This window comes from Sinohyriopsis cumingii, chromosome 1 (genome assembly GCF_028554795.1).
Source record: "Sinohyriopsis cumingii isolate HCF-2022 chromosome 1, ASM2855479v2, whole genome shotgun sequence".
NCBI classification, from domain to species: Eukaryota; Metazoa; Mollusca; class Bivalvia; order Unionida; family Unionidae; genus Sinohyriopsis; species Sinohyriopsis cumingii.
Window position 1 is genome coordinate 4,756,122 of NC_142961.1, and position 57,001 is coordinate 4,813,122.

At 40.2% G+C, this 57,001-nt stretch overlaps 1 protein-coding gene across 1 annotated transcript; it reads left to right on the forward strand.

The window, feature by feature from the left end:
• The first annotated feature begins 15,471 nt into the window (after positions 1-15,471).
• LOC149806342 (uncharacterized) lies at positions 15,472-52,871 on the forward strand. The gene is made up of 10 exons (XM_089951798.1): positions 15,472-15,619; positions 16,410-16,528; positions 17,540-17,609; positions 18,110-18,166; positions 44,349-44,480; positions 45,513-45,726; positions 49,724-49,890; positions 50,684-50,870; positions 51,303-51,436; positions 52,136-52,871. Exons 2-10 carry the CDS (start codon positions 16,420-16,422, stop codon positions 52,320-52,322), a joined length of 1,257 nt encoding a protein of 418 aa, XP_089807924.1. The 5' UTR covers positions 15,472-15,619; positions 16,410-16,419; the 3' UTR covers positions 52,323-52,871.
• Positions 52,872-57,001: the final 4,130 nt, after the last annotated feature.

Sequence of the window (57,001 nt, forward strand, 5' to 3'; positions counted from 1 at the left end):
CCCCATGGAAGGACGAAAACTAGCTTTAGTGCCTTACAAACGATGGATGGAATACCATCGGTGGCAAGAACAACGCACCCCGCATTTACCTCCCAATCCCCATTTGAGCGAGATGTCCCAGTTACAACACGAATTGCAGTCCTTGATGGATCGCCAAGATTTGTCCGAAACAGAAAAATCGCAAAAGTACGGTCAACTCTTGCAACGACTGCAACTCTTTCACCAGAAAGCTTTAGACGAAACAGCTCTACCCACTCTGAAAGATTTTAAGAGCTTGATGAAAAGTCCAGCACCATCACCAGTACCACCAGTACCCGTGACCAAGACAGAAAAAGGAAAAGAAGAAGAAGAAGAAGAAGGGTTTCAAACTCCACCCGAAAAAGTACGCAAGTTAACAACACCACCTACCTCCAGAATTGGATGGATTAAAAAGATGATGGCCACCCCTTCTTCCTCACAAGAGAAAAAGAAAGTGAAGACAGAAGTGAAGACAGAAGTGAAACAAGAACCGATATCCCCCGCTCAGACATCCTCCTCTTCAACACCTATTGCCGGTCGCACACGCAAAGCATTGCAATCCAAAAAAATACCCCAAGAGAAAAAGAGTAGCCTCTTCCAAGAGTGGGTGCCTTATTAACACACCAATCAACACAAAAAAAAAAAAATGGAAAAAGTCTTAGCCAGCATTTACTACGATCCCTCGCATCCTGCAGGTTACGCAGAAGTTCAAAAATTGTATCGTGCTGCCAAAACACGACTGAAAAGTCTCCGTTTACCTCAAGTGCAACGATTTTGCCAGAAGTCGCACCCGAGTGGAAGGCATCGATCATCAATGGCAAGCCGATTTAGCCGATGTCTCTCATTTGGCCAGCTACAATCGTGGCTACAAATATTTGTTTTGTGTCATCGACGTCTTTTCCAAATTTGCCTGGGTCGTGCCCTTGACTTCCAAATCCAGCAGCGAGTTAGTGCGAGCCCTGCAACGAGTGTTCAAACAAAGCGGTCGTCACCCTCTTCGATGGCAAACGGACAAAGGCACCAAATTTCTGAACCAAGCTTTCCAAAAAGAATTAAAGAAACGTGACATTCATTTTTTTACCACCGAGAATCCCGAAACCAAAGCCAGCAACGTGGAACGTTTTCAACGCACTTTGAAAGAACGCATGTGGAAATATTTTACGCATCACCACACTCTGAAGTACATCGACATCTTACCGCACCTGGTGCAAGCGTACAACCAATCTTACCATCGAAGCATCGGACGTGCCCCGTAAGACGTGACTCCCGAGAACGAAGTGCCGGTGTTCGAGCGTCTGTTTGGTACGTCCCCGACGAGGGCTGTCCCCAAGAAAAGTGGAGAGTTGGCCGTAGGAGATTGGGTGCGCATTGGCAAAACCAAACGCACTTTTGACAAAGGTTACTTACCTAACTGGACGACCGAACTGTTTCGCGTCACTGGACGAGTGCATGGCCGTCATCCTGCCGTCTATAAATTGGAAGACATGAACGGAGAAGTGCTCAAAGGAACGTTTTATTTGCCCGAGTTACAACGTGTCACCAAAAAAGAAGACGACGTGTACGACATCGAAAGCATTCTCGAACGCAGAACCCGTAAAGTGGGCAAACGACGTGTCAAAGAAGTCAAAGTACGTTGGAAAGGATATCCGCCCAGTTTCGATTCTTGGATCGACGCTTCGCAAGTCATCGACTATAAAAAGAAGTGACCATCATGCCCTTTCACACATCAGACGCAGCTACGTCGACCACTCCTCCTTCACCCAGTTCTTCTGTGCAGGATTTACAAAAACAACCCTTGAGGGTGTGGTGTGGAGAACGTGTGCCTAAAACGCAAATCGTCTTTTTCTGCCAAATCTTCGTGGTGTATTGTGTCATTGGGGCAGCCATCGCCAATTTGAGTTTCCAACAAGGAGACAAACAATTGTGGACCATTTTATTGAGCAGTTGCATCGGTTACCTGCTTCCTAATCCCTTCCTGAAATTCACCTCGAACGGGAACCACGGGAACCTTGTGTCCAGTGCCAGTGCCAGTCACCACTCCAACCACAACCAGAACCCCATTTTGGGCGGAGACACGCCTCACACGTCCACTAACCCCTCGGACAGCCACAGAACTCTGGAATTATGAATCACCAAAACCAATTTTACTTAACCTTACCCAGTGACAGTTCCATGGAGGTGTTTCCCAAGAACACGTTGTGCTGTTACACGGTCAAATTACCTCAAGCCATCCCGTTAGATCACGAAGCCCATTGGGAAGTGGCTTTAGTAGAAATGATTCACCCGACCCAAGTCCTCAATGTCCTTCCCAATCAAAATTTTTTTGATGTGGAAGTTTATGACGAGCAAATGCAACAGTGGATGGATAGCAATGTCAAATATGACAAGAAAACCCGTACACAAAAGTACACCACCTATCACTTGTTCATTCCCCCAGGCTATTATTTTAGTGGTCAACATTTGGTCAGCACCATAGCCTCTAGGTTTAATGTCGTGTTTCTGAAAGCTTTGGAGCATGTCAACAAAAATGTCACCATCGAGTACCACAAAGCAGCTCGTCGCTTCTTGATGAAATTTGAACGGAGTAAAATCATGTTCATTTTATTTTGTCCTGAATTGTTTGACATGTTGGGCGGAGACATGGACATGAGAAAGGCCATGATCAAGAAAAACGAATTACCCATCGTTTACGACAACGAGTCTTTTAGCAAGTTATTTCGTGCCCCGGTAGAACTGAACCAAGGACTGAATTTGATGTTTGTGTACTCCGATGTGGTGGAGTACAACGTGGTGGGACACACCTCCGTACCGTTACTGCGTGTCATTCCTTTCAAAGTAGATTCTGCCACGAACACTGACGAGGAAGGTGGAAACACTTACCACGTCCACCGCGAATTTGTCCATCCTCACTATTTGCCGGTCAGCAAGTCGTATTTGGACACGGTCAACATTGCTATAAAAGGAGATTTGGGACAAAATATTCCATTCACCAAAGGAAAAGTCACGGTGAAACTCCATTTTCGAAAACGGTTCTCTCACGACTCGTAAGTAAGTCATGTATCCAGTGTACCGAGGGGTTGCTCGACAGCGAGGACACGGTTTAGGAGACATGTTAAAATCGGCCTTTCGTTCGGTGGCCCCAGTGTTGAAACCGATGGTGACACGCGGATTGCACGCCTTGAAAGATGCGGCACTGACGCAAGGCAAAGAATTTCTCCAAAATGTCATCATCGACAAACAAAACCCTAAAGAAGCCTTCATGAGGGCAAGCAAAAATGTCTTGCTGCAAACGGGCAAAGACATTTTAGGCCGACGAGACACACCTATAAATGCCCTGCACGCTACCGAGTCAGGCATTCAGCAAGGACAAGGCAGAAAGAGACGACGAAGAAAACACCCTTTCACCAGACTTCAAGCTAGAAAGGCCAAGAAAAGAAGAACCGTTCGAGACTTAGATGTTTTCGATTATTGAGAAAGAACAAAAAAATGATGCACCGAGAGTCTTGCGCTTGTTCCAAGTCGGAACTGGATCTGTTTGCCATGCCCCCTACCATGATGACCATGCAAGAATCCCAGTGGGTGGAATTTCACCCCGTCTCTTCACTGACCGATTCCGCTCCCATCGAGTTTGAAATCAAAGGACAGCCCGAAGATTACATCGATCTGAATAGCAGTTACTTGTACCTGAAAGTCAAAATTCTAGATAAGACTGGAGGTGCTATAGACGATGAAGCAGTAGCTCCCGTCAACAATTTCATTCATTCCTTGTTCAGTGGAGTGGACTTGTACTTGAATAACAAACTGGTCAGTAGCAGCATGGATACTTACCCTTATCGTGCCTACCTGGAAAATCTCTTGACGTACGGAATAGATGCCAAGAACACTCATCTCAATGCCTGTGTGGTATGGGAAGCTGACGAACCTACCAAGTTTGAAATATTGGAAACTGATGAAAAGAAAGACAACAGTGATGGATTTGTAGAACGAAGAAAGAAAATCACGGGAGTCGACACAAGTTTAGAACTGATGGATCGCTTGCATTTGGACATGTGGTTGCAAGAAAAGTATTTGCTGAACGGGGTGGATGTTCGCCTGAGACTGAATCGTAGCAGTACCGCTTTCCATTTATTGGCTGATAGTGACGGTTACAAAACCAAAATCCAAGAAGCCAGACTCTACGTACGCCGTGTGGAAGTGTTACCTAAAGTGGGAAACGACATCAGTCAGACGTTGAGCAGAACCACCGCCAAGTATCCCATACGACGCGTGGAAGTGAAAACCTTCACCATTCCCAAGGGACAGCGATCCATGATCGAAGATCATCTGTTCCAAGGACAGTTACCCAAACGTTTGATCGTTGGTATCGTCGAGAATACAGCCTTCAACGGAGCTGCCGAAAAAAATCCTTTCTACTTTCAACACTTTGGCGTGTCCAAAATCGAAGTCAGTCGCGATGGCAAGACCTTGTGTACCCGACCTTTCGAACCTGACTTTACCAAGAAGAATTACTTGAGATCGTACTTGTCCCTGTACGAAGCCACCGGACAGTTAGGAACCAATACCAGTCACGGTATTACGTACGAGGATTATGCAGGAGGCTACGCTTTGTGGGCTTTTGATTTCACTCCAGACCAAGGCAGCGACGAGGGACATTTCCACCCTATAAAATCCGGCCAGATTCGTGTGGAAATTCAGTTTAAAGACCGAGACCCTGATGAAACGGTGAACGTCATCCTGTATGCAGAATTCGATAATACCATAGAAATCAACAGTTTGAGAGAAGTCATTCTAGATTACTAGAAACCATGGAAGACTGTTGTCCCTCTTTACCTAGTGGAGAAACTTTGGACATGAAATGTGAGGAGACTGTGGAAGAAGAAGTGATCATGATGAAGTCGAGATGGCCAGAACAAGAAGCCCATTTAGTCTCCTGTTTTGCCAAACACTTAGTCGAAAAAATGACGGAATTGATCAAGAAAAATTGCTATGGATGTCAAAACGATCATCCCAGTCAAATTCAACACGATAAATGCCTGATGTTGAGTCAAGGAGAAAAATTGGACGAGTATCTGGACGAAGCTTGGAGTCTCATCTCGGACGAAGACGTGTTGCACCAGTGGTATAAAGACTTGCGTGAACATTCTTGTCCACCATTAACCACTCAAGAGATCCATCGTATCGAAGCTCTCCTGAATCAGAGTGAGGAAACAGAACGAATAACCGTTTATTCGTCAGACATTTTCAAGCAAAAAGTCAGGATCGAATTGACGACTTATTATTACCTGTGAAGAAGAAAAAAAGCACACACAAAACATGGATACCTGGGAACTTTATTACCTTTTGAACCACAGTTCGTATACGGCTTCTTGGAATCCTGTCGTCTGTGCTAAAGATGAACTTCCTCATCGCAAACCTAAAGACCATCAAGCTTACGTGATCAACACGGACGACAGTCATCTCCCAGGAACCCACTGGGTAGCCGTCTACTTTCCTCAAGAAGGATGTGTGGAATATTTCGATTCGTACGGATTGCCCCCTTTGGAAGACGATATCATCGACTTTATGAGAAGAAATGCTCAGACTACCCGATTCAATAACGTGAAATTACAAGGCACAGATTCCTTGGTGTGTGGACAATATTGTGTGTATTTTCTGCATCATCGCAGCCTGGGCTATTCCTTAGAATATTTAGTGACTCATTTTGATCCTCGTTCTTCTTCTAGAAACGATGTGAAAGTAGATCGATGGTTTTGTGACCATTATGCTTATCTTTTGTCTCAAGCTAGGAAACGTAGTGTCCATCAATGGCCTAATGATTTCCAAAAGTGGAAATCACAATTTCATTCACAACGTTGTCAGCCCTGTTTAAAGTAGATTGTCAATTGAGAAAAAAATGTTGGTGATTTGAAAAGATTGTTTGATGTTATAGTGTTGGATTATTGCTAAAAATGTTAGAGTTGTTGTTTAGTGTTAAGTGATTTTTGAATAAAAAATGTTGTGTTTTGAAAAAAATGCCTTTGTGGTTTGTTTAGCTATAAGAATGTTGGATTGATGCTCTTTCATTTCTTACTATCCCTCTCATGACACTCACTGAACGTTGCAGCTCGAAAACCGTGTGGGGGATGTTTTCCTTCACGTCCGCGCTTTGACTTTAAGAACCGGGGTTGTTTCCAGTCTAACCATCCATTGTCGACTCATCCTCCTACGAAGATGTGCTCCAAACTAGCTAAGCTAAACGAAGCCTACGTGAATTTGCATAGGGTCAGACACAGTCTGATACCGAAAGCTGAAGAGATAGAGAATGTGAGAATGTTAAAAGTCACTGAAGACCTGATAGAAGAGCTCTTCAGAGAAGAAGTGAACAGGGAGAAAGAAGAATGGACAGAGAAGTACAGACTTCAGAGACAGCAGCAACAGCAACAACAACAGCAGCAGCAGTAGCAGCAGGAACCTGAACCTGACAGAGGCTTTGTCGATTGTCGTATCGACACCAAAGAGTTCTTCTTCTCTTTCCGAAGAAGCAGACCTATCGCCAGAAAGTCTATCCTCAGAGGACATCGCATTCTTAGAAACTAAAAAAGAATGCCATAGCAAACAAAAAAAAAACAAACAGCCCTTTTCAGGGCTACCCCAATACTCTAGAAAAGAAATAACGATCGATTTCCCAATGTGTGTAGGTAGAGTAGTGTGAAAATAAACACTAACTCTTTTTTTAAAAAATGTGAGGGTATGTGTTTGTGTGTTTGTGTTTGTAAGTGCTTAAGTAAGTTGGTATGGATAGTAGATTAAAATGATGTCTTTTTTTGGTGTTTGAGGTGTATATTTGGAGTTAGATTGGATTGCTTTGCGTATGTGGATAGTCTATTGAAGTGATTTATGAAAAAATTTTAAAATAGTGATGGGTAGCATGAAAAGTGAGTGAGTGTTTCTTTTAGGTCCGCGCGTTGTTGTTTTTTTGGTCATGATCTAGGTAAGATCAATTTTATGTTTTTAGGGGGATGTTTTCCTTCACGTCCGCGCTTTCACTATAAATTGAAACTCGCTGGGCAGTCTAGCTACCCTTGTTGATTGATCAACACCAGAATGAATACCAGAATAAGCAAACTTCTTGAACTCCAGATACATCTGGAATATGTCAGGCGCCTGGTAAATGAACTGGCTGCGGAGGCTATAGTAGAAGAGGAAAGAATTAAGAAGGAAGAGGAGGAGAGAAGACAGAGGGAAGAGGAGGAAAAGAAAATAGGAGAGAGGATGGCTTACAAGATACCAGAGACAGAGGATTGGAGTGATGAAGCTAATCATCCTCCCTCTGCGCTCCCAGCCAAACGAGTCAACTGGAAAGACTGGAGTAGAAGATGTGTGTGTGGCGCCAGACCAGGAAGGTGCCATCATTAGATAGGTGCATCTGGAGTTCAAAAAAAAAACCAACAGCCCTTTTCAGGGCTACCCAATACTCTAGAAAAGAAATAACTATTAATTTGCCAATGTGTGTAGGTAGAGTAGTGTGAATATAGACACTAACTCTTTATTAATAGTGTGAGTGTATGTGTTTGTGTGTTTGTGTTTGTAAGGGCTTGCGTAAGTTTGTGTGAATAGTAGATTATGGGTTTTTTATTCTTTCTTTGCGTATGTGGAGAGTATAGTTTGGGGTTTTATTATATGAAATGAGAAAAGTGGGGGATGTTTTCCTTCACGTCCGCGCGTTGTTTGGGCATGATCTAGGTAAGATCAATTTTATGTTTTAGGGGGATGTTTTCCATCACGTCCGCGCTTTCACTATAAGAACCCACAGTGTTCGTCGTTCGCACTATTCTACGGAAAGAAAATGGCAGCTGTATCTGACCTGTTCAACAACTTGAGACACTGTTATTTTTGGATAGTAGATGGAGTATATGTTGTAGAAAGAGTAGAAAAGGAATGGAAATATCCAGTTACAAGGGATTTTGTGACCAGACAAGTGAGGAGTCTGAAACTAGCTATGGATCTCCTTGACGGTATGTTAGAAGAAGAAGTGAAGAAAATAAGAGGATTCATTAACCCTCCCTATGTAAGAGTAGGTAGCTTGAAGGAAGCTCTGGATAATACAACATTAGTAAGATGCTTCCTACAAGATATCTTAGTTTGGAGTGAGTGGTCTTTTGTGAAATGGGGTGTTGACCAACTTAAAAAAGCCGAGGTACTTATGAAACGAGTGCTGACCCAAGAAGTAGAGAACATAAAGGAAAGGTGGACTAAAGAAAGAAAGGAAGAACAGAATAAGAAGAAGAAATTAGAATTCGACCAACTGAATAACAACTGGATGAAAATACAGGCCAAGTTCCGAGCCATGGGTCACCCGGACTGGATACCAGAAACAGAAAAGAAAAAGAAGAAAGGAATGATGGACAAAATAAGGGGATGGTGGAAAAAGTTAAGAAGTTAAAAGAAGAAGAAAAAACCCAAAGGCCCTTTTCAGGGCCCCCATATTTCTCGAAAAGAGATAGCCTTTCAATTGCCTACCCCTTTTTTAAATTTAAATTTAAATTTAAATTTAAAAAACTTTATAAAAAAAAAATAAAATCCCATGTTCAATTCCCCTTGAGGCTAGAGTGACCCAAGACTTTTTCCCATGTTAAATTCCCCTTGAGGCTAGAGTGTCCCACGATTTTTCTCCATGTTAAATTTCCATTGAGGCTAGAGTGTCCCAGGGGTCTCTGTAATGCTAATTCCCATTGAGGCTAGGGTATCCCACTTAACTACTGACCATGTCGATCGCGTCTCTAACTACAAGCCGTATTTTGATACCATCAAAACCACGGGTTCACCTTTTCCGTGGAGGTCAAGCACCTACCTAAATTTGAAGCGCGCAACGATGGATTATCCATCAACGGTTGATAAACATTTCATGATCTTTTCCATGTTGGTTACTAAAAGAACATTATAGCACATTATCAATTTATTTTATTACCAAAACCATTTCGCAATCATCAAAGACTTATGTCGGCTATGCCGATCACAATACACGCAGTATAAAAATCATGGATATTTATGTTATCGTTGATTATAATGCTTTCCTCGGCAACAAAATCTACACGATCATATCACGTCGGGATACTGTCAAGAACTACAAACCGTTCAGATGCCCCACGATGGAACACTACAGTTCGAAAGCAACTACAGAAAATACACACAGACGTTTCATATCACCTTCGAATCTAAAGCTAGAATTGAAAAAGTGGAAGGATCATCGCCTGATCCAGACCATTCTTTCCCCAAAGTGGAACAAAAACATGTACCATGCGCGATCGGATATAAAACATGCTGTTCCACCGAACGATACAAAAGTCAAACATCATTGTTATGTTACCAGACGTTATCGAGGAGCCGCTCATGCTGATTGAAATCTACGCTTCAAAGATCCAGACTTCACACCGGTGATCGCTCATAACCTACGCTGGTACGATGGTCATTTTATCGTCTCAGCACTCAGTCATCATCGAGTCATAGAAAATTCAAATATATCTCCAGCAACTTTGACAAGTATACGTCGTTCTCGATTGAAACTTTCCGATTCATTCGCCAACGTTTATAGCTCAAACAAGAAGGAATTTATCCGTATGAATACATCGATGCCACCAAAATACGCCTTTAATTCTCACTTAGATCTGTCGAAAATCACCGACGATGAGTATCAACGAGTAAACCAAATATGGAACGAGTTTGATTACCAAACGCTCGGATCTTTATCGCGATGTCTATCTAAAAACGGACCTGCTCCTGCTTTCAGACGTGCACGACAATTTCAGTCAAACATGGTATTTCTGATCGCCTGAACCTTCCTGGGACGCACTCCTGAAGCAATCCGATGTCACCTTAGAACTTATTACCGATCAAACATATTTATGTTCACCGAACAGATGGTACGAGGCGTAATTTCCGTCATCAGAAGAAGTAAAAAACACCGTCGCCAACAACAAGTATATGGCCGTCTACGATCCTACGAAGCCACCCGTGTACCTCCTTTACCTCAAAACGTACAATATATATATATATATATATATATATATATATATATATATATATATATATATATATATATATATATGGATGCGCTATGTCACAACCATTTCCATTTGAAGATTTTGACTCGATCACCGGAAAACATTTTCTCAATGAAAGACAAGCGGTATACAACGACGATTGGGACTATTTCGTTGAAGGTGATCTTGGGTATCCATAACATCCGCATGACGTACACAATGATTATCCATTCTGCGCCGAATAAATTCTTGTCACCAACACGATGATGTTTCTGGAGCAACAGTAGCAGAAAAACAAATTCGGACTTGCAGACTCAAAGGTGAAAAAACTTATACACACAATCGCGAACAAAGCCAAGTACACGTTACACCATCGACTGCTCGAACAAGCTCTTCAACGCGGGCTCGTCCTCGATAAATTTCATTGCGCACTCAAATTCGGAAAATGGCCGTGGACAAAAAGCCAAATCGACTTCAACACAACACAACGCGCCAAAGCCAACACACCGTTCGATAAAGGCTTCTTGAAACTCGTGAACAATAGTGTGTTCGGAAGAATTAAAAAACTTGGAAAACATCAGGCATCGAAAAAAGATCGAAATTGTCAATAACCTACGACGACGAGATAAGCTTGTTGACAACGACGCCTTTCTCCACGTGAAAAAATTCGATGATGAACTCGTATCGATCAAATGCAGAAAACCAATCTCCAGCCGGACAAACCCATCTACGTCGGTGCAGCGGTTTACGATATCTCCAAAATGCTCATGCTCCAGTTTCACTACGACTTTATCAGAAACAAATACAGACACAAGGCTACGCTGCTTATGACCAACACGGACTTGCTTGTGTACGAGATTCACACTGACAACGTCTACGCAGACACGTATCAGCACAGACAGCTGTTCGATCTCAGCGATTATCCAAACATAGCCCGTTCCACAGCAACGACAATAAAAAGTGCTAGGAATATTCAAAGATGAAACTCATGGTATACCCATCACCGAATTCACCAGACTTTGATCCAAAATTTACTGCATCACAATCGAAGATGGTATCGTCATGAAAAAACCAAAGGATTATAAAGAACCTGTCATCGGACAATTCGGCAGCATTGTTCACTACACACACTCGCTGCATGGACACCTGCAGTACTATTCCATAAGAACATTCCATTCACATCAACATAAAATATCCACAGTACTCAACAACAAAAAAGGACTATGCCCATTCGATGATAAACGATAATCCACCGATAACATTCACACACTCGCACATGGACACCACCGAGCTATAAAATATGCACACTAAGAACAATACAGCAAAAGATTTGTCCATAAACACCATCACACAGCAGGAGGGACAGTGCTATACCACACCTTCTTACGATATGGTCCAGAAACCCCATATTCACATACACAGAACTGGAATAAAAACCCCACATTTTTTCTACGTTGCAGTGACCACTCCTGACAACGTGGTCCAGAACCCCTATTTTACTATATTACTATCACTGCGTTTTTAGATAGCGCACCTTATTCCAACAGAAAGGGAATCAAAGCAATTTTAGACAACGTAACACGATAATCGGATTTGTCAAATACAGCGACAATTATAGAAGGTCGGCTGGCCCGTGTATGTTGTTTCATAATACCTCAAGCGAACATGCAGATTATAGCCCGCATATACAACAAGAACAGTTTATCCAACATGAATGTCACCCGAATGGTTTCATAAATCCGACACCTCTGGTCTGCCTGCCAGACCTGGTGATGCCGGCGCTCAGATACGATGTATGAACTCTAAATGTAACTTTGGCTTTGCGCAGCTTCGATTAAAACTTTATGGAGGTCAGTTGTTTTTGTGTGTGATTCCCACCATTCAAATATTCGGATTTTGCAGAGGTGTCTGCAAAAAATGTCAGTCAAAAATATTGTCAAAATCCCAAAGAAGACACCTTTCCCCTCCCTTCCCCACCTCTCCAACCCCCACCCCTACCCCAACCTTCTATTAAAAGTAAATATACACAACAAGACAACATTTGTTGCAGATGCTGGAAAAACTCACCAAAATAAAGAACAAAGATTAAGAAAAAAAAGACAAAATATAAACCACACTCTGTTAAAAAGACCAAGAAATTCTTCGGTGGCACATCATCACAGAGCGCAACCCAAGGCAAAAAGTTTACATACATTACTAAAACTACACTATTTTAAACACGTTATCTACCTGATCCTCCCACTAAACAAGTCGTTGCCTGTATATCAACTTACACTAAAAAAGCTTCAACTTGTACAAGAACTAAACCGTTGAGATATTTAGTTCAATTTCATAAAATAGAACATTCACAGTTATTGAAAATAATTTATTCCCTTTAAGAAATAATAACAATAATAATGTTATTTTAAAACATGCTCTTATTTAAAACCACACAGGCGCTTATGCGCCCGCTGATAACTTCAACTTTGGTTGTCCATTGATACTATATTATTTCATTCTGTGCGTGATATCTGCATATTAATTTTGCGCGATCCAGGCCGTGTCCAGCGACACCTTTGGAAATCGTACCGACATTCATTAAGGGGATCCCCGGGTAGCCATCTGGTCTAAAGAGCTCGACTTTACCAATCATTGCCATCTCAGCTCTGTCCGCGTGGGTTCGAGTCTCGGGCTCGACCGATGTGGATGTGTGAGAAAGCTGTCAGCAGCTTCTAGTGGGTCGGTGGCTCTCACTGTTCTTTTCCCGGTTTCTTTCTCCACCAGTTATACTGGCCACTAAATATAGGTTATCTGAGAATGGCGTTAAACCCCAACACAATAGCATTCATTAAAGATTGAGTATGTATTAATTACAATTTGATATAGACCTAAAAGTGGAATATATGAGATAGACATTTGTGCTAAATTTCTTACGCTACATGTAGTGTACCTTTGAAGAACCGTGTCAGTTCTTAAAGAGGTCACAGCAGAAATGAGAGAAGTGTCCGTCAGTGTCAGTTCTTAAAGAGGTCACAGCAGAAATGAGAGAAGTGTCCATCCTTTTATTGTTAATTGTAGTAAGTATAGTATGTATCGGATAATTGTAAACAGCGATACGAGAGTGAGTGTTTAAAACCTGAACTTTGACGAACCATTTGATTTTCATTATCTGTATGTACATGTATCTTCAGATTACACTATGGAACATGACATTTGCAACAAAGAATTAGTACTGTGTTTTCGTGCATGCGAGCGCACCCGGGAGGGAGAAAGAGAAAGAGGTTTAATTACTTCTTCTTGATTTTCTTTTTATCGTAAATTTGTTTGTACTCGTTGCTTTTTGGTATTTCTATTTCTATTTTGTACTTCAGATTTCACGTGGATGAAATAAAGATTATTATGACGACGACAACGATGATGATGTTTCCAAGTCATCGTTTCTGTGCCAGTAAATGCACATTTTGTGTATGTAACCTGTGAAATCTCCATGGTGCCAAAGGGTGTCGAAGCTAGAGCCAAAAATACATTTTTCATTAGCGTACATCATCATGTTGCAGGAGTTAGAGTGAAGGACAGACGAACATTCCGATGGACCAAGAAAGGCGATCACAATATCCCACCGCTGTTTATAAATCATTGCGATAAATATATTTTAGTTTTGAATGTAATAACGCCGTCGTTAAATTCTGGAATAAGATAGATATTTGGCTCAAAAAAAGATAAAGACATTGTTAAATTTAAATAAATGAATAACTGATAACTGACTAAGTAGATGAAACAGTGCATGAAAGCAGAAATTTAGAAATGAAGGAAGGAAGGAAAGAGGAAACAATATAATTAAATCATGAAGAAAAAAAGACAAACGGATGGACTCTGACATGAATAATATATTTATCATACTGATGAAAATATTTCAAATAATAAAATAAAAACATGGAATTTTTGAGAGGATGAATGAATTAATAAATTAAACACAAGTCCGTCACAAAATTCTTGTAAAAGGAATAATTATAGGTTACACACATGCAAACATATAAACAACTAAAATGCTGCCTTTCTGATGCTATATATGCCATGAATGTTGTTAAATCAGCTTCGTAATTTTGACATGCGTGAAAAGACACAAGACACGTCTAAATATTGTCAAGCTTACTGAAGTTGAGTTATAAGTACGGACTGGATCAAATACAATTTAAATTTTTAATTCTGAAGCTTAAATTGAAGCGATTGTTTCCATACACTGAAAGCCATCGACACCGTCATTCAACATGTTATACAGATGCCGAAATCCGAAAGTGAAGTTCTGACATCATTAGTGGAGGCACAGAAATCTGACGTTTTATCAGTAAAGTACGATGAAATCTCTGACAACACGAACTCACCATTATCAGTACTATAAATTAACACAAGGAGTGCAAGCGTGACCCCAGCCTCCGCTCGATTCAACTTTTGACACGCGTCTTTTATCGCTTCAGAATCGCCAAAAGACTGAAAAGCTTTATTGATCAAACGTCAGATTCCTGTGGTGGAAGTAAGCCGGTACGGCCAGGTACGCCTTAAGACATTTATTCCCGATCCCGCCGTACCGGAACAAACGGGGTCGTAACCATACCGGTAAGAGTTAAAATCTACTTGCACCACTGCAGGACGTTAAGATCACTTCGGAAACAAGGCAACTTGTCCAAGTTCCGTTATTGGTTTTATTATCCAGGCTAGTTGTACTGTAGTCATATCTATGTGTGGATCTACCTACAATGAGTTACAACTACATTACATTTTATTCTCACTTGGGTATCTGCTCGTGTGCCGAAGAATTCAAGGTGCTGATTTAAATGTGACACTCATACGATGAACTTTTATAACACTCCTTCCATGTCATTTGACAATAATTGAACACATGACCTAAGCCCGGATAGGAGAGTCATTTTGTAAACAACTATACGCATTTTATATCATATTAACATAATATATTATTTTCAATATAATTGTCACCTGTGTGGCCTGCATAAACAAATCGTTTTCCAGCGTTATTCCGTATGCAGGATCGGAAAGAGCGATCACGGGTCCTGTGGTATGAAGCACCTGGGCCTCTCCTAGTTCTTGTTCAAACAAAAAATTTCTTTTATAAAATTAAAAAGTGTTGTTCGGTCCGGCCCCCCCCCCCCCCTTAAGGGTCATGGCCCCGGGGATAGCCTATATCTTCGGTTGCCTTCCCTCTTGTGTCCTCAACCTAAATTTTTATAATCTTATTGCACACATGTATTGTATATAGAATTCTTTCTTTCGTCTCATACACAATTCATCATAAATGTGCGCTAGCGCAAGGATATTTAACTTTTTTTCAAATGTTTTTAGTTTATCCCCCCCCCCCCTTTATAGATAACGGCTGCATTAATCGTTATGATCAGAGAGTAAAGTCTGTGATGGTAAAGAGTGCAGTAACTGGTATATAGGTCAGGTAAATGTACAAGACTGACATACATACCTTTCCTCTACCTTGATTAGAGACACAGAAAGATATTGACATGATACGAACAAGAGAGCATTAGCGAATGTTGGAAAGAAAGTAGGTCCCCTCATTGAAACAGCCGATGGTGAAACAGGTAATGTTGGAATAATGGAATGTTGTTGAGGCAGATTTGAAGTAAATATTAATGAAAGAAAGGATACAATGTTTGAGCTATCTTGATCGTCAGATGTAAGATCTGAATTGTTACTTCCATTCTATATCCTCAATCATGGCGTCATCTCAAGCTTAATTCTTCTGTATCAATGAGTATTCTTTTCTTCTCGAAAAGACTGTACATGTAATAAATTCAGCCACTTACACATTTTAATGTACTTCAAAGCGAACTACGAGTTATTGTCATTTTTAACAAATCTCTGATTTGTTATTAACTATTTTATAGAATTAATAAGCGGAGTATACGGCTATGCAAGGATAGGAACTAAAAAAAGAATTTCATACATTCTCCCAATTACCGGTTTCTGCTTCCAAAATATTTCATTAAACATGTATTATTTATTCTAATCCAATGTATATTAAGAAGTTGACAAACGTTATGAGCTACGTACTGTCACTGTCTTTCTCCTTTACTTGGGCGCCAAATCTCTGTCTCTGTCTGTCTGTCTATCTCATTCTCTATCACACAGAGACAAACACACACACTACTGAATCGTCGGGTATATACGTTTAAACTCCTTGGTTACAGAACGATTCAAATTTGTCAGGCTGTACACTAAAATGCAATTCTTTTATACCCCAATGCATACAAAAGATCTATAATGTTTATGAAATATATTTTTGTGGATAATAACCATTTTAATTTTTATGTGTGACAACAATTAAACCCCACCCCAATTAATTAACCCCAAATATTTCTCTCCGACAAGATTGTAACAGATGGATCGGGACTCAAGCACAGGAAGAAAGTACTTCGACTACATTGTGGTCGGCTGTGGTGGGATAGGAAGCGCTGCCCTCTACTGGCTGTCAAAAAGGGTACAGAATAGTAAGTACTATCCGTATAACATGGGTGATTGTCGTACTATAGATCTCCAACATTGAAGTGGAAAATTGAGAAACATACAAGAGGAAGACCGATTCTCTTTGTAACATTTTCCCATAATACAAAAAATACATATAGTTCACAGAATAAATATAACTAGAGATAACGCCATATTGCTGTGGCATCATAGTAGACTGGTGAGTAATTTGTACACGTCAGTATGCTATGATGTTGAGGAACTCGTAGCCAAAAAGAGCACGTCTCTTCTCAAAATAGTAAGAGTACAATCATAGGTCAACGTACATATCTTCTTATTAGGACCGTTATATATGCAATGGTTCGCAGAAAGTCAAAATGGCGGAGCATAAAGATTTGTCAATATATGTATCTTCATACTATGGTTCATAAACAACAATGCAAGACAGTTTTCCTCAACAGATCATGTCTTTGCTCTGTATTTAGCTTCGGGACAAGAAGGGCAATAACTCTTAAAAAATTTGAGTTAGCAAAGTGGTCTGTAGGTATGTGTAAGGATGACTATACTATTGACCTAGGTTTATCATACTCCATCAAAAACTGCGGCGTTAGATTTGCTAACGAATTTATGTGCCAAACGGACGGACGGACACTAGGATTTCTATATTTCTCAGCCTGTAAAGATTGGAGTATAACAGTATATATGGAACATCAACATAAACGAACGAACGAGTATCTCAGACGTTTTTAAAAGGAAAAAAATAAAGCTTTTCAGAGTACAAAACATTTCTTCTTTTTTTCCATAATACTGAAAGGCAAGGCACTTACTGCTAAGTAATTGTTCAATGAATGCCTTATTCACACTATACCCTGTAGATACATTGTTCCATCTTCTGTTATCTCGTTTAAGGGATGATGCCGGAGCACTTGCCATTCATTGTTTGATAGTTAGTGTACAATGATTACAGTTTAAACCTCTTGTGTGCTTTCATTATTAGTTAAGAGATTTTAACTAATGATTTGTTTTTCCCCCGAAAGGTGTTCTTGGAATCGAACAATTCAGCCTAGGTCATGCAAACGGAGGTTCCCAGGATCACTCCAGGATCATGTAAGTTCTGAGGAATACATTAGAGAATGATCTAAATGCCTCGTTTTCGTTTTATACTGCAAGGAAACGCTTTGGGATAAGTAGAACATTGACATAATCAGAATCAAATATTTAGTTTTTCGTTGGATTTTTATTCAAGTGTCAGGATTTGTAGTAATAATAAGGGAATGCAACAGAGTCGCGAGGTATGACTGGAGCTCTCATGTTCTAAGTAATTATGGTCCCGTTTTATTTTTATGTTTTAGTTTTCCCGTACAGTTTGCCAAAATTAAATAAATACAAATAAATAAATCAATCAATAAACAAACAAACAAACAAGCAATGAAACCCTTATCTGACTTCGTGTAGTCAAATCTTCATGATAGGGTTATTGATTTGAAATATAAGCAGGACAATTATCGAAATCTTTTAAACTATAAAGCAATATTGCATGCAAATATCATTACTTTAACTCCAATGTGACAGCTTTCTTTTTTTTTTAAACTTATACTGTGTAACAGAAGAATGGCGTACCACGATGATGCCTACACCAGGTTGACCCCTGACACGTACAAAGCGTAAGTACACTGGGTATATCCACTGGTATATCCCACCAAGAACTTTATTCCATTAAATTGCTGAGCTATTAAGCGATGAACACATTGTGGCATGAATGCACTACACTTTTTGTATAAAATATTACTTTGATATTTTCCAGCAATTGTATACAGTTTTGTGTGTGGTTGAAACATAACAATAAGGATAAAATATTTTAAATTTCCATTACGTACAAGAGACAGTTGATGATAAATATCATGAATTAGTCCCAAATGCAAAATAACGTGTATTAAAGCGATGTAGTGTTATGGTATTCGAATACTTTTGGTGACGGTTTAGAACACGCAGAATAATATTTCTGTACAATATTAATTCTATCATTAGAAGTCCGAAACGAATTATATTTTCTATTGTTTTTATTTATTGACTTTATTACCACAGACACATTACTATGCCAGGTTTGCGAGATTGGAATCGTTCTTAATAAATTATAATTTAATAAAAGTGTAAAGTATTCATAATTACAAATAAAAATAGTTTGAGATTTACAGATAGGCAGAGATTGTTGGAAAATGAGCATTTATCATCTTATTACATGTATCTAAAGTTTTTAGAAGAGCGAGAAAGCGTTCGCCGTGTGTTCGGATACATATACATAAAATTAGCCGTCTCCACAGTCATGTACATGTTGAACCATTTGTACATGAAGATAAATGTAAACGTCTCTATATCTGCTTTTCGACGTGTCTACTCTCTATCTCTGCTATATATGTATATATATATATATATATATATATATATATATATATATATATATATATATATATATATATATATAGTGTGTGTGTGTGTGTGTGTGTGTGTGTGTGTGTGTGCAATACAAGTCATATGGCAAATAATAATGTTTCCATCCTTACTGGATCTCTAGAGATCATACTTTATCATGGGAGTAATTTAATAACTAACAACACACAGTGCACAGTGTATACTAACCATAGCGCTTTGAAAGCCCAAGGGTAGCTTTGTCAAAGACAAGTGCATAGTAATCTTAGGGTTTTGAGAACCTACCGGTCCCTTCGATAAATGAAAGTGCAGACTGATTTTAGTGTTTTAAGAACCTAAGTTTTTTTTGTGTCCAAGTCAAAATGTAATCTAACCCTAGCGCTTTGATAACCTACGTGTCCCTGTGTTAAACGGAAAGTGTATACTAACCTTAGCTCGTTTAGAATCTACGAGTCCATTCGACATTGGCAAAGTGTATACTATAACCTTAGTGGGTCCTGAATATATGTGTCCATTTTTTATTGACATTGACAAGGTGTATACCAGCCACAGCGGGTCCTGAATCTATGTGTCGATTCGACACTGGCAAAGTGTATACTAACCTTGGCGGGTCCTGAATCTACGTGTCCATTCAACATTGGCAAAGTGTATACTAACCTTAGCGGGTCCTGAATCTACGTGTCCATTCAACATTGGCAAAGTGTATACTAACCTTAGCGAGTCCTGAATCTACGTGTCCATTCAACATTGGCAAAGTGTATACTAACCTTAGCGGGTCATGAATCTACGTGTCCATTCGACATTGGCAAAGTGTATACTAACCTTAGCGAGTCCTGAATCTACGTGTCCATTCGACATTAGCAAAGTGTATACTAACCTTAGCGGGTCCTGAATCTACGTGTCCATTCGACATTGGCAAAGTGTAAACTAACCTTTATCAAAGGCATATTTTATACTAACCTGAACGTTTTAAGAATTATGTGGGTTCCTTTGTCAAACGCAAAAACTATGATGAAGACAAAACAAAATACAACTATCAATACGGAAAGAAATCGCAAAAATACGAACCCGTACATGCTGCTTTCTTGATTGTTTAATTATGTACAAAAAATAAATTCCTACATTTATAAAAGAGCTATCATATTTCTCTTCTAAACGTTAGATGCTTCATAATCGATAGATCGAACGGCGAGGAGTGACCAGATTGGCTAAGTCTGTTCAACTGCGTCGATCATACTTTTCTTGCAGACTGACAATATTCCATCCCAGGAGTTCTCCAGTAAAAGAACTTTTTCAAGTAGACAACAGTAGTGAAGGGGGGCACTTTACCGTCAATGGGAATTAGCATTAAAAACACCCCTGGGCAAGATTACCGTCAAAGGAAATTTAACATGGAGAAAAATCGTGGGTCAGATTACCGTCAAGGGAAATTAACATGGAGAAAAAAAAAATCGTGGGGCAGTTTAGCGTCAAAGGAAATTAAACAGGGTGGGCCTTTATAGCGTCAAGGGAAATTGAACATGGGATTTTTTTATATATTTTTTAAAAAAAAAAAATAAAATATAAAAAAGGGGTAGGCAATGGAAAGGCTATCTCTTTTCGAGAAATATGGCTGGCCCTGAAAAGGGCCTTTGGGTTTATGTTAATGTATTCATTAACATAAAGGGCACCGTATTGGTCTTCTTCTTGTCCTTAGGCTGCGTCTCACTGTTGGTCCGTAAACCAGCACTCTTTTCAGGCATCCTTGTCTTTCAACGTAGATCCTACGTATCCACAGGCTGGTGTTTGTCCTGTGGACAACGGTCCACTTGGATCGGACATACATGAGCAAGTCTGTCCAAAACATCATGGAAGACACAAGGGTGGATGACTCAACTGTGGTCCACATCTTGAAGCGACGAGAACAGGTGAATCAATGCAGTGAACTGCGCTTATTTATAGGCAGAGGTAGGATTGAAACGGATTGAGTTCATTCACCAATCCGAACACGCGTTACAAAATTCAGTCAGCCCGCATCCAATCCGAAGAGAGCAGTCTGTGACGTCTGTTGGTCTATATAGATTCGCTAGCGCTTGTGTGCAGTCAATCTATGCGACAGTGATTCAACATGACGGAAACTCAGAAAACGATCCATTGGGCTGCACCAACAGGGGAGACTGCCCAAGGGAACCCGGACTTACTTTCAGAAGAGGTGAATTGGGATTTTGTGGATTTTCTCTCCTCGCAAGAATTTGTTCCGGAACCTGCGTTACCTTCTTCATTACCGCAAGTGGAGAATTTTAGACAGAGACAGAAAGAAGAATTGGAGAAATTTATACAACGACAAAAGGAAGCGGAACAAGCTTTTCTCCTACAGCAACAGCAAGAAGAAGAGGTAAGAAAAAAACAACAGCAGCAACAGCAAGAAGAAGTAGCAGCAAAGAAACAAGAGGGTGAAAATCAAACGGTCACGGTACTGTTGGACATTTTAGCGGAGTTAAGAAGTCTGAAACAAATGTATCAGACTTCTTTATTACGACCGAAGAGAATACGACCTTCCCGAGCTAAACACGTTAACCCTGTGACTAAGCCTACCGTACCACCCTTAGTGATTTCAACCCAATCATTATCATCATCATCAACATTACGCAGTCCAGAAGTAGGCCTTGGCCGTGGCAAAGGCTTAAGGCAGTTAAAGTTGATTGCTTAAACTCACCCCTTCACCATGAAGAAAAAGGCCCTTTTCAGGGCCACCCACATTTCTCGAAAAGAAATACAATTTCAATTTGCCAATAACTCAAAAAAAACCCCACCTATTTTACCCTTATAGTACGTGTCTGTGTATGAGTGCGTGAGTGTACGTTCTTATTTTAAAATCAAAACTCAAAGACACTTACCTTATATCATTAATTTATTCTTTTATCCATTTTTTACAATCCAATTCACAATTCACAACACAACACTTTAATAAAAAGTTCATTGACTTCTTCTTTCTCCTTGTTTGGTCTCTCTGTTTTTTAAATTTCTTCACTGTCTTTTCCTCATTATCTTCCCTTCTTCTTTTCTTCTTCTCCTGTTTCTTTGCCTCTTGTAAATAGAATTGTCTTCTTTCTTCCTCTTCTTCCTCTGAAGAATCCCTCTCTTCTTCCAAAGAATCCCTCTCTTCTTCTGAAGAATCCCTTTTTTCTTCTGACTCCTCTTGTTTCTTTTTTGGGCAATCTGGAGACCAATGTCCTTTTTCTTTACAATAATAACAGGTATCTTGACTTTTGTCTTTTTTAGTCCCTGTTTTTTTTTTTTTTTTTTGACGGTCTGGACATTCTGAAGATCAATGCCCTTTCTTCTGACAGATATAGCAAGTATCTTGACTTTTATCTCGAAAGGAAGGAGAGTAGTCCGTAGGCTGGTCTCAAGAGAATTTTCTAATGACCCCTCGCAAAGCTCTGACGAAACGTTCCATCTGGTTAGTCTCTTCCATCGTTGTGCTCGGCTTGAGAGTGAAATGAATAGTGAAAGGACAAGACACACACCCTTTTATATACGCTGGTCTGCCATGACTATAAATTAGTCTATGGTGTTTAAACTTGAGTCATTTGACGTTTTTCACTCAAGATGAAACGATCCCATTCATTCGAGAAGAAAGAAGAAGAAAGTAAGAGGCAGAAACGTGATCTATCGCCTCGTACCAGAGCTGAAATCTTGGCACAAATTCATGCCAGTGATTTTGAAGAGGACATGAGTGAACCAGAATCCGAACCCTCTAAACCAAATTCACCACCCTTAGTTAACCCTGAAAAGTACTATTCCATTCGAGAGACGGAAAAGCGCTCCTCTAGAAAATTTAGAACCACGGCTTACAAATACACGGTGAAGTTTAAAGATTTCAAGGCTGAAGTGCCGTTAGAGAAAGCAGACGTGTTCATCACTGGGGTGTGGGATTCTTTGCTCACAGCACTCAAGCGACAATGTCAACCCAAAGAAGACGATCGCTTGAGACTTTCCATACAACACGACGGTTTGAAATCCCCTGTTTGGATCGAGTTTAGCACCCCTGCAGAATTGACTGCTTCCAAAGTCATGGACAAGATTCAACACGTGCAACAATCTAATGACCAGTTTGACATCACCGATGGTAAAGCCACACTGGACATGACCCACGTCTCTCCTCCTCAAGGGACTGGACGCAAAAAGATGTTATTGGTGGACGACCTTCGCAACACCAAAACAAGTCTCGTCCGAATTCGCAACCCTCATGACCAGATGTATTTAGCCCGTGCCATCGTGGTGGGACGAACCTATGCCAACAAGAACGACACGGCAGAATGGAAAAGAACCTGGAACACTATTCAACAATCGGACCGAGCCAAACAACGAAACGAAGCAGAACTCCTGTTGCAACAAGCTGGCCTGTCCAAAGACACACCCTGTGGCATTCCTGAGATGCAAAAATTGCAAGATGTCCTAGCTCCACGATACACCTTGAAAGTGCACCATCAAGAAGTGCGCGGACCTCTATTGTTTCGAGGGCAAGACTTTAAGGACGGAAAATACATTCATGTCTATTATCACGATGACCATTTCGATACGATTACCACTATCACTGGATTCCTGGGATACAGTTATTACTGTGAGAAATGTGACCATGGTTATAACAATCGAGAGCAACACAAGCATTGTGGATCGAAATGCACAGGATGTTTGGCCTCTTCACCCTGTCTGAGCGAAGAACCAGTGCCTTGTTCAACTTGTCTGCGCACGTTTGTCAGCCCTACCTGTTACCAACAACATTTGAAGACGCAAGGTTCACAGAAGAAATGCGCTTGTCAACTGCTGAGATTGTGCTCTACGTGTGAACAAGTCATACGTACCAATAATACCAAGGCACACGTATGTTCAGGAAAGAAAAAATGTCACATTTGTCATCACATCGTGGACTTGGAACACCAATGTTACGTGCAAAAATACCAACCCCCACCAGAGAAAGAGGACGGTCACAAGAAGAAAGGCAATTTCATCTTTTTCGATTTCGAATGCATGCAAGAGACTGGCATTCACATTCCTAATTTCTGCGTGGCTCATCGAGCGTGCGAGAAGTGCATTCAAGAACCTATCTTCAGTCATTGCCCTCACTGCAGCAAGATTCCCGGAGGGCGTGAAAAAATCTTTCGGAGCCGAACACGTTAGCCGATTTTGCCCAATGGGTCTTAGACCCCGTCGACAAGACGTGGAGCCAAGAGGACATCGAACGTTACGGAGATTGTCATCGTCATGCCACGGTGATGGCTCACAATTTCTCCGGATACGATGGACAGTTTCTTTTGAGGTACTATACGGAACAAGGCACCGAGCGTCCTAAAGTGACTTTGAACGGAGCCAAAATCATTTTCATGCAAGTGGGACAAGTACAGTTTAAAGATTCGATGAGCTATTTGGCCATACCTTTGAGTCGAATGCCTAAAACGTTTGGAATGACAGAAATGGCTAAAGGGTACTTTCCACACTTTTTCAATACGGAAGCCAATCATCACGCCGTTCTACCCCATTTACCTGAGGCTCACTATTACGACCCCGACAACATGCGTACCGAACAACGAGAAGCTTTCTACGCTTGGTACCAGGCTCACGCCTCGGACCCGTTCGACTTTCAGGAAGAAATGCTAAAGTATTGTCGTTCCGACGTGGACATTTTACGGCGTTGCTGTGGAAAATTTCGAGAACTGTTCATGGAACACGGAGGGGTCGATCCTTTGAAAGAAGCTTGCACCATTGCCAAAGCGTGTTCCTTAGTGTATCGACAACGATTCATGCCTGAAAACACCGTGGCTGTCATCAGTCCTCAAACGACCCACTATGTCAAACGTCAATACTCGGTCAAAGCCCTACGTTGGTTACATTACTTGTGCGACAAGGAAGACAAGTGGATTCAGCATGCCCGCAACGGAGGGGGCGAAAAGACCATCGGAACGTATTCGGTCGATGGCTGGGACTTAGAAAACCCCAAGATCGTGTACGAGTTTAACGGTTGCTTATTTCACGAATGTCCCGTCTGTTACCCTGACCGTGGCACCAAAAATCAGTTTTTGCAACGAACCATGGAAGACTTGTACCAGGACACTTGTCAGCGGCGCCTAAAGTTAGAACAGCAAGGATACCAAGTGGTGGAAATGTGGGAACACGAGTACGATCACCGTATGAAAACCGATCCCGAGTTTAAACGCCTCGTGGAAAGTTACCAGTTCATGGACCCGCTGAACCCGAGGGATAGTTTGTACGGAGGAAGGACCAATGCCACCTGTTTGCTGTACCAAGCCGACGAAGAGAAAGGAGAAGAAATCAAATACTTGGACGTGTGTTCGCTGTATCCCTACGTGTGCAAATATTGTCGCTTTCCTGTAGGGCACCCGCAATTGTTAACGGAACACATCGACCTGAAAAACATTCGACAATACGAAGGCTTGATCAAGTGTAAAGTTTTGCCTCCCACGAACCTATACCATCCCGTCTTACCTCACCATTGTCAAGGCAAACTGATGTTTCCCTTGTGCCGTACTTGTGCCGAAAGTGCAACCAAGACCAACCTTGTCAGCACAGCCAGGAAGAACGGGCCTTGACGGGAACCTGGGTCAGCGTAGAATTGTTCAAAGCTATGGACATGGGATACCAACTGCTAGAAGTGTACGAAATTTGCCACTTTCCCAAGACACAACAGTACCACAAGGGTGACCCTACTCAGAAAGGCATTTTCGCAGACTACGTGGATGCCTTTTTGAAACTGAAGCAAGAAGCCAGCGGCTATCCTTCCTGGTGTCACACTCCCGAAGACCAAATACAATTCAAAGAGAAATACTACGAACAAGAAGGCATCACTTTAGACCACATCGAGAAAAACGAAGGCAGGCGATCGTTTGCCAAAGTGATGTTAAATTGCTTGTGGGGTAAAATGGCACAACGACCGTGTTTACCCAAGACGGAATATTTGACAGAACCTTCCCGCTACTTCTAGATGATTCACGACAAAACCAAATACATGAAACACGTGGACGTCGTTCGAGAGAATTTGATCTTGGTCAATTACGAAGAAGATCTGGACTTTGTACAAGACGACCCTTTTGGAAATGTCATCATTGCGGCTTACGTGACAGCCCATGCTCGCTTAAAATTGTACGAAGCTTTAGAACTGTTAGAAGAACGCGTCCTGTACTTTGACACGGACAGTTGCATTTACATCCATCACCCGATTCAACATCACCCTAACATCGAAGGAGACCGTTTAGGAGCCTGGACAGACGAGCATCCCGACGACAAGATTCTAAGTTTCGTCAGTGGTGGTCCCAAAAATTACGGCTACGAATACCGGGACAAACAAGGAGAAGTGCACACGACGTGCAAAGTGAAAGGACTGACTCTGAATTATCGTACCAGTCGAGTGGTCAATTTTGGGATATTGAAAGAAGCCTTGCAATCGAGAGAGGATGGAAACTTTAAAGTGACCACCTATCAACCCAACAAGATTGTACGTTTACCCACTCATCACATCGTCAGTCGGCCCTTGGAAAAAGTCTATCAAATCGTGTACCAGAAGCGAGTGCGACTTCCCAATCATTTCACCTTACCGTATGGACACGTTGGTATAAAACATTGGTTGTAAGAGGATAGTTACCCCACCAGAAAGATGACTTCGCCACAGCAAGAATCGAGTGAGAAACCCGATGAGAACTCCAAGTTCAAACCCTACCATTTTCCAGTCTTCTTACCTGACTATTGTGATTGTGCCCGTCGATTGGACACGTTTCAGAAATGGCCTACGGATAGGGAAGGATTACCTTCTTCGCATGTTTTAGCTAGAACAGGATTTGTCTACTTGGGACCTGAGTCAGGATTGGGATACGAGGTACAGTGTTTCGCCTGCGGACTGAAGTTACGAATGGATCTATGTATCTATAAAGATTCAGCTATTCTGGAACATACTCGATGGTCTCCGCACTGCCCTTACCTTTCTATGGCCTTTCCACCCATTACACTACGGTACAATGTTGACGGTACCTTAGAGACGGTACCTTCCAGAACAGGACATAAAAAACGTAAAAAAGGAAAGATGTACAAGCTGGAGACTGCATTGCGACTAGTATAAAAAGGGGGCTATGGTCAAGATCGATAGTTCATTGGGACTACCAAGACCGAGCGAACAAGATGAATACTTTGAAAGAGACATCGTTCCAGTTTGGGGATTGTAAAAAAGTTGTATCTTCCTCTAGTGTGACTAATACTGGATGGATAAGACCCATGCATTGCGACGGAAAATGTCCGGAAGGAAACTGCGATTGTCCATGTGGTTACCATTGTAATTGCGTAACGGAGTTTGCAGACGAGTGCGATTGTGAGCCTTGCGATGGGACCGATGCTGTACGTTGTGACCTGAGCGATGCCGTAAAGCATCATGGGAACTTTAGTATCCCTACCCCTATCATGGAAAGTGATGCTGTGCGTGTCAAACCTGAGGGATGCGAAAGTGATGCCGCTCGTCCTCTTGGACATTTTACTGGGTTTCGTTTTAAAGGGGAATGTTCACCTTCACGTTTACCTCCCTACGAATGTCATCCAGCCCTGAGCAAACTCCTGTTCCTGTCACCCAACCCTCATCGAAACGAACCTGTGAAAAACGAATATTCGTTTCCTGTGCGTTTGTCGGAATACTGCGACTTTGAAAATCGTCTTCAATCGTTCAAAGGAAAATGGCCAAAGTATCTGGGAGGACCGACCCCCGAAGAATTAGCCAGAGCCGGATTTTTCTACTTGGGCGAAGGAGATAAAGTCAAGTGCTTCAGTTGCGGTGTGTCACTTCACCACTGGGAACCGCAAGATTCGGCCTACGTAGAACATGCTCGATGGTCACCGAATTGTCATTACTTACCTTTAGTGGGACCGAGACATTGAAGTAACTTCTTACCATAATAATCTGTTCATGGATACTTTACAAGAGAACATTCGTGCTTTGCCTGTGGAGTTGAGAGAACGCATTTACCGAGAGCTGGTCAAAATACAAGTGAAACGTAAAGAACAATTGCATCCGTTACGTCACCGGTGTTTGAACCACTGGTACCTGAAGGCTATACAAGGATTGATTCATCTGAAAGTGTTCCATCGGACAGACATTGATCAACGATCCTCTAGTTTTAAAAAGGATTGGTTTGGTATGGACGATTCTACCTACATCATTGTAAACGTACTGCATCGAATTCCAGAGGAAGAGTTAACGAATTACCAACATCTTGAACACAATGTCAACTTAGTGAAAGAGGAAACTTCTGAACGAATTGTAATGTGTAGATTAGTGACTCAACGATTTAAATTCGACACTGAAGTAAAACCATGTTTGTGCAAAGAGTACATTTCTTGTGTCAGACCAAAGAGGATTTAGTATGACCTATTCATGGATACTTTGCTAGAGAACATTCGTGCTTTGCCTGTGGAGTTGAGAGAACGCATTTACCGAGAACTGATCAAAATACAAGTGAAACGCAAACTCAAAGTGATTCGTCCGTTTTTAAATTATGCTATGTTCCAAAGTACAAGAAGACTGATTATGAGTGGATATTACATTAGGCACAAAGTTAAACGAGGCTATTGGCCACCACCCAACGATTCCAAAAACAGTGTATATACTTATGGATACTTTACAAGAGAACATTTTGGGCTTGCCTGAGGAGTTGAGAGAATGAATTTACCGAGAGCTGGTGAAAATACAAGTGAAACGTAAAGAACAATTGCATCCGTTACGTCACCAGATTTTTAACCACTGGTACCTGAATGGTATAAGAGGACTGATTCGTCAGAAATTTTTTCACTGGTCAGACCTTGTTGAACACTTTCAGTATATGAATGATGATGATGGGCCAGACGTTCGTAATTTTGGTTACTTGCAGATTCACTTATTGCAACGTATTGAGGAAGACGAGTTAAAGGATTACCAACATTTGTTACATGGAATCTGCTTAGAAAAAGACGAAACATCTAGACAAACTCTGACGTTTCAGTTACAGTATGTAACATTTAAATTCCCTACTGGAGAACGAACGTGTTTGGTTAGAAATTACCTTTATTGCTTCCGAAACAAAGACACTATAAAATCAAGTTGCCATGCCACGGATTATGTCACATATCATTCAACAGATTCTGTGGAAGGAACTCAGTGACCATATTCAAACCGTGGATCATTACCATCGATTATTACAAGAACTGTATCCATTGAATTTGGGACGACAAGTGGTGTGTGTCTTAGTGACTTGTTTTCTGGGATTTCGTTTACCAGCCGATTCTTTGTGGACTCTTTACGATCAGTATTTACCATACCTCCATGGCCTTAATTGGTCACGAAAAACTCCTTTTGCTCAAAGCCTTGCGATTTCATCTGGATACTTCTCGACCTCAACAGGAAAAAAAGATTCGTCAACTTTTAGCTACCCAAGACGTGTATGACGATGTGTGTGTAGCTTGTGACTTACATCCCCATTGGACAGATGTCCGTGCCTGGAAAGAATGGGGTTTTGAGGCTTGGACCCAAGAAGTGGCCCAGTATGCACGAGAGTTGTTCAAGGAAAAAAGTTACTTTTCAACCCGTGTTAGTGACGGTGCCAGAAGAACCCGTCACCCAGGACAGGACTGTCGTGGACAGACCTGAAAGAGCCTTTCGGGAGGACACATGTGTGACCTTACCCCCCTACTATAGAACTGGTTAGAACATTACGCAAAACATGTTGTACAGACACTTGTGTTTATTCCACGTTCATAGTTATCATGTGCCTTTTATTCTTGTACTTAAGCCTTTGGCTTTTATGTATTTTTGTCTTTCGTATTCATGTTTGAAAAAAAAAACATTCAATAAACGTGTTCTGAAAAAGTATATAAACTCTTGTCTTGTTTGTTTTTTCGTGTCACAAGTGACATTTCTCACACCATGGCTACCTCTGCTGTCTCTGCTCCCTCTTCCTCTACTGTCAAAGTCATCGACGAACACTTAGATCGTGCCAGTTGGGAGGCTTTGTATCTTCGCCATCCCTTTAACATGCTCATTGCTGGACCTAGCGGTTCAGGCAAAACCGAATTCGTCAAACGTTTGATCGAACATAAACATCATTTGATCGATCGGCCACCTCAACGGATCGTGTGGTGTTACAAAGAGTGGCAATCGGCGTACAGCCTCTTGCGAGAAAGTCAAGGCGATTCCATCGTGTTTGTGGAAGGCATTCCTAAAGAAGACGACGGCATCGTCTCTAACTCCCGTCAAACCCATTTGGTCATTTTCGACGACATGTTAGGAGAAGACGAAGAAGAAATTAAACTGTGGTTCACGCGCAAAGGGCATCACCGTAATGCCAGTGTCGTTTACATCACCCAAAATTTGTTTCAACAAAGTAAAGCCCATAGCACCATCAGTCTCAATGCGCATTACGTGGTCTTGTTTAAAAGCCCTCGAGATAAATCGCAAGTGCAAGTCTTAGCCAAACAGTTAGGAACGCCTTGGCTGACTCAGGCGTACGACGGTGCCACTCAAACGCCACACGCCTATTTACTCGTCGATTTGAAACCTACGACTCCCGAGGATTTGCGATTTCGTACCCACTTGTTTCACCACTGGTGCCAAGACGGAGGGCCTGTCCTGTACACGTCTCCGTCCTCGACTTCATTTCACTCCACATAAAAAAATCTATAAAAACCTCAGACCCTTTTTCGTCTGTCTCACTCTCAGTGCGAACATGACGTCCCTTCAGTCGCATCTTCCCGTCAAATTGATTCGTGCCTTGTATGGCATCAGTCGAGAAAAAGATCCACAAACACGAGCTCGTGTCTTAGAAGCTAGTCTCAAAGAAGTCTTACGATGGTTCACGGTGACGGCACGTCAAATACTCCAAGGAATCATTCAGATTCCTCATCAAACCCAACGCTTTTTCGATCGAAACAAAGTCGCTTTGGTCCAACTGGCCGATCCCCGCATCGACACTCAAACCAAAAAACAAATCATTTTGAAACCTGGAGGGAGCGGTACTCTAGGAGGGGTCATCATTCGCTCACTCGTAAGATGGGATCCTAATGCCCCCAAAGTTATCCCCAAGACAAAAGTCCAACGAAGCCCCAAGAAGAAAAAGAAAAAGACCAGGTCCCCAAGAAGAATAACTTCTCCAGTGGCAGGACCCTCCTCTTACCAGACACCACCACCCCGGAAAAAGAAAAGAAACCCCCAGAAAAAGAAACAGAGAAAAAGTCCCCAGAAAAAGAAAAGTCTACAGACGAAAACTAGTCGCAAGAGAGGCACTTCGGCCAGGACACGACCTTACACTCGCAAACTACGACCTGCCACGGCAGTGACTGCGTCTCCAGCATCCTCACGTTTGTCCACTTCTCCGTTGATGACACCAGGAACTGAAGAGTACTTGGAGACGTTGATCACACCAAGAACTTCTCCGTTGATGACCCCCAAAAGAACTTCCCCAGTGGCAGGACCTTCCAATTTAGCGGCAGTGGCTGCTGCTCACAAAGTACCTTCTCCCAAAATCAAAGTCCATGAAAGATCGGGCATGTTACAAAGTTTACTGGATTTGTCCAAGCAAGAACTGGCTCGATTTAGTCCGTTGCGTACCCCTGCACGACGTGTCATGCCTGTCCTCAAACTGATACGACGTAAAGACAATCAGTGGCGACGCGTTCCAGTGTAAAAAAGGCCTGTGACCAAGTCGGGGTATCAGTGAACTTGTAAAAGATGTCACCTCCAAGAAGCCACAAAAGAAAGAGACAAAGGCAGACGAGTCATCCGACAAAGCGCTTAGCCAAGCATCGACGTTACCCTAAGAAAAGACACAGTCGTTCCAAGAAAAAGAGGCGTCAACAAAGGGGAGGATTCCTTGGCGATTTTGGGAAAAACATTGTCAGCTTTATGACAAAGCGATAGTCCCAAAAAAAAAAAAAAAAGATAAAAGGGTGTGCGTTAAGTCATCGACGTTAGTGTCTGTTCGGTAAATGTCCCGGAACCCACAAGCAAAAATGTCACCCTCCAGAAAACCCCAAGGAAAGAAAAGGAAAGGACTGCCACCACGTTTAGCCAAACATGGGGACATGTTATCTGTCCTGTCCAAAGCTTCTTCACCCCTACGAAAAAAACTCATTCAAACGGCCTCCAAAGAGGTCATCGATACCGTGTGCGAATGCTGTTTGAACGTTTTGAAAGGCACGATCCCTTTGTCCAAACACCAGAAACAATGCTTAGGCAAACATCGTCACGTTCTTCGGAAAATCGTTCAAAAGAAAATTCCCATTCGTCAAAAAAAGAAGATGTTAGTGCAACGTGGAGGTATTTTACCTCTCTTGTTAGGCCCCATACTGAAAGGAGTCTTGGGAACCATGTTGGGAGGACTGGTGGGAGCAAGATAAAAAGGCCCTCGGAAGTCCCAAAATCTCAGAATCCACCCCTGACAACCCCATGGAAGGACGAAAACTAGCTTTAGTGCCTTACAAACGATGGATGGAATACCATCGGTGGCAAGAACAACGCACCCCGCATTTACCTTCCAATCCCAATTTGAGCGAGATGTCCCAGTTACAACACGAATTGCAGTCCTTGATGGATCGCCAAGATTTGTCGGAAACAGAAAAATCGCAAAAGTACGGTCAACTCTTGCAACGACTGCAACTCTTTCACCAGAAAGCTTTAGACGAAACAGCTCTACCCACTCTGAAAGATTTTAAGACCTTGATGAAAAGTCCAGCACCATCATCATCATCATTACCACCACCACCACCACTACCATCCCCAAGGGTCACCAGAGATGCTACCCCACAAAGACCTGAGGAAGAAGAGATGCGCGAAGTGTTTCAAACACCGTCAGCAGCTCCCATTTCGAGTAAGATTGCAGCATCCTTGTTGACCCCGTCCCCCACACCCCAACGAGAAGAAATGAAAGCTTGGGTTAAAAAGATGATGTCCACGCCTCCTTCGACAGAAGTGAAAAAGAAAGAAGGGAAACCAGAACTCCCGTAGCCCATCGGACACGTAAATCCGTTTCCAAACCACCCTTTCGACCCACCCAAAGTAGCATCACCGAAGAGTGGGTGACTTATTAACAAACCAACAAAATGGAAAAAGTCTTAGCCAGCATTTACTACGATCCCTCCCATCCTGCAGGTTACGCAGGAGTTCAAAAATTGTATCGTGCTGCTAAAACTCGACTGAAAAGTCTCCGTTTACCTCAAGTGCAACGATGGTTACAAGAACAAGCTACCTACACTTTACACAAACCCATTCGACGCAAGTTTGCCAGAAGTCGCACCCGAGTGGAAGGCATCGATCATCAATGGCAAGCCGATTTAGCCGATGTCTCTCATTTGGCCAGCTACAATCGTGGCTACAAATATTTGTTTTGTGTCATCGATGTCTTTTCCAAATTTGCCTGGGTCGTGCCCTTGACTTCCAAATCGAGCAGCGAGTTAGTGCGAGCCCTGCAACGGGTGTTGAAACAAAGCGGTCGTCACCCTCTTCGATGGCAAACGGACAAAGGCACCGAATTTCTGAACCAAGCTTTCCAAAAAGAATTAAAGAAACGTGACATTCATTTTTTTACCACCGAGAATCCCGAAACCAAAGCCAGCATCGTGGAACGTTTTCAACGCACTTTGAAAGAACGCATGTGGAAATATTTTACGCATCACCACACTCTGAAGTACATCGACATCTTACCGGACCTGGTACAAGCGTACAACCAATCTTACCATCGAAGCATCGGACGTGCCCCGCAAGACGTGACTCCCGAAAACGAAGTGTTGGTGTTCGAGCGTCTGTTTGGTACGTCCCCGACGAGGGCTGTCCCCAAGAAAAGTGGAGAGTTGGCCGTATGAGATTGGGTGCGCACTGGCAAAACCAAACGCACTTTCGACAAAGGTTACTTACCTAACTGGACGACCGAACTGTTTCGCGTCACTGGACGAGTGCATGGCCGTCATCCTGCCGTCTATAAATTGGAAGACATGAACGGAGAAGTGCTCAAAGAAACGTTTTATTTGCCCGAGTTACAACGTGTCACCAAAAAAGAAGACGACGTGTACGACATCGAAAGCATTCTCGAACGCAGAACCCGTAAAGTGGGCAAACGACGTGTCAAAGAAGTCAAAGTACGTTGGAAAGGATATCCACCCAGTTTCGATTCTTGGATCGACGCTTCGCAAGTCATGGACTATAAAAAGAAGTGACCATCATGCCCTTTCACACATCAGACGCAGCTACGTCGACCACTCCTCCTTCACCCAGTTCTTCTGTGCAAGATTTACAAAAACAACCCTTGTGGGTGTGGTGCGGAGAACGTGTGCCTAAAACGCAAATCGTCTTTTTTGCCAAATCTTCGTGGTGTATTGTGTCATCGGGGCAGCCATCGCCAATTTGAGTTTGCAACAAGGAGACAAACAATTGTGGACCATTTTATTGAGCAGTTGCATCGGTTACCTGCTTCCCAATCCCTCCCTGAAATTCTCCTCGAACGGGAACCACGGGAACCTTGTGTCCAGTGCCAGTGCCAGTCACCACTCCAACCACAACCAGAACCCCATTTTGGGCGGAGACACGCCTCTGACGTCCACTAACCCCTCGGACAGCCACAGAACTCTGGAATTATGAGTCACCAAAACCAATTTTACTTAACCTTACCTAGTGACAGCTCCATGGAGGTGTTTCCCAACAACACGTTGTGCTGTTACACGGCTAAATTACCTCAAGCCATCCCCTTAGATCACGAAGCCCATTGGGAAGTGGCTTTAGTAGAAATGATTCACCCGACCCAAGTCCTCAATGTCCTTTCCAATCAAAATTTTTTTGATGTGGAAGTTTATGACGAGCAAGTGCAACAGTGGATGAATACCCATAGCAAATATGAGCATAAAATCCCTCCCACAAAAACTCTAAAGTGGACCACCTATCAGTTGTTCATTCCCCCAGGTTATTATTTTAGTGGTCAACATTTGGTCAACACCATAGCCACCAGGTTTAATGGTGTGTTTGGGGAAGCTTTTAAGAATGTCAAGAACAAAAGTGTCACCCTGGAATACCACAAAACAGCTCGTCGCTTCCTGATGAAATTTCCTGAGCGGGGTAAAATCATGGGTTTCTATTTTTATGATGAATTGTTTGACATGTTGGGCGGTGACATGAAGATGAGGAAGAAAGTAGAACAAGAAAAAGGCGAATTATCAGTCATTTACGACAACGAGTCTTTTGGCCAGTATTTTCGTACCCCGGTAGAACTGAACCAAGGACTGAATTTGATGTTTGTGTATTCCGATGTGGTGGAATACAACGTGGTGGGACACACCTCCGTGCCGTTACTGCGTGTCATTCCTTTCAAAGTGGATTCTGCCGCAAACGCTGACGAGGAAGGTGGAAACACTTATCACGTCCACCGCGAATTTGTCCATCCTCACTATTTGCCTGTCAGCAAGTTGTATTTGGACACGGTCAACATTACTATAAAAGGAGATTTGGGACAAAATATTCCATTCACCAAAGGAAAAGTCACGGTGAAACTCCATTTTCGAAAACGGTTCTCTCACGACTCGTAAGTAAGTCATGTATCCAGTGTACCGAGGGGTGGCTCGACAGCGAGGACACGGTTTAGGAGATATGTTAAAATCGGCCTTTCGTTCGGTGGCCCCGGTTTTGAAACCGATGGTGACACGCGGATTGCACGCCTTGAAAGATGCGGCACTGACGCAAGGCAAAGAATTTCTCCAAAATGTCATCATCGACAAACAAAACCCTAAAGAAGCCTTCATGAGGGCAGGCAAAAATGTCTTGCTGCAAACGGGCAAAGACATTTTAGGCCGACGAGAGACACCTATAAATGCTCTGCACGCTACCGAGTCAGGCATTCAGCAAGGACAAGGCAGAAAGAGACGACGAAGAAGAAAACACCCTTTCACCAGACTTCAAGTGAGAAAGGCCAAGAAAAGAAGAACCGTTCGAGACTTAGACGTTTTCGATTATTGAGAAAGAACAAAAAAATGATGCACCGAGAGTCTTGCGCTTGTTCCAAGACGGAACTGGATCTGTTTGCCATGCCCCCCACCATGATGACGATGCAAGAATCTCAGTGGGTGGAATTTCACCCCGTCTCCTCATTGGCCGATTCCGCTCCCATCGAGTTTGAAATCAAAGGACAGCCCGAAGATTACATCGATCTGAATAGCAGTTACTTGTACCTGAAAGTCAAAGTTCTAGATAAGACTGGAGGTGAAATAGACGGTACCGAGAAAGTAGCTCCCGTCAACAATTTCATGCATTCCTTGTTCAGTGGAGTGGACTTGTACTTGAATAACAAACTAGTCAGTAGCAGTATGGATACTTACCCTTATCGAGCGTACCTGGAAAATCTCTTGACGTACGGAATAGACGCGAAGAACACTCATCTCAATGCCTGCGTGCTATGGGAACCTGACGAAGCGGGCGAATTTAATGAAAAAGAGCTTGAAGCTGACCCCAAATCAAAAACAACCATCAATGAGGGATTTGTAGAACGAAGAAACAGAATCAAAGGAGTCAACAAAAGTTTAGAACTAATGGATCGTTTACATCTGGACATGTGGTTGCAAGAAAAGTATTTGCTGAACGGGGTCAATGTTCGCCTGAGACTGAATCGTAGCAGTGCCGCTTTCCATTTGTTGGCTGATAGTGATGCTACTACTGGTGGCAATCCCAAAACCAAAATCGAGGAGGCCAAACTCTACGTACGCCGTGTGGAAGTGTTACCTAAAGTGGGAAACGACATCAGTCAAACGTTGAGCAGAACGACCGCCAAGTATCCCATACGACGCGTGTAAGTGAAAACGTTCACCATTCCCGTTGGACACCAATCCATGATCGAAGATCATCTGTTTCAAGGACAGTTACCCAAACGTTTAATCCTTGGTATGGTCGAGAATTCAGCCTTCAACGGAGCCTTCCCTGAAAATCCTTTCAACTTTCAACACTTCAACGTGAAGAAAATCGAAGTCAGTCGTGATGGCAAGACCTTGTGTACCCGACCTTTCGAACCTGACTTTGCCAACAAAAATTACTTGAGATCGTACTTGTCCCTGTACGAAGCCACCGGTCAGTTAGGAACCAACACCAGTCACGGCATTGAGTACGAGGATTACGCAGGAGGCTATGCTTTGTGAGCTTTCGATTTCACTCCAGACCAAGGCAGCGACGAGGGACATTTCCACCCTATAAAATCCGGCCAGATTCGTGTGGAAATTCAGTTTGCAAATCCTCTGCCAGAGACAGTGAACGTCATCCTGTATGCAGAATTCGATAATACGATAGAAATCAACAGTTTGAGAGAAGTCATCCTAGATTACTAGAAACCATGGAAGACTGTTATCCCTCTTTACCTAGTGGAGAAACTTTGGACATGGAATGTGAAGAGACTGCAGAAAAAGAAGAAGAAGTGATCATGATGAAATCGAGATGGCCAGAACAAGAAGCCCATTTAGTCTCCTGTTTTGCCAAACACTTGGTGGAAAAAATGACGGAATTGATCAAGAAAAATTGTTATGGATGTCAAAACGATCATCCCAGTCAAATTCAACACGATAAATGCCTGATGTTGAGTCAAGAAGAAAAATTGGACGAGTATCTGGACGAAGCTTGGAGTCTCATCTCGGACAAAGACGTGTTGCACCAGTGGTATAAAGACTTGCGTGAACATTCTTGTCCACCATTAACCACTCAAGAGATCCATCGTATCGAAGCTCTCCTGAATCAGAGTGAGGAAACAGAACGAATAACCGTTTATTCGTCAGACATTTTCAAGCAAAAAGTCAGGATCGAATTGACGATTTATTATTACCTGTGAAGAAAAAAACCACACAAATGGATACCTGGGAACTTTATTACCTTTTGAACCACAGTTCGTATACAGCTTCTTGGAATCCTGTCGTCTGTGCTAAAGATGAACTCCCTCATCGCAAACCTAAAGACCATCAAGCTTACGTGATCAACACGGACGACAGTCATCTCCCAGGAACCCACTGGATAGCCGTTTACTTTCCTCAAGAAGGATGTGTGGAATATTTCGATTCGTACGGATTGCCCCCTTTGGAAGACGATATCATCGACTTTATGAGAAGAAATGCTCAGACCACCCGATTCAATAATGTGAAATTACAAGGCACAGATTCCTTGGTGTGTGGACAGTACTGTGTGTATTTTCTACATCATCGCAGCCTGGGCTATTCCTTAGAACATTTAGTGACTCATTTCGATCCTCGTTCTTCTGCTAGAAACGATGTGAAAGTAGATCGATGGTTTTGTGACCATTATGCTTATCTTTTGTCTCAAGCTAGGAAACGTAGTGTCCATCAATGGCCTAATGATTTCCAACAGTGGAAATCACAATTTCATTCACAACGTTGTCAGCCCTGTTTAAAGTAGATGGTAAATTGAGAAAAAATGTTTGTGATTTGAAAAAATGTTTGATGTTATATTGTTGGATTATTGTTAAAAATGTTAGAGTTGTTGTTTAGTGTTAAGTGATTTTTGAATAAAAAATGTTGTGTTTTGAAAAAAATGCCTTTGTCTTTTGTTTAGCTATAAGAATGTTGGATTGATGCTCTTTCATTTCTTACTATCCCTCTCATGACACTCACTGAACGTTGCGACTCGAAAACCGTGTGGGGGATGTTTTCCTTCACGTCCGCGCTTTGACTTTAAGAACCGGGGGTTGTTTCCAGTCTAACCATCCATTGTCGACTCATCCTCCTAAGAAGATGTGCTCCAAACTAGCTAAGCTCAACGAAGCCTACGTGAATTTGCATAGGGTCAGACACAGTCTGATACCGAAGCCAGAAGAAATAGAAAATGTGAGAATGTTAAAAATCACTGAAGACCTGATAGAAGAACTCTTCAGAGAAGAAATGAACAGGGAGAAAGAAGAATGGACAAAGAAGTACAGACTTCAGAGACAGCAGCAACAGCAGCAACAGCAGCAGCAGCAGCAACCTGAAGCTGACAGAGGCTTTGTCGATTGTCGTATCGACACCAAAGAGTTCTTCTTCTCTTTCCGAAGAAGCAGACCTATCGCCAGAAAGTCTATCCTCAGAGGACATCGCATTCTTAGAAACTAAAAAAGAATGCCATAGCAAACAAAAAAACAGCCCTTTTCAGGGCTACCCAATACTCTAGAAAAGAAATAACTATCCATTTGCCAATGTGTGTAGGTAGAGTAGTGTGAATATAAACACTAACTCTTTTTTAAGATAGTGTGAGGGTATGTGTTTGTGTGTGTTTGTAAGTGCTCAAGTAAGTTGGTGTGGATAGTAGATTAAAATCATGTTTTTTTGGGTGTTTGAGGTGTATATTTGGAGTTAGATTGGATTGCTTTGCGTATGTGGATAGTCTATTGAAGTGATTTATAAAAATTTTTTAAAATAATGATGGGTAGCATAAAAAGTGAGTGAGTGTTTCTTTTAGGTCCGCGCGTTGTTGTTGTTGTTTGGTCATGATCTAGGTAAGATCAATTTTATGTTTTTAGGGGATGTTGTCCTTCACGTCCGCGCTTTCAGTATAAATTGAAACACGTTCGGCAGTCCAGCTACCCTTGTTGATTGATCAACACCGCCAGAAGAATGAACACCAGAATTATGAAACTGTTAGAACTCCAGATGCACCTGGAATATGCCAGGCGCATAGTAAACGAACTATCAGCGGAGGCTATCGTAGAAGAAGCAAGAATAAAGAAAGAAGAGGAGGAAAGAAGAGAGAGAGGGAAGAAGAGGAAAAGAAAATAGGAGAGAGGATGTCATGCAATATTCCCGAGACAGAGGATTGGGGTGCTGAAGCGAATCATCCCGCCTCTGCACTCTCAAGACAAAAAGTAAAAAGAGACTGGAGTCAAAGATGCGTGTGCGGCGCCAGGCCTGGAAGGTGCAACCATTAGATAGCTGCATCTGGAGTTCAAAAAATAAAAACCAACAGCCCTTTTCAGGGCTACCCAATCCTCTAGAAAAGAAATAACGATCCATTTGCCAATGTGTGTAGGTAGAGTAGTGTAAATATAAACACTAACTCTTTATTCATAGTGAGAGTGTATGTGTTTGTGTGTTTTTGTTTGTAACCGTTCACGTAAGTTTGTGTGAATAGTAGATTATCGGTTTCTTAGCGTATGTGGAGAGTATAGTTAGGGTTTTATTATATGAAATGAGAAAAGTAGGGGGATGTTTTCCTTCACGTCCGCGCGTTGCTTGGTCATGATCGACGTAAGATCAATTTTATGTTTTCAGGGGATGTTTTCCTTCACGTACGCGCTTTCACTATAAAACTAACAGTGTTGGTCATTGGAGCCCATTCTACGGAATAAGCGAACAAGAAGATGCCAGCAGCTTCAGCTTTATACAACGATCTTATGGGAAGTTGGTATTGGATGGTGGATGGATTGAGTGTAGTAGAAAGGGTTGAACAGGAATGGAGGTATTCAGTGACAAAAGACTTCGTCTCAAGACAAGTAACCAGCCCCCACTTATCCGTAAATATTGTAAAAGAAATGATAGAGGACGAGGAGAAGAGAATCAGAGGTTTAATTAACCCACCGTATGTGAAAGTGGGTAAGTTAAAAGAAGCAATAGATCATGTGACGAGTGCAAGGTGCTTTCTAGAAGACATTGTATAATGGACAGATTGGTGTTTCGCGAAGTGGGGGTTAGAAAAACTTAAGAAAGCGGAAGAACTAATGAGGAATGTGCTGACCGAAGAGGTCAAGAAGATCAAAGAAAAGTGGTCAAAGGAAAGAAAAGAAGAAGAAAATAGAAAAAAAAGGATGAATTCGAAAAACTGAACACAAACTGGATGAAAATCCAAGAGAAGTTCCGGGCCATGGGCCACCCGGACTGGCTGCCGGAAACAGAAAAGAAGAAGAAGGGGTTGATGGACAAAATAAGAGGATGGTGGAAGAAGTTAAGAAGTTAAAAGAAGAAGAAAAAACCCAAAGGCCCTTTTCAGGGTCCCATATTTCTCGAAAAGAGATAGCCTTTCCATTGCCTACCCCTTTTTTATATTTTATTTTTTTAAAAAAAAAAATATAAAAAAAATCCCATGTTCAATTTCCCTTGACGCTATAAAGGCCCACCCTGTTTAATTTCCTTTGACGCTAAACTGCCCCACGATTTTTTTTTTCTCCATGTTAATTTCCCTTGACGGTAATCTGACCCACGATTTTTCTCCATGTTAAATTTCCCTTGACGGTAATCTTGCCCAGGGGTGTTTTTAATGCTAATTCCCATTGACGGTAAAGTGCCCCCCTTCACTACTGACAACACTTAGATTGTGATCTGAAACTTCAGAACGGCAATTTGTGCGCTGTGATTATATTTGTGCTGATAGGTCTGTACAGTATTTTGCCGGTACTAATGACAGAAAAAGTCTCACAATATTAAGATGAATCAGCAAAGTGTACCGAAATAAGACAAAATTCGGCGCAGAGGCAAAATGAAACAGGGGCACAGGTTCCGATACTATGAATAGAGCTCGGTAATGATAAACTGGGTTAAAGTACGTATAATGAATACCATAGGTGACTGTTGACGCGTGGATATAGTTTGGGATTCTTTGCTTGTCATTTTATTATACACGTGTTTATACAAATTGTTAGATAATGTCGCTTTTTTTGTCTATGAGTTAAATTTGGAAAATTTGCGTAGGAGCACATATAGTACAAAGCATTTTACTCGTAAATAACAACAAAATGATTAATTTCCGTTTGTGTTCCAAGATGTATCGTTTTTTTGTGAGATTAAAAGAGATTTGGAATTTTCTAATGTAGATATTAAACGTGAAAAGTACTTCCATTCAAATATAAATAATATACATAAAAACTCGGCAAGAAAACAACCATCGCAGGTTATGCAGACTATATCAGTCTTTTAGGATCTTATATTGAAAAATAAAAGCAAGAAACTGTAAGATCGCTCACCTCGCAGACATCAGACAAATTGTCAAATGCAAAACTTGTCCTAGTAATATGGACTATCTAGTGATCAGCTTTTGTCATAATTTCATGAAATTCTGATGATTGCTTGAAAGAAAGTTCTGTGAAGCTTTCTATTTCATGGTGGATCGGCGTCATTTGAACATATTTTAAAGGTATTCTTACCAGGATACCTTCGGTTAAATTTGGTCAAATTCTTTTGAGTAGCTAATGAGAAGAATTTCAAGATTCTTTTATTGTTAATAACAGCGGCCATATTTGATGTCAGATCGGCATAATTTATAATAAGTTTAGAAGGCTTTTCAGTCTAGTGTTTTCTGTAAAAATTAGGAAATTCTGTTGAGAAACGTTTAAGCAGAAGTCTTTTACAGGTTGTAGTGTTTAAGAAGCGGCCATGTTACAAGGTTAATAGATTGATAGGCCTTAATGTGTAGTGCTGTCAATTTAGGTCAGATTTATGTCATCAGTTTTTGGTTTTATAAATGAAGTCATTTTACACAATATTTCTTTTGCTTTGTTTAATTTGGACGGTCGTACTCAATGACAAATTTGTATACTTTTTAAAAGGCTTTTATGGATGGAATAACTTTTCTCAAACTTGGTTAAAATCTATCGAAAGTTCTGATTTTGCAAAAGATGAAGTAGTTACCATTTTGCGTTTATAAGTGATATCGACCTATTTTGAAGGGTGGTTTGGCGTCATTTGCACACATTTTAAATCAGAATGCTTTCTATCAAATTTGATCAAATTATTTCGAACTGTTTTTTAGAAGATGGCCTTCATATTTTATTTCTTTGTAGCGACTGCGGCAATATTTGATGACAGTTCGGCACCATTTGTGCAAACTTAAACGACATTCCTTCTGTGGTGATTTCTATAAACTTTGATTAAAATCTGATTACTGTATGACGCTCTGACAAATTTAGTTGAAATTACTCTGGTGATTTCTGAGAAGATGTTGAAAATGTTGAAATAGTAACCCATGACCTACGTCAGACGCGGGGTCATACCAGAAGCCCACCTTGCCTTGTGACCAGGAGAGCTGATCAATTCACTGGACATTGCAATTTACTCAAAACTTAGGAGCATTGATCAAATTATGATCAAGTTACTAACAAGTAAAGCAGATTTTTAGTAGGGTAGTAGGGAGTGTGATAGTCGGAATGGGTTGGGTTGTTTACCCAGTCTTCGCTTGAGGTAGATACAGATCACAGGTCTTGATATGTAAGGCTTAATGCCTGACAAATATAGTGGGGGAAAATGGATTCTAAGCAGAGCAAGGGCCATAACTCTGTCATAGTATAATCCAGGAACCAAGAATGCTCTAAATCAATGCTTTTAGGTCATGACGCTTCCGGTCTTTGTTTTCACTCCTATCAAAGGAAGATTATGAGCAGATTCGAAAGTGCCAAGAGGCTGACAGAAACGTCTAACTTAAAGTGTTTTTTCTTCTAAGAAAATAGTTTGACACAATTGTGAAATGGTACCAAAACTTATAACTTTGGTATATATATGTCTGTGTGTGCTAAGATTTTGTAACGCAAATGCGGAAAACATTAAGCAATTATTTGCAACGAACTAGTATACATCTTAGAAACTGTTATTATCAATGAACGGTACAGATGCCTGGATCAGTCGATCGTAGGGAAAGTAATTATTTCCAAAGTAATAAAATAGATTTGAATATAAAGTGACAAAATATGAATATGCAATATAATCTTGAGTTCAATATTGTAAATATTTTTATAAAGAAGTCAGCTGTTAAGTAAATCAATGCTGAAGAACTGTAGAACTCTCATGCAAGTGTAGCGACATTAGTGATCATTTTCACGAATGACTGAAAATAAAATGGTATACAGTGCTTATTACAATTCTAAAAGTTATGGCTCGTACTGTAAACATATTCGCAATTTTGTTGTCAAAATACCAAGTGAGAAACAATGAAATTAATACGGCAACGGTTTTCAGACGTCTTGAAAACCACCATTTGACTGCGCAAAAACGTATGCGCGTGGTTATACCTCTTGAGCAACAATACACAGGATTTTGGCACAGTCTTTAAAACTAGAATGATATTTTAAGTTTTTAAATATACACATTTAACAAAGCAGAAAAGGTGTTGGAGTGAAACTCCTATGCGGAAAAAGCAGCTCACGAAAACAGAAAAAATTAGCAATTGCTTCTACTAGTTCTTGAAGCTAACCGTAAAAAAAAATAGTTTTTAGATATTTCATAAATCGTTCCTTGTATCAGGTGTTAAACCAGAAAACTCTGCGAAATAAATTTCCATTAATTAATTCTAAGTTATTCTCAGCACCGGAAAGGAATGACATCAGCTTTGATGTTTAAACCTTAATATATCACCCCGTGAAATTTAAGATTTGGAAATAAATAAATTCGAAACCTATCACAAACGTAATAGCACTTTTCAAAATTATTCTTTAGATGGGAGGAACTTGAGAGAGAGTCGGGATTACAGATGTTATACCGGACGGGTGGACTTATCCTTGCACGAGTTGGTGAACACGACCACATTGTTCAGCAGTATGCCGATACCATGAGAGCCAATAACATCCCGTGAGTAGCTTTTCTCAGGTTCTCTTTTATTTAACGATAAGCCTTCTTTCAGCGTCTTTTAACTAATTGTGGAGATCATATTTTTTTTTCTTCAGAATTATGATCTTTCTTCGTGCATTGAGATTTGTACGTACTGTCTTATATTACTTAAATGTGTTGATTCATGACTTGTTGAACTTTCAATAATTTTAAGTAAGTTGGTTTACTTTTTATTGTTTTTGCTATGCAGTCTGATGTGCAGCCGTACAATAATCAGTTTGAAAAGATTATTTTTTCTAACGGTGACGTCGGTGATAATTATAATTCCAATAATTTTCATATATCGAAAACCTAATCATGGTGTCATAAGAAGTTCTGAGAGAAAAATATTCACTCAAACCCTCATGTGAATATATAATTATCGGTACAAGCCACATCTTCAAGCAACTTTTCGATCCATAGATTGGATTTATAGAATAATCTTAAGATAAGATAAAAATTCTTTATTACAGACTACATAGTCCATACATCTAAATTAAAATATAAAAATAAAGTAAAAGTATTTTAAACATAAAAAGATCATTTCTATCTTATGTACAAGTATACAGACACATCTACAACAATGGACTGTGCCCATCATTGTTAAAATGAAATTATCTAGCTTATTTAAGGAGTACTTTGTTCCATCTAATTATAATACAAGAATATAAATGAATGTCATAGTTCTACAAAAATGTCAAGATACAGTTCTTATTTTTAGATATTCTTGTCGTCATTGAGAACAAATACTTCATCAAAACTGAATACGTTATAATTAACAAACTGTTTCATCTTGGAATTTTTAATAGAAAACGAAGTTGTTATTAAAACCAAAATCTGGTTGTTGTTTTTTTTTACATTCACCAAAGTGTGTCCACAGATGGGCACAATCAATTGTGCAGTAATATGATTTGAACAATATAATTTTGATATTCAGTTGGTGTTAATTTTAATCAATTAACCCTCACTGGACTTTTGAAATGCCTATAACGTCCTTTTACTTCTGTGTTTGAGATGCGAATGGATGACTGGCTCACAGTTACATCGCAAGTTTCCGCAGTTTACAACAGACGACAGATACGTGGCCGTATATCAAAAGGATAGTGGGCTTGTCGATGCTGCGATTGGCAATGCTGTTCACATTCAACTCGCACGTGGAAATGGGGCTTCCATTCTCGAGAACTGTGCTGTCTTAAGAATAGACAGGGCCAATAAGGACACTGTTTGTGTAAGTTAATCAGTAACTACTATTATTTCTTTAGCCTTGCATCTGATGATAGAGTGAGTCTTAAAATACAATACATCTGATAGGGTTGTTAAAGCTGACAGACATGCGTAATGAGTTTATCCGTCATGTACCTTATTTACCCCCATTCAACCTTATGCTATCTTCGTATAGGAGAGACACTAAAATAACATATAGCGCTACGTCCAATCCATGTCTCTGCCTTTTTCTATATAACTTTTTTGTATCAAGGATTTGAACAAGAAATTTTGGCATGAAAGACGTACACGAGTCAGTTTGAATTTTATCTCGAATGATATAGCCATTCCAATAACGGGGGAGACTAAAACCTTTAATTGAAGATTTGTTTTGTATGATCACTATGAAGTGTTAGATGAATGGCTGTGAAATGAGTGTGAAATGAGTGTTTGTCTTTGTTGGTTTGTTGGCTGGCCCGGTCGGGTATTAAACTCCAAACCGATGTCCCCGAGGCAATGTCAAGGCCACATGACAATCAGTAATTAGAAACTTTAATCAATGTTTTTATGCATGATCATAAGCACCAAACCTTTGGATGGTTGTCAGCAAATTCAGAGTGTAAAATTAGGAAGCTGAGTTTGCTAATCTTCATGCATCCTTCAGTCCCTAAATCAAAACCAATGATATTAAAACTTTTAACATTTCCTGTTTAAATTTTTAAAAAGCTTCAAACTTTCAAAAATGATGAAATGCTTTTAACTGTAAAATCAAAGGGTTTGATATTTTATCTCCATGCGCCTACAGGCTCTCTCCCCTACGTACTTGATCAAAGTGACTGCCATTTGAAATATTTGTTCAGAGATTTCAGATATGGTTTCTGTGTATGGGTCTAAGCTCCAACAAGTTTTTAGTTTTAATGGAGAAACTCTGTAGTGATAAAGCTGATCTTTTCAAATAATATACCTGATTCAACTGATCTGGTTTTAGGTTTAGAAATCGTGTTAGCAATGGATCTTGATAGTCTCATCAGTGCTGTCAGACCGTACAGTACCATATTCATTGGTATCTAATATTCAGTAAACAGTATTACTTTGCATATTTAAATGTAGCAAAAGAAATATCAAATCTGTTCTCCTCAGTATCATAACCTGTCAGACGTAAGTATTGAATGCAGCGAGGTTGAGGTTGAGGTATGACAGCTCGAACATCAGCTAAGGCATTTAAAAGTTGTCAGTTCGATATCTTGTAATTCTCCACTAAGTATGCAGTTCCCAAAAGAAAGGATTGCCTAATGTTAATATAAACACTTTAGAAAAACAACAGTTTATGTTACCTTGCAGAAGAGACGCACGTTTTCGTGACAAACTAGGAATATTAAGCTACTTACATTGTACCGTACACATACTCAGCTAGCATAAGGAACTTTGCACACGCTGATCACAAATTAGTTTTAACTTGTACATAAGTTAAAACGTAGGCCATGAAATTAATATAAAAAATCACTCTTGAACATGAATTACCACATCTGGAATACCATACACAGTCTGTGCTTCGCATGAATCGTTTGTATCTATAGTTTATTGATTTCGGGGTCCTAGAGAGGCATTCACTTGCAAGATGGCTGCAAGAGCAGGTAGTGGCTAATTCGGTCTATTGTTTAACATTATTAATGTTCATTTGATAGCAGACTAGAAATATGTTATTGACACGACTGACAACAAACAAAATTGATCTATTTTTGTTATGGCAAATCAATTAACTTCAAATGCTATTTCATTGGAGATCTATTGCTTTTATTGCTGGAGGTGATTCTGTTTTGTTTTATTAGTTGCATAATGTTTTGTTTATTTGCTTTCTTTGGTATTTTTTAAATTTTTACGGCAATATTAAGAAATTAAGGGAATATCGTGCTGACGTATTAGTAGTAAAGAACCTTGCCAAACGGGTGATGCAGTGGTAGAAATATTAGCAGCTATGGCAGCCAAACGGGTGATGCAATGGTAGACATATTAGCAGCTATGGCAGCCAAACGCGTGATGCAATGGTAGACATATTAGCAGCTATGGCAGCCAAACGCGTGATGCAATGGTAGACATATTAGCAGCTATGACAGCCAAACAGGTGATGCAATGGTAGACATATTAGCAGCTATGACAGCCAAACGGGTGATGCAATGGTAGACATATTAGCAGCTATGGCACCAAACGCGTGATGCAATGGTAGACATATTAGCAGCTATTGCAGCCAAACGGGTGATGCAATGGTAGACATATTAGCAGCTATTGCAGCCAAACGGGTGATGCAATGGTAGAAATAAGAAACGGCTAATGCTCCTCAGAATGGTTTTCAATTTTTACAAGATATTAGTAGTTTATGAGACACAGATATTCGTCTTCGCTACCTGATTAACAAAATTAATATATGGCTTATCATTTACATTACAAAACAGTTTGATTATGTTGAAGTAGTTTGACCTTTGGCGATAATAACCTTTGGAATCGATATTTATATTTACGATGATAAAATACATTAAAACAGGACTGTATCATTAGAAGTACATATTTTGGTCAAATTTACAACACCAGGAGCTTTCTTTGACAGGTACCTTAATAAAGAGCTACAATGAAAATAATACTTAAATATCATATAAAGTATGCCTATGTACTTAAAATAATCAAAGAGCTACATTTGGTTTTCAGATGAAATAGAAACAAGTGGGTTTTTCTCGCACTACTAATCAATATATTTTCTTTTTTCTTTAATTAATTTGATAAAATTATTTATTATTTTGATTTTGATGCTATTTTTATGTATATTTGATTTAATTTATATTTGATTTAATTTAATTCTTTGTAAGTTTAAAATCTTTTTATTTTTAATTTCATTACGCCAAAATAGTGTAGTTTTGTTTACTAGGAACTCGATCTTTTTCTGAAAATAGTTAGACCTTGACTCTTAAGTTGATAACACCTTATGCTGACCTAGTTCCCGACCTTAATTTAGAAATCACTGAGACAAGAAAACAACTTTTTATTTTTATCATATTCTTAGAGTAGAATGATTGGTTTTTGTCAAGTCATACTGGGACTACCTGTTTTGATACGTAAATACTTCTCGAAGATTGTGGAAAGTTAACCCTTATCTGGGAATCTATTTTGCTTTTCAAGTTACTGTATAATCTTTGTTTATAGAGATATTTATCAGTTTGGGCTTAAAATACTTAATGTCAAGGTGTTCGTTTGTTTGTAACCAGTTTGGGAATTATATTTTAATGTTTATTCAGATTATTTGGATTCTAAAGGATAAATCTTTTTCCTGTAAAAATTTGAGTACTTATACAGATTTCTATGACAAAGATATTTCATTAATTCAAACGCCGGATTAATGTTTGTGAATAGCACATAACTGTAGACCGTACAACAGGACAAAGGATACATTATAGTCCTCGCCTTCCATCTTAGAATCTTCGTCGGGAATCGAACTTGAATTCATTAGAACATTTCATTATTAAGACTTCTAAAATTTAATTCGTGGATTATGTTTGTATTTTTTTATTATTTTGAGCCTTAAAATCGTAAGTTTTTTCTTCTTCATTTTTACAGTATTTTTCCAGGGAAATAAATTATTTGTTAAATTGTTTTCAAAGCTTGTTGTTTTCATTTTTCTTTTGTTACCGTTTATTTGAGCCTAAACAAGTAACATAAGAATTGGGGGCTCGTCCGGAATTATTTTGAACATTCAAAATTGAACACTTTTTCAAGTCACTTCAAGCGTTTCACACAAATTTCCTTTTAAAGCAGTGCAACTTTTTATTTTGGTTTATGTCTATGTTAATACCGTCAAACATGAATAATTATGTCGCGAAATAATTTGTTGATAAACTTTCGCCTGTTAAAGGACATGCACAAGTGAAGCAACGCACTATACATACCGGAAGCAATGCATCGAACCTGTGTCGAGAGAACTTTACCTGTCTTTGCTTTCACCATTGTTATTTCTGTGGAACATTCTTTATTTATAGGTTCACACTACAAGAGGAGATTTTTTTTGCCGACGTGTCATAGTGACTGCAGGTGCATGGATCAATCACGTGCTCGGGTCCCTAGGCGTCCATGTGCCTATTTATGTCACCCAGGAGCAGGTGACCTACCTCGGCACGCCGCACATGCGAGAGTTCACCAAGGACAAGTAAGAATTACGAAATCTACAAATAATTGTTTAAAGAAATCTTACTCTTACTTGCCCGTTGATTTGAGACATATGAACTTTTGACTTGGAAATGTTTCAAGTATTGGAAATTGTGATTTGAGTGTTGTGTTATTAACTTGAGTTCTTTTAAGGCCGTAGCAGACGCGTGGTTGACGAATTGCATTTCTGGTATACAATTGCATGAAAATGGCAAGGGAAATCGATAAGATATCCAACTATTTAAAATTAACCAGTAGTTTTATATAGTAAAACGTTTGAAATTATTCCTCGTGTTTCAGCCAGTATTTAATCTACCAAAATATGGACTGGTTTAATATTTTATTGCAATATTTTAAGAATTAATACTCTTGAACAGTTGTGTCTGAAATATGTATTCTGTGTGCGCATTTTCTGTGACTAAACTTTTGTTTCAACGTAGAATAGTGTTCAATTTGTGACTCGTCAAACTATATAGCACACCATTCATATTCATACTTACAAAAAGAAACAATTGGAGAAGAAGAATATATTTGATTTCATTAATGCATGTTAACATCGTCTTTGAGCATTTGCAGATTTCTTTTTCTGCTTTGTTTATGTGTCTTTGTTTTCTTTTTAATTACGCATGCGTTAGAGGAACTCCCATACATAATAAAACAACATTTCAGTCAAAGGTTTAGTGGGCATTTACATATCTGACATACATAAATTCATTCGAATATGCCAGTATCACCACGATACTTACAGTCTTGATCAAAATGTACCGTAAATTAACTTTCACACCTAACTCCAGGTATCCTGTTTGGATTTTCCACTCACCGTCTCACGACATTTACGGCTTGCCTATCCATGGAAACTCTGGCACCAAGGTAGCGGTTGACGCAGGAGGACCGGTTGTAACCCCAGACACACGGACATTTGAACCAGACGCCACCAGAGAACAAGTCTGCCTGGATCTCCTGCAGGAAATTCTTCCCAATGTATGTATGTATGTATGCATGTATCTATCTATCTATCTATCTATCTATATATATATATATATATATATATATATATATATATATATATATATATATATATATATATATATATATATATATATATATATATATATCTGTGCGTGTGTGTGTGTGTGTGGCTTTATGACTATATGTGCGATAATACCATTACCCTGAAGTCTGTTTTACTTAACTCGGGTTTAAAGATGAAATAAAGTATAAAAACATTGGGGGTGGGGGTGGTAGTATTTTGTTATTTTTTTTTTATAACTTCACTGTATGGAGTTTCAGTTCGTCAATGTATGACAGATGTACACCTTTTTAAGTGATGATTACGTGCCAATGAGGATTCTGTTACAGTGTTGCTTGTGAACAATAATAATAATAATAATAATAATAATAATGGTTTTCCAGGCTATAGGTCCGAAATTATACACGAAGACATGCTTGTACACAATGCCACCCGACCGCAACTTCATCGTGGACACGTGTGAAAAATATGGATGGAAGGACGTAATCGTTTGCAACGGTGCAGGACATGCGTACAAGTAAGTGAATATTTAAAAACCATGGCTTTTGAGACTATATTCGAACTTTAATTTATCCAATTACTGTATTAAAATACTTCCATAAATGTACACATGCTTTCGTGTTCTATTTATATTTGCAGAGTTCACGGGGAGAATAACTTTAGCGATATCGAAATTGCCAGGAGTGGACATTTTAGAAGATAGAAACAAAACTATTCAGTCAGTTACAGACAGATTCGCTGTGACTACAAATGCTATCAAATCCACTCTATGTTTTAGCCTGCTGCTTTCTCAGCTTGAAAATAAATTGGAGAATTCTTTTCTGCTTCTATTGTAGAAAAACGTCTTAGTACCACAACTCTTTTGAACGTTTTGTCTACAATGTCATTATAAGTATATTTTTTTAATAGATGCAATTATATTGGTACAACTTTAATGAAGACATTTCAGCATAGATGCGTTAACTGAATATACAGATTTAGAAAAAGCATTCTTTCCAGGGCTTTGAAAGTGTATGTTCAACAACATTCACGATGCAAGTGTTGATTGAAACCTGTACAACTTTGGTTTGAATGACTTCCAATTATTTTTGTAAAGCATTTATAATGCGTATATTTACCCGAACAATTGCTTTTACGTTAATTCTTTAGACATGCATCAGCCCAGCGATACAGTTCCGTTATAATTGTGATGGTGTTCTTCTTTTCCACTTAACAGATTCGCCAGTCTACTGGGGAAGATCTTGAGCGAAATGGCCATTGATGGTACGACGAAGTATGACATCTCGGCCTTTAACCTAGATCGAGAGGCTCTCTTGGACCCCAACTACGAACCCGTGTTTCTCAGATCGGGAAGCAAGGTTCCCGCTAGCACAAAGAAGCAGCCCGAGCAAGCAAAATTATAGATTTCACTCAAACTATTCACACAATTTAGGGTAGAACAAATTGTCTGAAGTGTTAAAATTGTTTTGATCTAGGATTTTATGTGTGTGTGTGTGTGTGTGTGTGTGTGTGTGTGTGTGTGTGTGTGTGAGAGAATTTTCAAGAGAACTCGTAAAATAAATTCATACCATGTTGTGCTAATACAGTGAATAGTGTGGGCATACCATCCATATAGTATAGTACCTTGAGTAGAAATGGTTCAAAGTCCAGATTTCATCCATTAAGGATGATCCACTTTTAGCTTTCTCAGTTTAAACATTTTCTTTCACATAGTACTCTCTCGTATATATATATATATATATATATATATATATATATATATATATAATGGATAATACGCTGACTCCTATGATGATCTGACGTGGTTTACATTAACTTTGACTGTGTATTGCATGTACCTAGGAAAAGAACAGGTGACATAATTCAACCGTGAAATCTTGGGCTTGATCTACTATCAATTAGTGAAGAATAAATTAGTGCCATTGTCAGAATAAAATACATAAATGCTTTTATTTTTTGCAAAATTCTTGGTTTTAGCAATTATTTTGCCATACTGTATAAATGCATCGATAGGATATGACAAAAGGTTTACCAGCTTGTTGAAGATCCATTTTCTCTGAGTAATTACTCATACAGATGCAAGGATGGCACAAAGGAATGACGTTATGATGCTGTTAAGCCCAATTTCAAGTTTACTGTGACCCAGTGATGCAAAAGATTAGGAGTTTATAGCCTTTAGCAATTTTTAGACCTTCAGCATTGGCATCGGCTTAGGAGAAGTAAAATAAAATAATGTATAGGTCAAGATTCTTAGTCAAAGGTCAAGATCAGAAACGCTGACAGTAAGGAAGCTGGTTTCGGAACGAATCTGTTAGTTTCAACATATAGTACAAATAACAAGGAACTCGCGTATATTGTTCACTATACTCTTGTAAACATGTTGTTGTCTCACCTGCGGCAAATGTCGCCAATGAGATATCATTGTTAAAGTGTCCATTGTTCTGTCCGGCATCAAACATTGGTTATTTTTAATGCTAATATCTCCTGTTTTCCTCAAGGTATCGTCATGAGCCTGATCACAAATGCATGGCAGTTGGGGTTTTGGTGGGGTGGGCGACGAATATCCCCAAGATGTAAGTCAAAGGGTCGAGTTCAGAGCCAGCAACCATGTTAATGTTTGGTGGGTGAAAGATGGTGAAAGTTTATAGATTTAGCAGTACTAGATATTGTAACCATAGATGAATTTGCATTATAAAAATTAAAGATGTTTACCATGGAATATAAATATCGCTAATATTGTGGAGATCACAAAGTCAAATATGTAGGTCACAGTAGTCAGTTTTTTGCTTAAAAGGGGAAAATTCTTATGGCTATGGAGATGCATTAGAAATGAAACTTTTAACCAGATTCATCGGTGTACATCGCGCATCCTTGGACACGATAAATCCAGGCACAACGGTACAAGGTGAACTGTTTAGTTTTTCCCGGGGAAATTAGCTGAAAATTAGGTCATGGTAAGGCCAGGGTTCAAGGTAATATTGTCTGTTTGGTCATTTGCTACTTTGGATACCGCAACAACGTTGAGGATGCAACTTCTCGGATGTGTGATAGCTGTATCATCTACCACCACACATCATTAAACAAAGTCCACTTTATCTTCTATTATTTTTTTGACTTTTTGACTTAATAGATTTTATTGTCCTAGTCCTCGACAGAGCGTCATGCACACAACTTATAAACTCAAGAAAACAGGATGTCTGCCAGCAATAAACGATGGCAGACGATTTCAAAGGCATAACGCCGTTCAAAGCAATAAATATAATACACACATTTATCCACATGTAATTCAAGATAGTTAAGGTTCCAAGCCATTCTGTGGTTTTCCTCCAGATTACCACTTTTTGTTAGCTACCCTAGCAAACGTTAGTGTGTATAATGTATATAGCCAGGTTAAGCCTTACTGTTTTACGTTTCCTAGGCTAGGTTGCTGCCAAAAAGGGATTACCTGGAGGAAAGAATCTGGTCTGAACCATTAGCAAGACAGTACAATTGTTTCAGAGTCCAATACAATTGCAGACAGTATGCTTTTGCATTATATGTAAACGTCTTTTTCTTTTTTACCTCAAAATACACAACAAAGAGTGAAATAAAAATAAATGTACTCGTTGAATCAATATTAATAAGGGGAATGTTAACAGAATTATAATGAAAAGACTTTTTCACTTGACATCAATGTCAATAAGTATGGATTTGTGTGAAGTTTGCAATGACAATGAAACATATTTGAAGATCATAATTAAAATAATCAGAAATTTGGTTCTGTTAAAACGCAATTAGACTTTCCTCTTAGACACAGGAAACGATTGATCCAATATGTACAGCGAGCTGAGTATATACATGATACTACAGGACAATATTTATTCAACAGACGTGAAATGGAATATGTCACTGAACACTTCTTTTTCTAAAATGAGACAGAAAATTAGCGAAGTACAAGATGGATGTGGGACATCATTGAATATTTAACTGTCATATATATAAACATCAACTGATGAGGATAAGCTCACGCACAAATTGCACGATTAGGTTAAAAATAAAAGTATTAACAATAAAAGTGATTATTTTAACGAGTGGACGTAAAAAGGTGGGTCCACCACCCAACGAACTACTTTCGACTGAAATTCCGGGATGGGGTGGGGTATTTTTTCATTATTGTTTGTCCTATTGCTCATCCCCATCTAACTAGGAGTAAACAATGGAGAAAAGATGTGTGTGTCAGAAAACTTTGTGACTTTTGCTGCCAGAGAAATGAAGAGATTTAATGAAAGAGCAATGAGACAATCTAAAAAAACGTTATATGTGAGCTGCAAGAAAATGGGACTGTTTATGTAATAAATTTACTACTATCGCTCGCTTTAACAAACTGCTACGAAGAGTTCAAAGTGATAACGCACTGTATGCACAACTGACAAACGGGGCTCATTAGCCAGCCCTACAACCAGTTCCGGCCCGACGGTCAGTACTGGCTGTTAAACGCAAGATTAAACCCATTGTGCTCGGATCCAAAGCGCAGGGCCTGGAAACCGAAAGAAGAATTTTCGTCCTGAGCGGAGGGGTAACTAAACGAGCTGGCAAACATTATTCAGTCTACTGTTCCAGGTTCAAGGTGCAACGCTGAGCATCGAGATATTCCGACCTTTGTGAATCAGTAGAAAAGGAACTCTGCGATGGTAAGTGAATACCGAGTATTCGTGTCGGATTATCACAGGCTAGAAGCAGACGCTTTGCATTGCTTAATACCACGGTGCCTAATATACAGGACGCTTTTCGCAGGGAGCTCAGATAACTTGGCGGCCTAAGGTTTTGCCTCATGTTGACGAAACAGCTGAAGAACACTGTCGCCTTAGCAGGACGACATCACTAAGGTTGCAGAGTAGTTCAGAATCGCTGTAACCTCAGCCATCCGAATAGATGAGATCGAGCAATTTTTGACCCAAGCCAATGCCACAATTCAGTGGCGCATCGAAGAATACATGTGCAAGGTTCCAGGTGGTATTTCCCAATGTACGAGGTACTAGCTCTAGGTGCAACGCAGTACCACTCGTTTCGATGCAGGAGCTACATTACTACGCAAAAAAGCATGCATTATTCTGTGGTAAGTTATCAATGTGAAAAACACTGAAAGCCGCTGTTCCGAGTAGGTTATTACATCGGTCCAATACCCAGCAGATGATATACACATTTATCAGTCAGGTAAGTACCACTAGCATTTGGTAATTTCGACTTTGCTAGCATGGAGATTCCACTGATTGTAAGCGACATTGGGAAGTTTGAGCGACGCAGTCCTAAGATCACAATTTGCGTCATTAGTAGGGAAGAAGGTCTCTACCTGCTACGCATCAGTGAGGAAATAAGATCACATGCAGTCGACCTGCTGACGCCGAGGGTGAAAAGCGCCACTACGTAACGATGAAAGACATAAGCCTCATGGTGCTGCATCAAAACAAACACAAAGGAGAAAACGCTTCGGCCTCCGCAGCATCCACACATTCAGAAAGAAAAAATAATTAAATGCCAAAACTAAAACCTGCGGTAAAGGCGAAAACACCACCGTGTGTCCTTACTGAAGCCAGACAAAAACACTATCGTTCCTGAACGAATATTAACGGATGTTTGATCCATCTATGATTTATGTGGATTTCGAGAGACTGAACAAATGTAATACGGAGAAAATTGTTGTTCATATCATTATATGGTTTCTGCTACATAGTCACCTGCATCGACACCTTAATTTAGAGCCTATAGTGCGAGATTATGGTTGGTCAGAAGGTGAAATGTAATCTGGCTGGGATATACAGGGACAAAGACGAGCGTAAGGCTTTACAGAAAGCATAAGACTTCCATGTCTGCGGCGAGTAGCTAAGGGCCGACTGGGCACGAGTCAGCTACCGACAAGTCCCACAGCACATCACATTAAGAATGTAGCCTCAAGATGCGCATCTGCTTAGAGATCATTAAGCTAGATAACCGCCGAGGCTACGACTTTGAAGCCAAAAAAGTCGTGTTACAGAGGTAGAACGAATGTTACTTGCGAACTGCTAGACAGCGTCAATAAACTCCCAGCCAGGATCAGCTTGCTTTA

Excerpts from the sequence above, each read along its gene's own strand:
- LOC149806342 (XM_089951798.1), top strand. The coding sequence starts at position 16,420 with ATGGATCGGGACTCAAGCACAGGAAGAAAGTACTTCGACTACATTGTG. Across the intron at positions 18,167-44,348 it reads ACCCCTGACACGTACAAAGC|ATGGGAGGAACTTGAGAGAG; the intron begins GTAAGTACACTG and ends ATTATTCTTTAG. Across the intron at positions 51,437-52,135 it reads GGTGCAGGACATGCGTACAA|ATTCGCCAGTCTACTGGGGA; the intron begins GTAAGTGAATAT and ends TCCACTTAACAG.